Below are 72,089 nucleotides of genomic sequence, written 5' to 3'. Positions count from 1 at the left end.
CAAAGATTGAGCTATTATGTAAATGCCAAACAACACTAAAGAACATCAATGTTTGAGGGATTTTAAGGATTGGATAGGGATGATTTTTTATTGATTAGCTAGGAAAATATATAGGACTGAGTAAGAAAGTTAGGGACCAACTTAACGACCAATACAAGACTAAAGGGCATTCTACTGCTTGAGAGCTTGTCGAGATTGAATGTTTATGAGCATAAGGGACCTATGTATAGGACTAACGGATTACAACTTGTTAGTAAATGGTTTATCTAATATAGTCCACAACAATTGCAACAGGCTTTTAAATTCATCAAATATTGAGATTCTTGCCTACAGAGTGTAGAATTGACAAGTTAGATAGAACAAATTCTAAAGTTTTAGATCTAAGTCTAGCTCTCCTACAAAGCATCTTTTTATAGCATCACTTTATAGGTTTAAGAATGCTTGGATTATACGAGAAAAATGGCTACCTAGAATGTGGTTTCTCTCCTCCATATTCCATTGAGCTATGGAGATCCAACAAGGCTCCTAACTTGTAAATAAATGGAGGAAGGGGACTAAGGTTGAGGTTCCCAAAGGAAGGAGTAAACAAATGGTATGGATGGATGAAGGAAAATCAAGCAAGATGGAGGTGCAATGGATAGTTGACTGAATTAAGGAGCAATATGCACATAGTTGCTTAGAAAATTGATAAGGGTACATTAACCAAGAATCTTGATGATTCAAGAAGGTGATTTTCTAAAATGTGATGTCTCTAGGATGAGTAAAACTTCCATAATTTGCACTATAAGAAATAGAATATGAACTACAGTTAGAGCCTTTAGCAATGAAACAAAATTTGTGTGTTTTATGGTATGGGATGTAATCATGTGGTCATGCACAGCATAGTTATCAGTAAGATGTTGTTGATACAAGTATGCCAAAATTGACATAGTTACATATATAAGACAAATAACTTGTGCATTTGTGCATGCATGAGGCACAACTATCCCAAAAAGTAACTGATGACTATGCATTAGGTGAACATTGCCCAAGATATTGAGATCACACAAAGGTCCAAAGACCAATCCCAAGTCTTCACATTGTTTCTTGTCATCTTTGTAAGCATCTTTATGAGCTCTCCATTAAACCTCTCATTCATGCCGTTTCTCCAAAGTAGCAAACTCGACTTCACTGTTGCTTTGTGTCGTAAGCTTCAAACTCCTTTTAGTTACCAAAGCACCTTGAGGATCATAAATTACAACACCTCTTGAAGCTTCACCATGCGCTTTCCTGTAAGAGCCATTAAAAAAAAAGTTCGGCATTGTCTATGTCAGGAGCTTCCATGTGTTGCTTCTTCACTGCGTCCTCCTTAACAAGAAGAGGGCTTTCCCTATAAGTAAGAAAACCATCCAATGTAGCCCTTGTACTCTCCTCAACAAGAAAAGAGAATTGGAATTCTTGTATCTCTACAATCCACTTCATGAGTCTCTTTGATAAAGTAGAACTATTCACCAATTGAGGTAGAAGAGTGTAGCTAGTGAGGAATGTAAATGGTTTAGGGAGAAGGAAGTGCCTAAAACTTATACATGCATAAATCACACTCACCATGATGAGATCTATCTCAATATAGCCTCTTTCCACCTTTGGCTTCACCTTGCTAGCACAATATATAAGATCAAGTAGTGGGAGTTGTTACCTCATTGTGAAGAAGCATAGCTCCAATAGCATCCTCACCTACTGATGGATTCATGTAAAATTCCTTATCCCAATTAGGATCTTGCATAGTAGGAAGAGAACCAAGAACCTCTTTGATGCTTTAAAAAACCTTTTCACATTCATTTGTCCATTGTAGAGAATCCAACCTTGCTACTTCTTGTAGAGAATAAAGAAGTTGAGAGGACAAAGGAATGAACCTTGACATGTACTGCACCTTTGAATAAAATTAGCAATTTGTTTGTATCCTTAGGTGACGAGAGAAGCACCAAAGCCTTCACTTTGTCAGGATCCACTTCAATCCCATTCTCAGAGACCATATGCCCCAAAAACTTCACTCTTGGTTGAGCAAGATGACACTTCTTTGGATTGAATTGACCTCCACTTTCATCATATTGCTCAATGTCATCCCAAGCTTTGCAAAATGATCCTTTCTAGAGATATAAACACAAAAGTCATCAATAAGATCCTTCACAAACTTGCCAAGAAAGGGAGAGGACACCATATTGAGGCACTTTTGGTACCACTCACAGCCATTCATAAAACCAAAAGGAAGCACACAATAACAAAAGCATCCCCATGGTGTGATAAATGTGGTCTTATTTTGATCTTCTATAGTCAAGGTGAGCTGAAAATATCTAGAGAATCCATCACATACATTATAGCTCTCATGCCTTGCAATAGAATCAAGTATGTTATCTATGGAAGAAAGAGGGTATGGATATCTCTTCATGGCTGCATTTAGAGGCTTAAAATCAGCACATATTCTCCACTTTCCATCCTTATTACTTGTGAAAATAGCAGGACTCACCCATTCTGTAGTACTCACAGGACATATGAAACCTACTTTGAGAAGCTTGTCTACCTCTTCCTTTAAAGTATTAAGTTCTACCTGTCCCATTCTCCTTAGCTTTTGGCGTATGGGCTGAGCTCCTTCCTTGATTAGAATGTGGATTTTCTCTCCTTTGAAGCCTCTACTTTCCTCATAAGAAGTGATGAATAAATTGGGAAATTGCTGTATCATATGTAGGTACTCACCCTTCTCATGACTAGTCAAGTCGGGAGACATCATACATTGTATCAACTCCTGTTTGACATTAGGTTGAACATGTTCTCGGGGTTAATGACAACATACTTTCCATGTCAAGATTAAATTATATACCAATTTACCAAGATAGTGGGAAATCCAATTAGAGATACAAGCTTGGGCTATTTATATTTATTTTTAGTTCCTCAGGAAGGAGAAAAAAATAATTGTGCAATATAGAGGAAACCATCCACCTGAGAGGTGCAACTAAGCCAAAATAATTTTTAAGTAAAGTAGCATTCTCACTCGCATCCATATAAACAAGACAAAAAAATTGTTAGCCTTGAATACGTATTAGAGGTGTCAATGAACCTATCAGTTGTTATCCTTGTCCTACTTAAAAATATTTTAACTTGCAACTATATATATATATATTTCTATTATTGCTATGTGGAAAAGAAGGCAATCACCCCCTTTTGATTCCAGTGGCATAGCCAAAGTTATTTTTTTTTTCTTTCAAATTTAACATAAAATACATGTATAAAATCAGTTTAGAGTAAACAATAGTATAAACCATAAGAAGGCCATCACCCCTTCTGATGCAAGTGGCTAAATCATAAGAACCAAGTTTAAACCATATATTCCAAAAGAAATCCAAAAACAAATATAACTATTTATGTGGATCAGAAGACCGTTGCCCCCTTTTGATTCAAGTGGCATAACCAAAGTTACCAATAGTTTTTTCTTCAAATCAAGTTGGGTTACTTATTAAATCTCTTTATAGTTATGGTCTTTTAGAAAATCCTGCACTTGTCTTTACAACATGAGAAATATTTTTATTGTTCTGTGGATCAGAAAGCCATCACCCTCTTTTAATTCAAGTGGCATAACAAAAGCAATCATTTTTTTTGTCAAATAAAATTAGGTTACCTAATAATTTTTTTTCATAATCAATCTTTCATTGTGGTTGTTGAATATGCATTTATTTATAACATCTATTTAAAGTCGCATGAGAAAAGACCATGCATCCAAAAGTTAGTGTATATCAGTCATCTAGAATTTAGTTTTTTTTTCACCCTTGTTTGCCAAAGGCTCAAACAAAAATTTATATGCCTTAAAGGAATACCAACATATTAGGACCTCCATTGTAGGGTTAAGGTGGAGGTAGGTTAGTGTGCCATTCATGCTAACGGCATACTTGGAGAGATTAGTGTAGAGCTTGAGAGAGAAACTATTGCACAATACAATATAGACTATACTTGCAAATGATAGGCTTGATATTATTCAGCATAATGTGCCTCTATATAGACATATACAATTGGGACATCCTTTTGACACATGAGCACAAGATGTGGCTGTCTATGGACAAACACAAGTGGCTTTTCTTTACACATGGATTGTAAGGGGTTCTTCACATGGGTTATTGACACATGACACTTTTCTAAGTGGAAGAGATTGTTCACACAAGAGATGGAACAAAAACTCTCATCCCAACAATCCTCCCCTATGTGGGTTTTGGTTTCATATCATCACACAATGCTCCCCTCAAAACACACTAGGGTGAGACACACAAAACACAAGCCTCCCTAGAACACAAATCTGCCTCCCCTAGACACAAAGGGTGTAGGCGCACAAAATAACATGGTGTAGGCACACACAAGCCTTACCTGGCACAAATAGAGAGTAAGGTTACAATTGAGAGGATGCTGACATCACAGTTTTTTTTTGCTGTTTGTTTTGGAGGATTTTCTCCTCGGCACAAATCTGCAAAAGGTGTTGTACTTTGTTGTCAGTATTCTTGCCATAAGTTGTTGTTGATGTTTTGATCCAACACACATTGTGAAAATGCAAAGGAAGATACATACACATGTATGTACAATAGATGGAAAAACCACGTGGGAAAAAACCCTCAAATTATTACGCTATACAAAAGGATTATTTTGAATTAATCTTAATATAATAGATCCTAAATTTTGAACTTACTAGTAATCTTCAACGACTATACTTGAGTGTTTGTTCAGTGTGATATATATCCTCATGCTGCAAAAGCCAAGTACACCCACATATTCTACTATTACAACACCATCCATGTGGTTAGAGTTATCGTATTGGTGAACTCATAGCCATACCCCATAAGAACTAACAAAGTAATACCAACCAGAGAAATCTCATATATATGCAAGTAAAAAGTCTAAACCTCCTGAGTAGGTGCACATGCACCTACCTGTATGCAAATCAAGATGCTACACAAGCTCAATCTCGTGAAAAGATGTCCATGGTTTGAAGCCAAAATCTAGTTGGTAGGTCATTTTGCATAACACAATGTTCATGCACATACATCCGAGTGCCAAAAAAGGACCAATTTTTCCCAAAATCCAGCTGATGAACTAGATTCCAATTTTTTTTCCAACATCTTGTTTGTTTCATCAACAACACGTCAAAAAGGACCAGTAAGCTTATCTTTATGAGGTTGGCATCCAACCAACAGTATCTCCATGTATTTGAGCTAGCTTATAAGTCTAATACTAGAATATTAAAAAACTATTTTTTGTAAATGTAGCCAGAATCAACCGTTGAAATATATTCAAAAAAAAAAATTCTATCTCATTTGTTTTGTGGAAAAATTAACAAAAAAAGACCAGTACAAATATCTTAATGAGCCTGGAATCATGTAACCAGGTTATATATTATGGAAGTAAAAGAAAAGGAGGTAGGTCTAATGGCACAACATGATATGCATGCACGAGGAAGCCATAGCAATGTAGGTTATTTATGGTGATTAAATTAATCAGTAGTAACAAAGCATATTTAAGAGATAATACAAGCGTTAAGAGACACTGCTAGTTCAAAGTTCAGATCATTGGTGAAATTTATTCATGTTTTATGCATATTGTTAAAGGCAAAAACCAATTAAAAATTGGCCAAAATTTTGGTTGTCATCCACGAGATTCTCATTAAAAACTTAACCATAATGCAGAATTTATGCATAGATAGTTGTAAACGTCAAGTATTCTTTCTAGTGTAATTACCAAAGCCCTTTCTATGATAATTTGTAACATGCGTAGAGAAAAAGAAAAACCCTTTTAAAAATCCAGATATCTGAGTAGGCACTACTGCCTATCTGATTGTTTGCAATTGCCACCATCGTTGTGATGGCTTCTTAGAGTGTGTCCGTTTTAATCACCAATTGGTTGTTGGGTGTCAATTCAGAGGATCCTCGCAATGAGTACAGGGCCACCTTACTATCGTGAAAGTGTGTGCAAATGTGTGGTTCTTTGACTATAGACCGGGTTCCTACTCATGGCTACTATAATCTTTTGGCTCTATCAATTTTAGGTTGCAGATTGATCCAAATTTACTCACCCATGTGTATTTAATTTTTGTGTCTTTTAGGAACTTACTACCTTTTAGCAGAATGGGCAATTTGAGGATTATCCGTGATTGTGAGAAATATATAAAAAACATGGAAAAACAACCACGATAGACTTTGAATGTCATCCATACTACTCTCTAATGGATGACAAAGCCTTAAAACTCCTACTGGAGCACAATCTTCTCTGAAGACATTATCACATATAGCTCTAATGAGACTTTCTTCTATTTCTTTATGGACTTTTGATATGGTATATCTCTTAAGCTTCAGACTTGACTATTTTTACTCTCAATGACTTGATGAGGTAGTAGGCCCATACTCGATGGGCCTACTACCTTAACATTGAGTATTGGTGTCTGGCCTTAGGCCAACCACATAATAACTAATAATTGAAAGGATAATCTCATTTGATTCTCTCTCTCTCTCTCTCTCTCTCTCTCTCTCTCTCTCACACACACACACACACACACACACACATACAATTGCATGCCAAACCACATGTTCATTGTAGCCATCAAAAAAATTAAATTTTTTTATTTTTGTGGTCGATAATCATCCTGTACACATCACTGGTTTTGTGTTCACAGAGCGACAACTAATCCCTAGTGCAATAAGGACACTCTCTACTATTTTCAGCAATTGCAAAGAGGGGAGCTACCTAAGGTACTTCTAATCTTCTAGCTCTCTATGTGCGGCATATAGCTCTACTGGATGCAGCACACTATCTCCTCCCTATCTACGTATGGAATTAGGGCCACAAGAACTATTGCCCTCTTCAAATCCCTCTTTCTATTTTGTGAGGGAGGGGGAGGTAGGGAGTCAGATATGTCTTTCACATAAAGAGAGGTAGCATCATTGGTGGTATGAATCCTTGGAAGCTTTAGAAGCCTTAGAATCCTTAGCTTTATATCGAGGAACATTAGGAAGAGGATGGGGTGTATGAGGGCCTCTTTATTGAGCAGGTGATTAACATTTTGATGAATATGTGTACGCCATGTGTGCAAGAATGGTGGGTGTGTAGGAGATGTGTAAGAGTGGTCAAAGGATGCACTTTTTCTCCCAAAAATGAGGTGGTTAATTTTATGCTTTTCGGCATTCCATAACTCCCACATATGATCTCCGATTTGAGCGGAGATCATATATATGCAGTCTACATGTCTAGCTCTTTCCATAGATATGCTACATGATATGGTTTTACCCGCTACATTTTAAATTCCATTTTGGGGGGGAAATTTCAATTCAAATAAACTAGTCGTTTTGCATGTTTGAATTCAAAAGTTGTCCTTTGATTACTTTCTTAAAACTAAAGGTTTGACTTCCTTAAACTGCCAAATAAAGAGGCCCTCCTAGACCCCATTCTCTTCCTAATGAACTTCAATACTTTTTCTTTTTAAAATAGTGGTAGTAGGTCTCTACTACCACTATTGGTAGTAGGTCTATTTGTTTTGGTGGCATAAGGCCCTAGTTATCATATACCATGTTCAAATATTATATGTAGTTCTTGAAAGGGTTCATTGATTTTGTAACAAGCTTATTTATTAACTCTTAAAAATATATTACTAATGTAACACCTAGTGTATTCCCATCGCCAACCATATTGCAATAAAGAAGGAAAGAAAAAGTGTGTTTCATCATACTTAATATTTAAGAGACAGAGATAAAGAGAGAGAGAGAGAGAGAGATGTCTTCTTCGCAACTTTCTTCCTCTTTAGAGCAAAATAGAATTAAGTAGTTAGAAGGTTTTGAAGATTTTTTTGTGGATGAACTTCCACCCTCTCGACCTGAGGATCATAGAATTGATTTGATCCCAAGGAGTTCTCCTCCAAATCAGCCCCCTTATAGAGTCAATTTTATGTAATAATAGGAGATATGCAAGCAGGTTAATGAAATTTTGGAGAATGTTTGAATAATTCAAAGCCCTTTTTCTTATGCAATGTAGGGAATTCACGTATACTCATCCTCGAGGCTAACTCCCCACCCCTTGAGTTGTGGTTAGAGATACCTTGTGCTCTATGGGCTTACAGGACTGCCATCAAATCAGGTACCGGTTTATCTCCCTTTCATCTAGTTTTTGGCAAAGAGGCGTTACTTCCTATTGAGGTGGAGATACCAGCTTTGAAGTTGATGCTAAAGATTGAAAAAGAGCCTAATGATGCATTCAAGGGAGAGGCTTCTATATTTTTAATGTGTACAGTTGGATAGGTTGCTAGCTTTGTTGAGCATTATGAGCAGGTCTTGAAGAGCAATCAAGCAAAGGCAAATGAGAAGGTGAAGAAAAAATACATCAAGAAGGGTGACATGGTGCTTCGTTACAATAGTAAGCTTGATAGCACTTTCCAAAAGAAGTTTCAAATCAAGTGGCAAGGTCCTTTCTTGGTCTTAAATAGTTTTCCAAATGGCACATATCAGCTTGCTAACTTGGATGGTACCCCACATAAAGCACGTGTGAATGGCTTCAAGTTGAAGAAGTATATTGCAAGGTTGATGATTGTAATTGATGATGAGCCTTCTTTTGAGGGATTTTTTGATCATGTGGCTAATTATGAAGATGAAATGAAGACACCCTCATGTAGTTTACAGGATCTCTTTTGTGTTGCTGATCATGAATGATCTAGCAAACTGGGTATGGCAAACTATGTTCGGTCCATTTTCAACACCCCTTTTTTGTAAATTTATACATATGGACATGTCAAAAGGGTGTGTGGGATTTTGTTTTGTGGACTTTTAAGCTTGCTTTAGCAAGCACTTGTATATGCAGGGCAAGTCACTAGTACTAGCGCCAACCGTCAAATTACTATTAGTGCCTATGAGTGAGTTTTTTGAAGTGAGACTTCTATATAACTAAAACTCATGTACAAAACATTGAAGTTTTGAGTTTGTGATGTTCAATTGTGAAAGGGGAGGCCCTTATCTTCATATGCATTGGTCGGCGTGTGCGATAAATTCGTGCTTTGACAGGGTTTTGCTCCTATGTGCTATGGTCCTTTGGGTGGGCGTGTGCTGGTAAATTCCCAAGGGAGCATAGGCCTTTTGGTTGGGTTTTACTAAGGGTGGTTTTGATATACATTTTGGTGCTGAGGTTGAAGTTTGAACGCTCTTGGGCTATATAGCTATAGAGGTATCCCACTTTTCCTTTTTCCCAAAACGTAAAACTAATCTAAAATTAAATCAAAAGAGGGCTCACCGGAGCTAAAGGGAAGATGGAAATGGAATACCTAAAAAGCAACAAGCTACCATTTGTTTGTTTTTTATTGAACACTGAAGTATGAAGGATCATCAGTGGGACATTTTGAAAGAGCCCTATTCATCAATGTTATTGTGACTCGTTCTAGCTTCTTGTCTTTGAGAATCTCACAGTCATCTAGCTTCAAAACAAAATGCAGAACACCATATGTCTCTTCAAATGTTACATTATAGAACTCAACCATTCTAGTTTGCAACAAAGTGAGGTCCATAAAGATATTGGTGTACTCATCGTAGGTTATAGTTGTTCCTTGAGATCTATAAATACCATCAATATGAAATGGACATCCAATGAAGTCTATATGCGCATGGTTGAGTTGAAGTCTCTTTCCAAACACTTGTTGTTCTTGGTAGAAGTTTAGAATTTATTCTATTCTTCACAAAAATAGAGGAAATAGATTTTTCAATAGCTGAGTACCCTCTCTTACTCACACCAAGGGAGTCAAGTGTGCCTTGTATTTCATTGGGAGGCCCTACACTCTTTTGTAATAAAACGGTCAACACTGCCTTGTTATAACTTTTGTCATGGATTATATCCTTTGCAAAGCCACTTGTTATCAAAGGCTTCAACTTCTTTCCTACATTGGCCTTTGGATCTATGTTTTCTTTGCCTGGATATATAGCATGTCTACAAAGAAAACATACCAGACATAAGAAAAAACTATGTATAGGTGAAATAAACTATAAGGTTCACAATCCTGACCTCAATGCTTGGATTCTTTTCTTGAAACTGCCAGAGCCAACCGTCAAAGTTTCAAGATTCCATAGTCTTCTTTTGAACATGATCACCTAAGTTTGTATCTTTCCTTTGTAAGTTCCGCACTTTTTCTTGCAAGACCTGTATTTCTTGTGTGCACCTACAAAAGGGTTTTTTGGTCCTCACAATGCAAATTATAAAGTCATAGAATCTCATTTGCTTGATGGTGAACCATGCTTTTTTGAATTTCTGATTTCCCAATTAGAGCTTTGCAATAGCCAAGTAAACCATTCTGTCCGTCACCTACAAAGGTCAATAAAGTAGTGGGATTTGCAAATGCAGGAGAGGCATTGTCCATAGGATTCAAAGGATAGAGTGACCCATTTGGCCATAAATCTATGTGTTTTTCTCCCTCTACTCTAAGTCTTTCTTTCTCGGTGGGTGTTACTATTGTGTTTGTTTTACTTCACTTGCATAAGGGCTCATATTCATATTCAAATCAGCGTGTAGATTATATTTATGTCTTTTAGTGAGGAGGTTTGAGGGGGTGGATGAAGAAGCCATGAATAGACAATTCAAGAAAATCAAGAAATGCAAGAGCAGAATGCCAATAGTCCCTACTGTATACATCATATGGTAAAGAATTTTCCTCCTACATGACGAGGTGCATTCAATAAAACTGCAAAGAGACATTCCATCAATCATTACGGCGGTTATGACTCTGTCAAAAGAATCCACTTTGAAGTACACTTTTTGAACGGTTGATGAGGACACCTTTTCTTTTACCACACCAATTTTCTAGAGAGAGAAGGCAAAATTTTGTATTTTCTTAGAAGGCCCTCCAAATGACCTCTAGAATTCCCTAATGGTTAGACTCAATGCTAAACAATGGCTTTAGCTACTTCTTTGGATAAGGATATCTTGGGTTTTCTCTTTCCATAAAGAAAAATTACTACCAGAAAACTTCTGTATATTGTAAATCTCTTTGTTTGACACAAAAGCTGTCATGATCAAGCACAATACTATGGTAGACTCTCAAGCCAAAACTCACAACTCACGATACTATGGAAAACTCATGGCTCACAATACTATGGAAAACTCACAAGTAAATTTTGATAGAATTTCAACAATGATTGGGCAATATATCAATCAACAAACTACAAGCAAAAAGTCATTAACCATTGTAAAAACTATGGCAAGAAAGACTTACCAAAATCCAATAAAATTCTAGCATGAAATTGACAATATGCAACCAAAAAGGATGCATAAATTGAATCAAAACTATGGCAAAACATACGACAAAATTTTAGCAATATTTTGGCATAACCATCAAACATGAAAACCATAAACACTATGAAATTAGTAAAAATACGGGCATAATTTGAATCGCATCTCACTTCAGGAAAAGCATCAAGCCTACTAGACTATTGAGTACCTAATCCCATCTATACATGTTCTATGGTGAGGTTGTGATAGGGGACCTTTAGCGACTTAATCCACCTCACATTGGACAATTTTCGGCTTCAAAGAAACTCACCACTACCCTCACAAAAGTTTATGGAGACTCATACCCAAAATGACTATTGTAATTGCCAAATCAAGCAAGCAACTCAAAATCTATCAGATCTCACACCTCAAATGAAGTCTGCATCAATCATGCGTGGGAGGCATTAGCAATCAAGATAGTCAAATAATGTTGGAGGTGCATGAAATCTACCATAAAATTCATTAAAAAATTGTTCTATATGGTCATCACAAGACCATAAGAAAAAGTTGTCGCAAAATGGCTTGAAATTGACATCAAAATCTCACTTACATCCACATGAATGCTTTAACCACCAAGAGCACCAAAACACTTGCATCTAGTGCTCAATACTCAAAGAATTGGGAATGAGTTGGTCACTTGATAGCTATTCCAAAATTAGAGACTCAAAGCTAGATGTCAAATCTTAGATCAGATCTGATGAACAAAATCAAATGTTAGAAGACTAGACGTTGAGAATTTAGGTAGACCCCTGAACTCGAACAAAAGAGATCGGATGGCATAGGCTAAGATAACTAGAAATGTAGAGTCTAATTCATAATCTGGTTCAAAGGTACAAAGTTCAGAAGTACAATTGGTACATCACTCAGTGCTTATTACAAGCTCTACAAGATGCCTAGTGGCTAGAGCTCCAAGATATACAAGAGTTCCATTCCCCAAAATCAGATCAATGGGTCCTATTTATAGGTGTCCTCATTTGGGTCAGACTGGCCCACAATCACACAATATTAAGTAACTATCAATAACTCCACCAGATCCATTGTCCAGCTAAAACCCCGTGCAAGGCATTCCTAGAGCCGGTTCCCACGTTCTACATCCTCCTCCCATTTATTGAATTCTGTCATGTGCAAAAAAAATCAGATTACTTCTTCTACTTGTGATTTGGTTTTCCTAGGGCCTTCTTCACTTTAGGTCTTTAGATCCTTTGAACTAATGGTTCAGAGCTTATGATCATTCGCTACCTTTGGCCCTTACTCTCTACTACCTTTTCCTTCATTATAAGGCAATAGATGGTATTTGTTCTAGCTCCTCATTCCTTTTTATTAACATCTTTGACTTGTAAGGTGTCAAAGCATGTCACATATCTGCATCTTGAACGTAGAGTGTTCTCTTACCCTTTGTTAATCTTGCCTTGCCAACTTACGGTAGGTAAAGGAAGTTTGGATCCATCCAATTGGGTCTAGCTAATATATTTCTTACCCTTTGTTTATCTTGCCCTACCAACTTACGATAGATAGAGGCAATTTGGATCCATCCAACTAGGCCTTGCCCTACAAAATTATGGCAGATAGAGGTAGTTTGGATCCATCCAACTAGGCATTGCTAATTTTCTTTGATCCATGCTTCAAACAAAATCTCAAATATTTCTCTGAATTGAGGTTATGAGCTTGCTATGTTTTCTAGCTCTGTTTTAGGTATCCTGGAAGCTTCTATTGACACCCAAAGTAGTTCATCATTGTACCTTATCAAATGACTACCCTGGGATATCCATTGGGTCATCATGCCTTTGAAGTTGATAAGGTCATCTTTGAGAGCTGATATAGTTCTTCTCAATGTCACTAAGCACTGATTTCTAAGCTACCACAATGCAGTGCTTTGTCATACTATATTTTTTTATATAATCTACAATCTGAATATACTTCATTTTATAGGGTACTTCATTGTAGACCCAGATACAGAGGTGGATAGAACCTTGGTAGCTTGTCCTCCTTCATGGGTAGAGCATACAAGAGAATAGGAGAATCTAGTATAGCCTCAATTTAATTCAACTCTCAAATGGTCATTTTGGTGAGTTTTTCTCTTTTGTTGGATGCAATGTTTTTGAGCAAGGATGATACTCTCTAGTCTAAAACTTGTCCAGAAATTTGTAAATTGAGCACTATCCCTTTGATTTCAACCTAGATGTCCTACATATACCAATAAGTTGGTCTATTCAATACTTTTAACCGAATTCCCATGATTTGGGCATTCATAGTTGTTATAGTTTGTGCCTGAGGATTTTCAGTCATGTCAACCTATGTTAGCACATACTCAAGTATATGATCTAGCACTTGGATAACATTGGGATGTGGATGTAATTGATAGACTTGATGCTCATGGTGGTAGTCTGTAGCCTTCCACTATTGTTTCATCCTCTTAGCACCCACAAACAACATCTAATACCTCTCCAAATCCGAATAAGCATTGTCATCATGTAGGTTTTTGGATCTGGAGCTGTTTCTCTTTCCTTAGCTTCTTACTCAGACACATACATTGATTAGAAAAGTAAAAGTTAAGGTCTAAGTCACGATCCATTTGGACCACTTTCCCCTTATTTCTGCATGTGAATACCATGTGTTGTTGAATGACATCAGTCGTTTGGTCCAGGCCAGGGTTTGGTCAACTTGACTATCAGGTGTTTTATGTGGCCTACCCTCCGATGTCTAATCAGGTGGCTACTAAGATTGATTAGGCATCTAATAAACTCATTCTTACCCTTGGCTCTAATCTAGAGCATCTGGGGCATCATCATCATCATCATTCTTCAGATCTAGCTTAGTTTTTATGGTAATATCCTTCTTTTCATCATCCGCATCTTCTTCTTCTTTGTCTTGCTCTTGGCTAGCTTGAATATGCTCTAGTAATGCTTGATTAGCTACAGTGCTTGTGTACTTGATTGCTTTCTCCTCTAGGTATTCTTTGATTTTCTTAACCAAATTCTTAAATGTTTCAAGTTTAAAGTGAGTCTGCAATATTTACCAGAGACTAATAGATATAGTTATCTAGAACAAACTACTTCATTAGAATGTGAACCGCCTTTAAAATTTTGATGGCGACCAGCTTTTGTTCTATCATGGACCTACTCTTGTTCTATCATGGATCATTGTTCTTTTAGTTCTTTGCTGAGATTCCATTTTTTGCAACAGCATCTTTAGTTGCTCATTTTGATGTTGCAACTCCATAATAGTCTCAGTATGTTGGTCTTTTTTTAAAAAAAATAGAATTTCTTTTGAGTTTAAGAGCATTTGTTCTATACGTTTTGGCATTGATTGTCTCCTATTATAATTGTTGTTGGAAGAAAACTATATTAAAGATTTGAATGCTGGCCTGAAATTCCATCATTTACCCTATACCATTAACAATGGTGTTCCAGCCTATCTGGATTATAGCAAAGTAGCTTTCAGTAAATAATAGTGTTTGCATTTGTGCTTTTGGTCTCATATCCGATGATTGGGACATTATATGGAATAGCCATGGATCTGGCGGTGTCAACAATGATCATGTTCCCTCCCAATGAGTTTAAGAGCATTTGTTCTATACTTTTTGGCATTGATTGTCTCCTATTATAATTGTTGCTGAAAGAAAACTATATTAAAGCTTTGAATGCTGGTCTAAAATTCCATCATTTACCCTACCATTAACAATGGTGTTCTAGACTATCTGGATTATAGCAACATAGCCATCAGTAAATAATAGTGTTTGCATTTGTGCTTTTGGTCTCATATCCGATGATTGGGACATTATATGGAATAGCCATGGATCTGGCAGTGTCAACAATGATCATGTTCCCCACCAATGGTTTCTTTTGAAGGGCCTATAGTAGGTATTGTGCCCTTTGAACCACAGTTGTGGTGGCTATTGTTGTTTTTATTATGCCATTGGTGGCCTATCCAGATGTCTCAGGATCTTCAAGTATCTAGGGTGGACTTCTTTGTAAGTCAACAACCATTTCTAGTGTCGTACCAAGTAGTACTATGGTCGTGGCTATTGATGTTCTCTCAATGTGTGCACTTTAGACTTTTTCTTTGCACATGCTCCTCTTGCTTTCTTGGTCTTAGTAGTTAGCTGGTCTCAATGTTCCTTTCTCAACCTGGGTTTCTTGCTGGATTCCCCAAATCCTTCAACTTGATAACTCTCTAGCCCATGCTCTTCGTGTGGTGGGTGTAGATTGGTCAGGTCATCCTTCTAGTGTTGTGAGTTCCAATTGTTGATCCTCTGGTTTCTTGGGTTTTAGTTCTAGTATCTTAGGATGTTCAGATTGACAAGTCATCCAATAGAAAAATTGTCACACATACCATGCCTTGAATAAATGGTGCGTTGTCTCTTTAGCTAATTCTGATTCAACATTGTTGTACAATACAAAGTTGAGATTTATCATGCACTTACTATTCACATATTTGGAAAGGAGCATGTTGAAAGAGTTTCTTACATGCGTAGATAGGGTTGTTTTTGACTAATTTTACTACAAGCCTGTATGCTACCTTGTGTTCCAAGGACAAAATCGAGATGCATTGGCTACTTGTTTTCCTCTTTTTCTTGAACTTTGGCATCTCATTCGATAAATTACTGATCTAATTAGCTGTATAATGTTTGGATCTTTTATCAAAGGGTAACTTGAAGATGTGGGGGATTGTTGTAGCAGTTAGCTAGATTTGTCTTCCCAAATAGTGATTGTCGCAGGGTCATAATTGAAGGTGTCAACTATCAGCTCCATAATAATCATAACGATGGGAATCTTTGATGCCTATATCAACAATTCCAAGCCCCAGTTTTGTAGAAACTCCTTTTCAGCATCTTTGAATGTGTATTTTCCTATAGCCTGGTAAGATATGGCCGCTTGCTACCCCTCTTGTGCCATGCTCTCTGTTATGGCATCTACCTATTGGTGCTTCTCTTCTAGAACTTCTTGCCTAGACTTAGCAAACCTTTTCATCATTGATAAAGTCAAAGAAGTGCCATGTGTTGAGAAAGGAAACTTGCTTGATGAGCTTGGTATGGAAACCTAGTGTGGATAGAAATGTTTACAAACATTTCGGTTGACACTGAATGTTGTTGTGCAGAAGGCTTTGTGCGTTCGGGAGGAGATGAAATGGTTTCAAGACTACGCACTCATCTCATGGTTACTCAAATCTAGGCCATGAATGTCCCACTCCTATGGCACCTCCAGGAAAGAATAGACGTTATTGACGAGTCACTTATGCATTCGCCAATCCTTGTAATCATTATTGGCTTGATTCTCAAAAAGATTTGAGTTTCAATATTCTGTCAATTATTGTTATCCATTTTAGACTCTAGTGATCAAGACCCTTCAGATCTTGATGCCCTCTTCAAATGATTCCTCTAAATTCCATGTTTGGTGACTTTTCTATGCTTGTTGTCTTTGTTCATCTCAGATCCTATTAGGGTTAAATTCATGGCACGTTAGTTTCTAAGTGATGTAACACGCTTGTTCTAGCATTGCTCTCTGTCTAGTTTCATCTAGCCTTAGTAGCTCATCCAGTATTTTTTTCAGATTTGAGTTATAATCCATATCATACTCTATGGCTAGTATTAGAATGAAAATAGCAAGTTCCAGTGGTACGATAGCTTTTATACCATACAACATTTTAAAAGGTGTCATTCCAATTATAATTTTGTACATTGTTTTATATGCCCAAAGTGTTGTCTAAACTTCTCATCTCAGTCGTGGGGTTTCTTCCAACTATAATTTTGTACGTTGTTTATATGCACACAGTGTTGTTTGAAGCTTCTCCCCCCAGTTGTGGGATTCCTTCTACTCGATCCTGGTCAAGATAGTCTTTATGGTCTTGTTGCTACTCTCAGCTTGTCCATTGTATCTATGATGATAAGGGGTGGACTTCCAATGCTTGATGGAAAATATTTTCGTGCGGATATGAATTATGTCATTTATGAAGTGAGTCCCTTGATCTGAAACTATCTCCACCAAGCAGCCATATTGACATATGATATGTTCATACAAGAACTAGGTTGTGGACTTAGAAGTATTTTTGGGAAGTGCCTTAGACTCCACCCACTTATTGACATAGCATGTAGCCATGACTATATACTTATTCTTCATGCATTGGATTAATCTTCCTTGGATGATGACCTTATTAATCGAATAAAGAAAATCTGGTTATCAACATTGAAATGAAATAGATTTCCCAACAAATAATGTTTGAACTTCGTGGTGTTGAATACCATTTCCAATGCCTCTCTTTTTGTGGTTAAATACCCTTGCTTTGCCTTGTTGAACCTTTGGCAAAGTATATTAGGTAATCAGGATAGGATAATCGGCACTTCCATTGGGTTGAACCAGAATATCTCCCATCACCATGCTAGAAGTATATCTATATGAACATGCAAAATGATATCCCAGTTTGGTTGGTAAAGAAGTGGCTTCATACTAATGGCTTCTTTCAAATACTCAAAACTTGCTTCTAGCATTCAAGAGTCTAGATAGACTTAACTCCATTTTGCATTAGTTCGTATAATGCAATGGACTTCATTGCAAACATATGAATAAATCTTCAATAGAAATTGATGTATCTCAAAAACAAACTAAGTTTAGATACAATCATTGGTGCTTTGGCCTGCTAGACACTTCAGATCTTATCTTCATCCATCTCAATGATGTACCTTCAAAGCAAATGGCCTTATAATAGCCATTGACTCGATGTAGTTTAAAGGAAAAAAACGAGCAGCAACATACATCGGGCAGCGCAAGCAAGTTTGAGGATAGAACGGTGTTTGCAACCTAGAGGAAATGGTGCAACAGTAGCGAAAAGGGAAAAGAAGACTGGAGCGAGGCTTTTTGGCACCTGCAATTCATTTGTTGTCTGGCACATCACCTAGCAAGGGTTTACACGCCGAGCTTCTGCAAACAAACAAGGAAAGAAAAGTTTTTGGGTAGCAATGAGAAGTGGACATTGAGAATTGAGAGGCTGTGTTCTAGCAAAAGCGGGATATGACGGTTGTTTAGGAGAAGGTGAATCAAAATTTGATTTTCTTGGAAGCGGCAAATTGAACACGATTGAAGGAAATTCGAGGGCACAGTGGAAGAAGAAGCAAAAAAATGCCAACGATAAGGGAGAAGGTACAGGGAAGGAGGAAAAGTACGCCCATCCTCGTTTTCTCTCTCTATGTTGGCATCATCTGACTACCTCTTCCGCTCTTGAACGTAAATTCATCATAAGTTAGTGACTCTTATTTGAATGTTTGGATGTCAACGACCGTAATTTTGGCAAAGTGATCCAAAATTTTGTCATCAACGTGTCAATTTGCATTGCTTCTTGTGTCTATCGTCTCTCTTCCTATTCTAACAGCCAGAAGCTTCGTGCTTTCCCCGCTCACCGACCGCGGCATAACTACCTCGACAGCATATATAGGCATCAATTGATCATAAAGAACATCATTTGCTCATAATAAGTTGTAATAAGAAGGTGTGCAACCACAATAGTATAGCATGGCACCAACCAACTAAATTGTCAACCCACAAAACTTGGAAGTTGACCCTATCTTAGAGCGTGAACTATTTACACACTACTTTGGTCATCTCAAGAGATACATATTGACAACATTAAGCACCTACTCTTAGACTTACTTTCTCGGAAGACTGTGCCTACTCTTTTCTGTTTGTGCAATGCTCAAACCATCAAAAGCCCAATAATTTTGTAGCAAGGCAAGATGAAAGGATGTAGCTACTCCATGCATGCGTTAGAAAAGCAAAGTGTGTGCACTAATGAGCAAACAAGCATTCCTCCTATTTCTTCCTACTTGTTGGATACTACAGAGGGGAGATGGGGAAGGAGCAAGAGCCAAGGAGAGAGGGAGTTGAAGAATTGAAAAAATTAATCCTCTATTTAAAAACAAGTGAGATATAAAATGGTTATAAAGCCTATTATACATGCATGCAACAACTACTATCACCACTCAAACTCCCAACCATTGAATTTGATGGTGTGTATTTTGTATAGATTAGGAGAGTAGCCACACGGAGGTAAGTTTTGCACATGCCATACTACAGAGGGGAGATGGGGAAGGAGCAAGAGCAAAGGAGAGAGGAAGTTGAAGAATTTAACGTGAAAAAATTACTCCTCTATTTAAAAACAAGTGAGATATAAAATGGTTATAAAGCCTATTATACATGCATGCAACAACTACTATCACCACTCAAACTCCCAACCATTGAATGTGATGGTGTGTATTTTGTTTAGATTAGGAGAGTAGCCACACGGAGGTAAGTTTTGCACATGCCAGAAGCTCTCGCCATGCTGGCATTCCGCTTGCCAGAGAGAGAGTTCGTTGTAAGAGAAGACACGTAGAGTTGTAGTTGTTGGAAGGCCTTATGCACATAACAATGTCTGCCAACAAGCTACTGTTGCTTGATTCCAAGGGTTTGATGAGATGGCAAAAGTTTTATCTAGATGGCGCTTATGTAGTTGGATGCCTTTGTTGATTTCATAGGCTTAATCAATTACTAAAATATGCTTCCAAAAACAAGGCTTCCTAGGAGAAATCAAAGTCACACTATATGCAATTACCCACACTAATTAGACTAAAAGCACATACCTGATACGACTTCCACTACACTAGGTCACCCTAACTTAGACTCTGATACCATTGTTAGTGCAAGGATCAAGGAGGGTGCTACACTATGTCACCCTAACTTAGGCTTTGACACCATTGTTAGTGCAAGGAATAGAGGATGCAATACTTTAGCAATCATGGCGTAGCAAGGTGTGTATACGCCACTCTCTCTCTCTCTCTCTCTCTCTCTCTCTCTCTCTCTCTCTCACACACACACACACACACACACACACACACACACACACACAGGGAGATTAAAATTCTCTTCTTCTTCTTCCTCTCTCTCTCTCTCAAATACACATAGAGAGAGATTAAAATTCTCTTCTTCTTCTTCTCTTCTCTCTCTCTCTCTCTCTCTCTCTCTCTCTCTCTCTCTCTCTCTCTCTCTTTGTGTGTGTGTGTGTGTGTGTGTGTGTGAGAGAGAAACTGCAGAGAGAGAGAGAGAGAGAGAGAGAGAGAGAGAGAGAGAGAGAGAGAGAGAGAGTAGCTAGGCAATGAATACTTAACATTGATTCCAATAGACCAGCAAATGCCACTTCGACTTAGACTTAGCCTCTTCAGCTTCAACCTTTGTATTCCCTCGCAATGCTATTGGACCACTCTTCAGCCATCCGACTTCCTCTCATGTTTCACTCTTAAGTCTCTCACTCTTTAACTTGTATTTTCAACAAATATTGCATAATAGATAATTGCACATTATTCATCAAGTAATTGGAGATTATTAATCATCCAGAAACTGCAAATTTACACTGATTCTCAAGTGCATCTAGCTAGAGACAAATAACAAAATTACTAAATGTAAAATTTTAAGTAGATTAAAATATACCATTAGATTTTAAAGCAAGTAGTGCAATGCATTAATTATCCCACACATGATTCCCTACCCTCTTCAAATACTTATAAACCACTATAATTGGTCCACCCGAGAAAATGTGGAGTTAGCCAACTTGTTCTTTCTTATTTGCTGATGGTCGTTGTTTGCATTGCCACCTCCGACTCACAAGTCTACAGGTCTAAAACGGAAAACTTCACCGAGTAAAATCAAGGCACCACCTAGCTTTGGTTGCGACTAGGATGCATACTAGAATTTCTGTGTGATAAATTCGGACCATAAACTATGTTGGGAAATGGCTTCTCAGTTCATACATTGTAGAACTGGTAAGCAAATTTATCTTTCGTTCATGCCCTACTATGTAGGGCCAGTGGCATACCTAAGGTGTAAATAAGCTGCTCAGCAAGGAGACATCAGCTGCATTCATTTGCGAACCTAAACATTTTCTTGAGCTTAGCACACAAACCTTACAAATGTAGCCTACCTAATGAAAGTGCACATTTCCCTTCAGTACCAAGGATTTGCCTACATAGAAGTGTCACACAGTCTATAAATAGCATGCAACATTCTTCATGGCCGGATGGGGTGGCAATAATACAAGAGTATAAGCTTTCGAGTAAGAACAATCACAATAGTCATAAATACAGAAAACAAAAGGTGAACCATGATCCTCCTCTCTTTCATTCACACAAACACACATACACACACACACACACACACAAAGAGAGAGAGAGAGAGAGAGCAATTTGATAAAAGGAGAGGGACAAGAAGTACCCCCAGAGAGTGAGAAAGGTAAACGTGACATTAACTACACTTCCAATGGACATGCCCACACGCGCCTGTCAAATCAGATTCTACACCAAAATAGAAATCAGAAGTAGCTACTCTTCACTATTCACAGGCCAGCTTTGTGTCGAAGGTACTAAGACAAATTGCAAACGCTTGGAATGCAGACAGGGGGTACCGATAGTCCATTGTAAACATGTCCTTCCCCACTTTCCCAAATTGAAGCAGCACTTTCTCATAGTCATTTTGCGACGATCGAGGCGGCTGTGCTGCTGCTTCACTAGTGTTGGCAGCAACAAGCTGGAAGTTCTTCACAGAGGCAACGGTTACACGCCCTCTAAAATTGAGACACCAGCACTGGAGCTGCTCATGCCAACGGGGCGCCTTGTTCTTCAACATGAGCGGTGCAAACCCTCCTCTGGCAGCTTCTGCATCTGCAGTACTGTAATCAAAGTGAAACGATTTTGTCGACCCAAAGGAGGGAAGTGAGGACAGGGAGTAGTCAATCGCAGAAAACTCAACAGGAGTAGGTGCATGTCCACCCGAATCCAGAGCAGAAACTGAAATTGAATGCATAGTGCAGTGCATTCTTCTTGGACCTTTACTTCCTAGCACGTTCAACTCATATGCTATCTGAGCCACATTGTAGCTACCAGCAGGGAGTCTAGGAAGTATCTGCTTAGAGCCCACACGTCGCCCCAGCTTTTTTGTGGCCGTGATGGCCCCACTATGCGGCGGCTGGCTGTCATACACCGTAAACTTGGTCCCTATGAAATTTGATCTGAAAAACAAAGCCAAAAAATACAAAGATTATGCAGGTAATATATGCTGAACACTTTTAAGTTTTTTCTGGCGAATCATTGCAGTCTCTTAATAAATCTCTGTTTAGCAGAGAGATGGAGATCTGTTCAAATCATGATGGCTTGTTTACTCCTGCAAGGATTCTCTCAAAGAGGTCTTATTCTTTCAGCAAACTAGAACAATCTGTGTTTGCAAATGGGTACCTGAGCTTCCCAACATACATATTGCTTCCCCTGGACATATCATCGGCACTCAAAGAAATTACGTAGTCTGCACTCGTAGCATGCCTAACCTTTCGAGCAGCCAAAAGGAACTTTCCACTTTCACCTAAGGCTATATCGCACAGCCAAATCCACATAAACAAGCCCAACATCAACCAAGCCCCTTGTTGCACCAACATAGCATTATTTAGACATTGCAAAGGTATGCCGCGAGCAAGTAAACTTACATGCATTGGTTCCGAGAAACAAATGATATGTTGAATTACTTCTGTCCCTCTTTATATAACATTGCATAGCTGCACTCCGAGGGCCCGGCTGAAGTGGAAACACTCACACATAAACACTCTCTCTCTCTCTCTCTCTCTCTCTCTCTCTCTCTCTCTCTCTCTCTCTCTCTCTCTCTCTCGTGAGAGTGCGAGTGTGCGGAAGCGTCAGAGAGAGAGAGAGAGAGAGAGAGAGAGAGAGAGAGAGAGAGTACACACAAACGCCAGAGATGGTGAAGAGGGGGTGATCAGTCCCCCCATGACTACCATGAGCAGAAGACCCAATACAATCAGATGTGTGATCTCTATGAGAGGAGAGATGTGGAAGTGGGTACCCCCCTGGCCCTATAAATAGGTGCCCAAGGGGAGGTAGGGCAAGGCCTGATAAAAATCCCCACGACCCAACAGAAAAATGATATATGGAAATATATGTGGGCGCCCGGACAAAAGTGGGCGGCCGACCCCAAACTCGGGTGGCCTGACTAGGAGCAACCTAGGCTATGGGTGGCCAACCCAGAGACGTCCGGAGACATACTAGCCGTACAAGTATGCCCTAGACCTATGAAGCAACAGAGTGGTGTAAGTCTAACACCCCCTCTCAGCACCTGATTCTGAACAAACCGCATGAAGCCGAAGATGTGAGGCAAATGATGAAGATGTCTGCTGCGATGCCCACTGTCCACTGAAGGACAATACTCCGGCGAACTCCGCGAGTGTAGCAACAGTCTGGGGTGTCACGACCGCCAAGAAATCTCCATGGTAAAGTGCCGTCACGAGCAGTGTAGCAAACTGCTGTACTCTGCCAGTACAAGGTGAAGATAGCGTGAAGGTCCCAAACTGAGTGTGAAAACAACTCCTTGTCGTAAAAGAAGTGCCAATAGACCTACAAGTGTCCTGCCCAATAGAATCTGTGGTGTCTATAGTCAAACCGTCTGGAGAAAATGGAGAAGCCCAAGAACCGTCATGAGAATGATCGGAGCCTATCAATGCATGAACCTGCAACCCAAGGTGGCCAGGTGGGTAAGCTGAGTAAAACTCCAGGGAAGGCCAGATCTGCACCATAAACGTCCTCCGAATCAAGGAAAGCCAGACTCAACAGTCTGCACTGTAGAAGCTACACATCCCCACGACCCAACAGAAAAATGACAACCTAGGCTATGGGTGGCCAGCCGGGAGACATACTCGCCGTACAAGTATGCCCTAGACCTATGAAGCAGCAGAGTGGTGTAAGTCTAGCATCTCTCTCTCTCTCTCTCTCTCTCTCTCTCTCTCTCTCTCTCTCTCTCTCTCTCTCTCTCTCTCTCTCTCTTTGAAAAAGTCAGGGCTGTATATTACTGAGTACAATATAATCCCCAACGGATGCCAAAATAGCCTATCACGTGGGGTGTACAAGCTGAATGTAAGGAGGAGAGCCACTATAGTGACAACTCAACTAAAACAATCTCATGGTGGTCAGTGTGACGATTGGAGGAGAAACCACCGAGGAGGGGCATAATGCCACGTAATCTGGCCACCTGTAAGTGTGAAGAAGAGTGGGGAACGTGCCCAACGCCGAAGGAAGGCAAATCGGCGAGCCTCGCCTGCTCGAGATGCACCTGAGGAAGAATCCCATTGCCAAATCAGGGTGTGAATGATGTCCAGCCAAATGGCAGTGAGGGTATCCTGAAGGAGCTGTGGAGCCGCACTGAGAATGTGGAGACAACGAGCTCTCCAAACATTAATACTAGTGATGACTGAAAAAACCTCATCACGTGTCTGAGAATCCCCCTGCCAAGCAATCTGTGGTAGCATAGCCAAAGTCCCTCGCCGATAACCAGCCGAGGTAAGCATAAAGGCTGGATCTGTGTCTGAGCCCTCGTAAAAAAGATGGGGGCCAGGCATCGGCATCAACCATGAGACAGATCCCCAAGTAAGAAATCCATGTTGAACACCTGCTCTGCTAAGCAAAAAGCAAACTGCAAGCCACACTACATGGGAAGCTGAGCATGACCAAAGACAGTGTGCAGGTGACTCAAGGAGTCGCAAAGGACAGCGAGTACATAACGGATCATGACCCATAGTAGCTAGCCAAGTCCCAACTGGAAGTCCCGCATGCGCAATCATCCACATAAAAAAAGAAATACGACGAGCCGCATGTAAATCCCAGATGGCGGACCAAAACTGCTACAGATAGGCATGAGAGAGACCTGAATGTAACCAGAAACGCATACGAGTGGGCTGCTCTGGCTGCTGTCTCATCAATGCTAACCGTCCAATCCTGACAGTGTATCAAAGAAGGATACAGTTGCACATGTGGGGTCAGAGTGAGGCCAATGCCACTCTCCTAGGTCCCAATAAAACTGAGATAGGGCACGACCCTCCTACACCCAAAGCCTCCAAAGTGCAGCATCAGCGGAAGCGAAACGAGGTCAACACGACGACGCTTCCCGCGGGAGCCAACTACTCTGATGGCCTCCCATCGAGCTCCGGGAAGGACAGGGTGCAGAAAGGTGGCATCATATGTCAATCTAGCATGAATCCCCTCAGACTGGTCAATATCAACTGTGAACAGCATGGTGTCTAAACGAACTAATAAGAGAGTGCTCTGAGCAAAGAGGCCTTCCCAGCCACAATGGGGAGGCATCTGAACCGTGCCTCTCATGACTGCATCCCATTGTGAAGGAACGGCGGAATCAATCTCAAGCAGTCTGTCTATCACCCCGCGACCAATGTCATAATGTTCTGCCACAAAATCAGCATCTAGCATCCGTGTCTCATGAAACTTCCGCATAGAGGCAGCAGGGCCAGCGTCCCAGGCAGCCCAATCAATGTGAGTCCTCTCTCCAAGCTGACGGGGTGGATCGAAGAATCAAGAACTGCAACATTCCAAATGAGAGGCTGGCGCTCAATCTCCTCACGACATGAGGGAGGTGAGCGTATGATAGCCCGTCGCATGGAAACCCAAATCTGAAGGAGTGATCGGATGAAGGGGGAGAGGGAGGTGGTGGACAAGGGGGCATCAGTAAAGAGAAAACGATACCCTGTCTGCCAAGTATGACCATCTCTAGTGCAGAGTCGTGGAGTCACTGCGCAAAGAGCGGCTTGAAGAAGCATCTTCCAAGGTTCTTGTCCGGGAAAAAGACCCCAAACAATAAGCTTGGTAAGAAGGGCGCGGCTCTGTAACTCTGGATCAATAATGCCAAGGCCTCCCTCTGACCTAGGACGAATGATCGTGGACCAGCGGACTCGAGCACGGGTATCAATAGTCCCGTCTGTGCCACTCCATAAAAAGTTCCGCACTAGGCGGCGGAGCGGAGCCATCACACCAGAATGTAACATCCAACAAGAAGCCGTATACCATACTGTAGCCAGAATGACCTGGTTGGCGACCAATGCACGGCCAGCCAACGACAGATGACGTGAAGACCAATGGCATAGCTTCCTGCGAATAGACTGTAGTACGGGTGCAAACTACTGCTGTGAGGTAACATCTAATCCAACCTGAAAGCCCAGATATCTGCATGTCTGACCCAGTCGCAGCCATGTGAAACCATCAGCTACCCCCTAAGTAGGTATGTCATCACTGCCAACCAGTAACCCATAGGATTTATGCCAGTTAATGCGTGCACCACTGGCAATCCAAAAAACCTCTAGGGCCTCCCGCATGGCATCAAGAGCAACTAGCAAATAGCGTAACATGAGCATAGTATCATCAGCAAACTCCTGATCGATAAGGTCTGGAGCTGTAGTAGGTACTGGCATGGTCAAGCCACAAAATGCATGACTCTAAGCACGAAGAAAGTCGGACATAGTCTCTCCTACAAACAGATACAGATATGCTGCTAGAGGACATCCCTGGCGGACAGATCGAGAAAGCTCAACACTGCGACTGACACGACCACCAATAGTAATAGCACTGCTGGCAATCCTGAAGAGAGTGGAAATGCCTGAGATCCATCTCGAAGGGAAACCCATCCTGGCTAATGTTCCTTCGAGAAAGTCCCACTCAACACGATCGTATGCTTTCTCGAAGTCAAGGATGAAAAAAGCGAGAGGCTCAGAAGATGATCTGGCCCACTCCACTGCCTCATAAAAAGTGAAGATATTATCCAGGATGCATCGATCCATGACAAAGCCTGTCTGAGAAGTATGAATAATATCTAGTAAGAACGGCCGCAAGCGATGGTGATCATTAACGCTAATATCTTATAGACCGAAGGGAGTAGGGTAATAGGTCTCCACTGTCGGAGCTGAGTGGTGTCACCCCCCTTCGGAATAAGAGATATGAGACCTGAACAAAGATCCGGATGCATATATCCTGATGCAAAGATGTCCTGACAACCGCGAAGCAGTGGTATATGCAATACATCCCAATATGTCAAAAAGAAAGCTCTAGTGAGGCCATCCTCTCTTGGACAGGAGGATGGATCAAGACTCTCTGTAGCAGCATGGAGCTCTGCAAGTGTGAAGGGTGCCAACAAGATCTCTGCCATAGTGTCTGTACAACGGTGTCGCGTGTGATGCCAGATCTGCTCACGTGCATGTAAAACCTCAATAGTGCATACATCAGCAGTGAACAATGTCCCAAAATAATCTGCATACATATCAAGTATAACATCAGGATGCATATGTAGTGTCCCTTGAGCATCGCACAGAGTCCGAAGGGTGGTGCCAGGAGGGCGCTCTTTATGCGCAGCAAAGAAGTCTTTATTCATTCGATCACCTTTAGCTATCCAATGAGATACTTAAGCATGATGAGTGAACTCAGACCTAGCCTCCTGTACGCGACGAATCTCCTCTGTGAGCTCTGTCTGTCTACCAGAGAGATAAGCATCTTGAGGCCACTCCTCGAGCAAGCGCTGAGTGGAACCAAGAGGGATGTGAAGATCAGACTCGCGTACCCTCAACTGATGATGAATAATAGCGGTCTGATCACGGCAGTAAATACTAGACTGAGTAATGCAATGAGCAAGAAACTCTCCAAGGGGTCCACAATAAGAAGCATCCGTGGACCATAAGTCACGAATTTGCTGCTGCAATACTAGAGTGGTGAGAACAGTGTCAGGGATGCGGCAGCCTTGCCTTTGTGCAGAGGATCTAGTGAAGGAGATAAACAATGAGATGGGTAAATGATCTGAGAGGCTGGTCCCTCTCCATATAGTAGTGAATCCGCCTAGAGCTGTTGCCCAAGGGCCAATGTAAAAACGATCAAGACACTCTAATAATCTCCCCTGCTGTCTCTGAAACCCCCAAGAGTAATGAAGTGTAGCAGGGTGGTGACCAAAAGAGGGTATATGCTTGGTGCCAGGCATCAACACCCTGAATAGCTAGAAGAAATCGATCCCAAGCTGGGTGCTCATCGAGAGAGACGGATGGTAGAACTGGAGGTGTGATGGCTCGCCAATCAGAGTCGCTCGCAACGTTGTTGAAGTCGCCTCCAACAACCCAAGAGTCTACAGCAGGTAGAACAGCAGCCAAAGAGGACCAAAATGTAGCCCTCTCCCGAGGAGTAGTGGGTGCATAGACTGACATAAAACCAATGATAGATTCCCGAATCCGAATAGAAACATAAACTGCTATGCCAGCGACAAGGGTGCCATGCTGCTGAACTGAGGCCAAGTAACGTGGTCCCACTGAGATGCATACACCGCAACTCTGTCCATGAAGGCCCAGAGCAGGCTCCCAAAAAGTGCGGGCGCCCGAGGGCATGAGATTGCCAAAGGGAGTGGCAATCTTATGCTCCTGTACTAGCAATATATCCACAGTGCCCACTACATGAGAGTGTAAATCTCTGCGAAGTAAAAGCTTACGGGAACCTTTTACCCGAGAAGTCTGTAAACCATTAGCATTCCAAGAAACTACATGTAAATCCATAGACTGCATGAAAGAGTTTGAATAGCATCTGACTAACTGTGCGTCTTCTTGGAGGCAGCTGGGCCATCCAAGGGGTGAGCTTCAGGCGGTAGGAAAGCTACCCGCAAGCCCTCTCTAAGATATGGTGTCTCATTGCACCAATTGCAGACCTCAGCTTGTTTACATTGCATTACCAATGTTGCAACTTTGACACCCCAAATGCGCATAGACATAGGAAGCACCACATCTGAGGATACATGAATGACCATAGGCAGTGAATAGCAAGCATAAACATCACTCCACTCCATAGCACCAATACATGAAGGGTAGTGAGGAGACAAAACATCAGGAGCGGAAGGAGACAACCATAAATGAAGCTGAGCCAGAGTTTGTGCGTGCACAAAATGTAGAACCTGATCCTCGGACCATTCCTGAGCAGCGTGGAATGGAAGGAAAAAGGAATGGATAGGCTGAGAGCGACTGCCTATTAAAGAGGGAACACAACCTGTCTTGTGATGCATAAGATAGAGCTGCACCCGCAATGGCCCTTCCGAGTCACCGCACATCTCAACCCGATGAGTGCCCTAGGAAAGAGGGCAAGAGCTGAGAAAACTGCGTGAGACATTAAGTATGAGCTGCTGAGGGAGGGGGAGGACCAAAAGGCGGAGGGGGGAGAGTAAGGGCGAGAGGAAGAGGAGGAGAAGGGAGAGGTAGTAGCGGTGAATGATCCATTTGCATAGGAACATGGACCTCGGGAAGAGGGGAAGGAGCGGGCGGAGGAACTGCAGGTGAAGGAGGCGCTGGTAGCAGAGGTAAGTGGTCCTGTCGCGAAGAAGAAGAATGGCGAGGAGATGCAGGGGGCAAGGGGGTGGTGGAAACCTGAGAGGGAGCTGGAGAGGTAACACTGGGAGCTGGTTGCGCTGCTGGTTGCTGACGAGGACGGGAGGAATGATTACGACCCACTGTCTGCCATGCTACCTCAGTGTGAGCTGAAGCGGAGGGAGGAACAGGGAGGGCTGGAGCTCGAGGAGCGCCTGTAGGCTGCTGAGGTGCTTGAGTAGTAGATGGGTGAGAAGGAGGAACCGGCTGTTGACGCTGACCACGTGGCTGAGCATGACTGCCGCGGGCCAGCTGTTGTTGCCGCCGATGACGTGGCTGGGTGGGGCAATCTCGCGCCAAGTGTCCCATCTCGTGACAGCATAAGCACTGTCCTGGGCGGCCAGTGACTACCATACGGAGAGAGTAGTCTCGATCGCGCACAGCCACAGTGACTCTATCTGGTAATGAAGTATCCCCAAACACCAAGACCTGAATGCGAGGTGGGCGAGACGAGAAGATGCAGGATCCTGGAACTACCATGCCAAAATAAGCAGCAATCATCTGGAGGAGATGTTCATCGATAAAATGAAGAGGCATATCCGGGAAGGAGAGCGTCAGAGGGAATCTGGGAATAAGGTGTCGACTGTCAAACTCCTCGGTGGAAAACTCGGGATACCACCTCGTCAAGTATATCATCTTGCGATCAGAGAGTATCGAAGAGCGAGCAAGGAGAGCTGAGGCAGTGGCGGGATCTGAAAGACGTACCATGAATATGCCTCTACCAAGGAGTGTAAGCTCCGAGATCCGTCCCTGAGTAGTACCCAATGCAGTCTGACACCAATCACGTATAGAAGATCGGGGTGGAGACTGTCCAATCATCCGGCCAACTAAGGCATGTTGAGCCAAGTGTTGTACTTTGGAGTCAATGCGTGACAATAGGTCGCCAGTGCAGTCCACGCGACAGGCAAATGGTGATGGAGCGTCGTGAGGAGCACTTGAGACCGGCATAGCCGCCATGAAGAATGGGCGAGACTGGCAAATGCTAAAAGCAAGACCCAAAGTGTAGCTTGGACTCTCTCTCTCTCTCTCTCTCTCTCTCTCTCTCTCTCTCTCTCTCTCTCTCTCTCTCTCTCTCTCTCTCTCAAGCAGTAGGCAGATTCGCGCAGGCCACAGTTAGGGTTCGCGCAAGGCAGCAGGTTTCGCACAGGCAACAGATTTCGCGCAGGCAGCAACAGATTCGCGCAGGCAGCACGTTTCGCGCAGCAGGCAGATTCACGCAACCTTGTTGCCCGTCCATGAACAGAGAGGACACGTTCACGCGCTGCTTGGGAGCAGGTTCGTGCCCTGGCAGGTTCGCGTTGCAGGCCTAGGGTTCACAGCAAGTTTCGCGCGCTGCATCTCTCTCTCTCTCTCTCTCTCTCTCTCTCTCTCTCTCTCTCTCTCTCTCTCTCTCCCCTTAGCGTCTTAGTGTTAGTTCTTTGTACCTTTGTAATTTCCGTACTCAGACATGGTATCAGATTCACCAATTGTAACTTTTTTGGTCTCATAGGCCATTTTGGCCTTTTGAAGACGTTAATATAACATTTCATTTCTCTCTCTCTCTCTCTCTCTCTCTCTCTCTCTCTCTCTCTCTCTCTCTCTCTCTCTCTCTCTCTCTCTCTCTCTCTCTCTCTCTCTCTCCTTAGCGTCTTAGTGTTAGTTCTTTGTACCTTTGTAATTTCCGTACTCAAACATGGTATCAGATTCACCAATTGTAACTTTTTTGGTCTCATAGGCCATTTTGGCCTTTTGAAGACGTTAATATAACATTTCATCTCTCTCTCTCTCTCTCTCTCTCTCTCTCTCTCTCTCTCTCTCTCTCTCTCTCTCTCTCACACACACACACACACACACACACACACATAGACCTATGGCACTAGAATTAAGATAGCTTCATTGGGACTCCAATGGGTCTATGAGATTGGATGTAGAAGCATTTGAGGATAGTTTCAATGGAAGGGACATTGTTTTTTACTCTGAGACACACCAAGCGCCTGGACAGAACCTACCACATGTTAGTGGACATAGATGGGAATCCGCTAGCAGACAGGAGACGAGATCGGAGCTTAGAGGACGAGGGTCCGGCGGAGTAGCAATACTATACAAGGAGGAGCTACATCCAATAGTACACATTATACGCAAAGATGCTCATGCTCGGTATTTGTGGGTAAGATTGAGTCCTGAGACTTGCAGATATCTCTACATTGCTATATGCGATTTACCCTGAGTACATTAGCCTATGTTGGGCCTAGAGGGCAGTCACCGCAGTCACCTTTCTCTGATCTAGGCGATGACATATGGGAGTTTTTCAGGGATGGTGACATCATCCTCCTAGGGAACTTCAATGCAGGGACGAGCAATGTTCAAACAGACTTCTATGACAATTCAGAGGAGATTCTTAGAGAGTTGGATGTTGCAGATTTCGGGCTTCACAGGACAGAGAGTAGAAAGAGTATGGGAGACATCTCACAAGGCTGGAGACTACACAAGGCCATACTTAATGGCCTACAGTGTTTTCCTAGAGCGGCCATTTTCACATGCTTTCCACACAGGCATGGGGCCATCACAGTGGTGTCACGAGACGAGCACCACGTGCCAATAGAAAAGAAAAAACTGAACGGACTTTTAGCACTTCAATAACAACTGAATTGAACGAGAGAGAGCACACGCGAGACGGAGTGGCGGAATTCCACCCCAGAGAGTACTGGCCCCAAACCTTGGCGCCCCTTCAGTATTTCTTTATATTACTTGAACTCAATACAATGCCGGTACTCCACCCTCTACACCTTCGTATTGAAGCATGCAAGAGAATGAGCCCTTTGCACATATTTTAAGGCCCTTGGCCTCGAAAGGCAGTTACATGAAAAGCAATAAATTCAAAAGCATATGGTCCAAAATCTACCAGCACAAAAGCAAGAAAATCCATACAGCTCTACCACGTCAACAGCCAACGTAAAATCTGGAATTCCGTACAATCTGCCTCGTCATCAGCTTCTACGCTCAATTGAAGAAAAGCAAAAAGGGGACTGACTACCCTGGTTACTTGGGCCATCAATCTTCTTTTGCATCTGCAAGAAAGTAGAAGAAGCATGTGCGTTTTGAAGGACTACCCAGTTCTTCTTCTTCCTCTTCTTCTGTCAGATCCTCTAGCTCTTCCGACTCGAGCGAGGAGGACAAAAAGGGTAAAAAGAGAAGCAAAAAGCAAAGCTTCAAAAAGAAGACAAGAGTAAGAAGACAAAAGAATTAAAAGAAGGTGGACAGTCCATAAAATTTGAATCCTTTTCTGGATTCCGAGATGCTTCGAGGGCTTTGGCCTTCATCCAAGAGTTTGACATAGCCTTCTCTGGGGGGCATTATTCAAAGCACTCCAAGATCAAGAGGGCTGCATCTTTTCTAAAAGGAAATGCTCGAACATGGTGGTCCACTCTTCTTCTAAGAAAAGCAGCTCTAGTCAAGTGGTTAAAATTCAAACGGCTCTTTATTTCTTCTTGGCCGAACGGGATGTAAGAACCGCTTGGAACCATCTTCAGATGACCAAGGGAGATTCTTTGGACGCATATTGCGAGAGGTTTTGGGACTCTTTTCTACCAAGCTCTTCATTTAAGAAGGTCACCTTTAAGAAACAAATTGAGCGGTTTAGTTGTGCTGACTCTCTACAGAGATCCGAGATTACTGCCTTGAACAAAAGTCAGATTCTATTCATTAATGGGTCATGCGAAACGGGGTTTCTATATACATTCGGGGAATTTGACTTACCCCACTGATAAGATCTTGACTCAAAGGACCAGATTGAAAGAGTTCCCAAGAAAAGAAGGATACACCACCCCGACTAACTCTTTGAGAAAGGGCTAACTATCTCAAAGAGGGGAGGTGTTTAGGTTGCGAGGAACAAGGGCACATCTCCGCAAAGTGCCCCAAAAAGGCACAGCAAGGACACACTGAAGACAGGCCAGAAAGTTCTAGAGCAGCCAAGGAACGTGGCAAAAAAGGCAAGATAAAACCAAGATTGGTACCAGATTGCATGGGTACTGACCGAAGCCAGATCAAGGTAGTTAAGTACATAGTGTTCGGTTCGAATTCGGTTCGTAAGGTACGTAGTACAGAATGGATTGAGTTTTTAGGTGCGTAAAAATTCGTACTTTTTTTCACAAAGCCTAAAGCTGAGAGTACTTCATACATTTATATATCCATTCACCAAGACTTCTAATAAAGACTAGCAAATCAACAATAGACCATTACAAATGCCAAAAACTAGAGTCCACAACTCTAACCGAACAATGAAAACACAAAGCTGAGCTTAGGTAACCAATGTCTACAACCAAATAGTGTGAGATGTCTACTGTCATGGTCACATAAAACTAAGAGCATCAAAATAAATACATAATGAATCATGATAACCCAAGACTGAAGTCTGAAGTCCTGACTACTTAATAAGTAGTAAGTACTACAAACCGCACACTGCACCAAAGCTGGCACCTGCAAGAGAGGAGCACACACTGCGCTATACCGACCACCTTACCGTGTTAGCCGAGCCCAAAATGAAGAGATCATGAACCAAAAGAAAGACCTTGAAAAAGGTCTTATCCAGTCGAGTACTTTACCCTACTGCTCTCCAGTTAATATTAAAGAAAGACGGATCTTGGAGAATGTGCATTGATTATAGAGCTCTCAATAAAATCACTATCAAGAACAGATTTCCGATTAAAGGATCAATGATATTCTTGACCAACTTCAGGGATCCTCTTGTTTCAACAGGATTGATTTGAAAAGCGGATAATATCAGATTGAAGTCGCTCCGAGATATGTCTACAAGATACCCTTTCGGACAAGTTTCGGTTTATATGAATTTTTGGTGACGCCTTTTGGCCTTACCAATGCTCCAGTGACTTCCATCTGAATGATGGATAGGATTTTTCAAGAGTATCGATCTTTTGTGGTCACTTTCTTAAATGATGTTATAGTTTTCTCCAAGAATGAAGTAGAACATCGAAAGAATCTGCTACAGGTCTTTCAGGCATTGCGTCATCACAAATTAGTTATCAATGCCAAAAAGAGTGAATTTTCCTTACCGGAGATACACTTTCTGGGACACATCGTCTCAGCAACTGGAGTACAAATGGACCCGGCCAAGATTCCGCGATTGGCTAGATTAGAAGAATGTTCATGAAGTTACAACCTTCTTGGGCTTGTGTTCTTACTACCGACGGTTCATTCGGAAGTTTACAGAGGTAGCTTCCCGTTTGCACATTACGACTCAGAAAGGAGTCCCTTTCTTGTGGGCCCTAGGGACCGAGAGAGGTGATTGCCTTTCAGACACTTAAAGAAAAAACTGACTACTTGTAAGTCATTCGAAGTATATTGTGATGCTTGTGGTCGTAGTCTGGGAACGGTCTTAATGCAAGAAGGCCATGTCATTGCCTATGAAAGCCGATTGTTTTCAAGGCCAGAATTGACAGCACAAATTTATGAGAAAGAGCTATTGGCAATGATCCATGCTCTTACTCAAGTGGCGACATTACCTAACTCAGAGCCGATTTCACGGTCTTTACTGATCATCAGAGTTTACGTTGTTGTTGGGTTAAAGACCCTAAATCTTGTCGACGATGTCGACGACAATGATGACGACGACGAGGACGGGCTGAAATCTGAAAACGCTAGGGCTGAAAAGCTGAAATCTGCAATCTTCTGACTTTCTGCTGAATATTGACACTGTCGGCGAGGACGGCGAGGACGATGACTTGACGACAATGCGTTGGAAACGCAGATGATGAAATCTGCGGACAACGGGCTGAATCTGAAAGGATGGTTGACTTGACGGTACGGCGAGGATCTGTTGCAGGTAGGTGAGATCTGTAAGGCTAATGGCTGAATCTGCTGTGGCTATGTCACAAGGCGGGCACCACGTGCCAACAGAAAAGAACATATTGAACAAACTTTTAGCACTTCAATAACAATTGAATTGAAAGAGAGAGAGACGACACGTGACACGGAGTGGCGGAATTCCACCCCAGAGAGTATTGGCCCCAAACCTTGGCGCCCCTTTCAGTATTTCTTTATATTGCATCATCAAAGTACAAGCCGGTACTCCAGACTTTGCACCTTCTCCAAGAAGCATGCCAGAGAATGAGCCCTAACCTCATATTTAAAGGCCCTTGGCCTAAAAAGCAATTTCAGTGAAAAGCCTTCAAAACTCAAAAGCTTATGGTCCAAAAGCAAAGCCAAAAAGCTACCATCGTAAATCACGGAAATCCGTACATCTTGCCACGTCATCAACCAACGCAAATTTCGGAAATCTGCTTGTTGCCCTTAGGGTTAGGGTTAGGGTTTCTACAGTTTTAGGGTTAGGGTTTCTAGAATTAGGGTTTGCAGGTTTTAGGGTTAGGGTTTCCAGAGTTAGGGTTTACAGGTTTTAGGGTTAGGATTTCCAGTATAGGGTTTCAGTAGTTGGGGTTTCTGGCAGAAATTAGGGTTTAAGCCCCTCGGCCACATCTGTAAGTTGGCTCCATTCTTTAGGCTTTGTCGCGTCAGCCGTTTGTTACATCTCCCCTTCTTGAAAGAGAGTAATCGTCCGCGATTACAGCATATCTGCAAGTTAGCTCAAAATTTTCCGAGGGTCATTCTGAGGGACATTCTGAGGGACAATCAGTTTGCTCTTTTTATTAAGGAGTTAGCTTCTCCTTTCTGCTCTTTTGATCAAGGAGTTAGCTTCTCCTTTCGGCTGTTTTGATCAAGTAGTTAGCTTCTCCTTTCGTCCAGATCGGAACTCTTGATATTTCGGCGTAGTAAAATTAGCCATCACACCCAGACCGTACTGATCTTCCACGGGTGTCTTGATGCACTAAAATTACATACCCAGGCAATCTCATCCAATTAGGAATATTCAGTAGTTGGCACATCACAATGCAACACAAATGCTTACATATGCATGTTACAAGACATAGAAACATAAAGCCGCCGATGAACACTCCCCCGCAAATAACCATCCAGGTCCGGGCCATGAGCTGTTCAACAACTCCCTTTTCACTCCTCCCGCAAATAACCTAAAAAGGTCCAGGCCATGAGATATAGAGGCCTTTTACAACCAAACGCCCCCCAGACCGCAGCCTGCGTCGTTTGGAGGTGCTAAGAGTAACCACTGCTCAAACTTCTTAATACTCCTCCCGCATAACCATCTAGGTCCAGGCCAGGAGTTACAACAACAATACTCCCCCCGTAGATAACCACAAGGGTCCGGGCCATGAGTATAAAAACACTTTTCAATCATTTAATACTTCCCCCGTAAATAACCACAAGGGTCCGGACCATGAGTATGAACACACATTCTCATACATTATTTCTCACTACTCCACCCGGGAGTAAAATCATCAATCATTGAAACCAGTATTAAAACCAAAGTCAAGCAATTCAAATCGGCACCAAGACAGGTTTAAAACAGATAGCATCCATTTCAAACAAATTCAAATCGGCACCAAGACAATTTTAAAATAGATAGCATCCATTTCAAACAAATTCCAAACAAGATCACCAAACAAGTTCTCAAACAGATTTGAAACTTAAAAAGTAATCTCGGCATCAGTCGAGCTCGAAAAGTCGACTGACTTTCCATCTTGAAACCTGCACCAAAAATTAGGGTTAGGTTCCTTCCATGAGGTCGTAGCCGAGCACAGCATGGTCCATCAGCTCTTGGACAGACAATGTTTCTTTGGCGGCAATGGTAGTCCCAAGAGATAGCAATCACACCGAACCTCCAAGGTCATCGCTCGTGAAGAGACATCTACTGAGAGATGTCGAGAAATTTCAAGTTATAATCTGCTAGGGTTTCCATTGCAAGCATTTCAGGATACCCCACTCTGCCAGAAGTTGCACTCCAAAGGAAGATGTCAGAAACCATATAACTTCGGGCAAAAATTTTCTTGAAAGCTTGCCAAGTCCTTGGAGTATGCTGCTTGGTAGCTGTAGACATCAACATCTGCATGGCACTGCTTCTGAGGAAAACAGTGACTTAAAACAAATCTGGATCCTTCTCTTGCAAGTGATCTTAATTAGCTTATGCCCTGTAAGACATGAGCGATGAAGACGGGAGCGCGCCCGATGCGCGATGAAGTAAGGGTGGGAGTGGCTAATAAGTCCGGGTTGGAGGGCGAAGATACCTCAAATAAAATTCCAATAGCTATGTCTGCTCTTTGGTAGGACCAGTATGCTTTCAAAAAAGCACACGCCTGATGCTCTGATACCACTGTCACAAGGCGGGCACTACGTGCCAATAGAAAAGAACAGAGTGAACAAACTTTTAGCACTTCAATAACAACTGAATTGAAAGAGAGAGAGACGACACGTGACACGGAGTGGCGGAATTCCACCCCAGAGAGTATTGGCCCCAAACCTTGGCGCCCCTTTCAGTATTTCTTTATATTGCATCATCAAAGTACAAGCCGGTACTCCAAACTTTGCACCTTCTCCAGGAAGCATGCCAAAGAATGAGCCCTAACCTCATATTTAAAGGCCCTTGGCCTAAAAAGCAATTTCAGTGAAAAGCCTTCAAAACTCCAAAGCTTCTGGTCCAAAAGCAAAGCCAAAAAGCTGCCATCGTAAATCATGGAAATCCGTACAGCTTGCCACGTCATCAACCAGCGCAAATTTCAAAAATCTACCTGCTGCCCTTAGGGTTAGGGTTAGGGTTAGGGTTAGGGTTTTTACAGTTTTAGGGTTAGGGTTTCCAAAATTAGGGTTTGCAGGTTTTAGGGTTAGGGTTTCCAAAACTAGGGTTTCTGGCAGAAATTAGGGTTTAGGCCCCTCGGCCACATCTGTACGTTGGCTCCATTCTTTAGCCTTTGACACGTCAGCGGTTTGTTACAGGCTAAGTGCTGAAAACTGAAAACGCTGAAGTGCTTGGCTGATCTGACGCCGGAATCTGCAAATGCTAGGCTGATTTTGCAAACTGAAAATGCCAGGCTGATCTGTAGCAAAAACGCTAGGCTTGATTTGTAGCCAAAAACGCTATATGCTCTGTTGACTAGAAACGCTAGGCCTCCTGCCGGTCTTGCTGAGAAGGTGCACTGCAAGTTGCTAGAACTTCTTCTGCCTCTTCTACCAGAAAGTGCTAGCACTAGGTTTCTTTTCATAGTAACTTAGCAAATTTGCCCTACTCACGTTTCCAACAAAGTCACTATTAAGTGAAAAATGAGTAAATAGGGAAAATGGGTTCTATGCACTGTAAAATTCTCATGATGGGTATTGAATGTCATGCTGATGATCATGTTGTGTGCAACCAGAGGATATGCAACTAATCTTAAGTGTCTAGAGATGCACGGCCTGCGCACAGAGGCTCACAAAGGTGCCAGAACACTTCCTATGTTGACATGAACTCTAGACCTGAAGTAGCTTGTCCCACATGCACATAGAGTTAGATGTGCACATGACATACTCGTCCTAGAACAGATTCTGGCACACAAGAACAAAAAGATGAAAGGTAAAGTGATTAGGCGGTTCTTGGTTAAATTCGAGAACTATCCTACATTGGATGTGAAGTGGATCGAGGAGGAGGACCTAGCAAATACTCCTCAGATTTTGGAACTATACCTTGAAGCATTCGGTTTAGCATAGTCTACTCCAATAGAACCCCGAATTCAACAAGGGTGAATGTAGTGCAACGGGTTTGCACAAGAGGGGAGTTACTCCGCTCCTTTGTCAGCAGATTACCTCGATTTTTGAATAAGGTCATTGATGTCCCCTTTGAGTTTCAGGGATACTATTGGACTGATCAGTATTCTGTTGTATGACTTTATGACACGGAATTCCTTAAAATGAATATAATTGATTTGTACTCTCTCATTTTATTGCTTGAGTGCAGTAACTGAAAGACGAAATGACCACCATTTCGATCTCATAAATCTCTATAGACATGAAAGCAATAAGGATTAGTTAATCGGGCATTAGTGAGGTCCGGAATGGATCTAGATGCGATTACTAAATACATTGCTGATGGTCATGGTCTGAGATTTGGAATGATTTTTTTTTTTATTTGTCATGTGACGTCCTGTGATGTCGAGTGATGTCTTGTGATGTGACTGTCATTTTGTACAAGTGCTAGATGTGTCGTGTCTAGTGCATCAGTACTAACAGTCAGTGTCTATTAAGATAGTTTATGGCCTCTGTCTGTTTTTCAGGCATAATCGAGGGCGAGTACAATTCTTTCAAGAGGGGGGTATGTCACAAACTGATGGCATGGCAATGCCAGGACACATACACGCGGATGACGTGGCAAACCGTACGGATTCTCGTCATTTACGCTGACTAGCTGACGTGAGCTGTACGGAATCCCGTAATTTACGTTGGCCTGTTGACGTGGCAAACCGTACGGATTCTCGTCATTTACGCTGACTGGCTGACGTGACAGCTGCACGGATTCCCGTCATTTTCACTGGCCTGCTGACGTGGCAAAACATACAAAACATTTTGTGTTTTACGCTAGTGCTGGCGTGGCCTGGCTGTACAAATTTCCGCAATTGGCGCTAACTGCTTTTTGTTGGCTGATTTTAGCCAATAAGGCTTTTGGCCAAGTTGCTTTTGATTTTAATGCTTTTGGGTCTCACTCTGTAGAGCATCTGGACGCAGAGTCTGAGAGCGAGCACCCGGGAGTCGGCTGTACTTTGCTCAAAGATTAACATAAAAGAAATGCCGAAAGCGGCGCCAATCTTTGGGGCTAGTATCTCTTGGCATGGAACTACGACGGGCCATGTCGACTCTCTTTTGATCTATGAAGTGAATCTTTGCTGTGTCGCGGTAGAATCTTGACTTGGGGTGTCCAAGTTTGTTACATATAGGCTCACAAGGGTGCCAGAACACTTCCTAGCTTATCCTAAACCCTAGGAATAGGAATTAGCTTGTCCATATGCACATAGGGTTAGATGTGCACGTGACATTAAAAGTGGCTATCATCATATTTGAATTGCTCCTGAAGACATACATACATAGATAAGCTACAAGGGTCACGAATTTTCAACCGCGTAGATCTTAGAAGCAACTATCATCAGATTCGAATTGCTCCTCAAGCATACATAAGACTGCATTCCGTACAGCCCTAATATTTCGTCCTTTCATAGGAATTTCTTGACGACATGTTGGTCTTCTCTCACACAAAGGAAAAGCATAAATAGCACTTGCCGATTGTGTTCAAAGAATTGCCCATAGTGTAATAACACTTGTCAAATCGCGTATACAAACCATTTATGCAAGATGGTACATGAAATCTAATCTAATGGACTCATCCGAACATGCACATCTTGCGAACAAGCTCACAAAATTGCCAGCACTAATTCTCCTAGGATTCTAGACACTCCTATCTAGGAAGAAGGGGAAAACTGGCTCTGGAAGTCGATGAAGGATGTCCACATGGCATACAAAGCCATGTGCACGTGACACGATTCCTCTAACCTAAAACTACATGCACGTCATGCCATATGCCCACCGTAGTATAACAACATCTATCAAATCCATTTATGCAAGAGGGTTTCAAAACTGGAAAACCTAATCTAATGGACTCGTCTAGACATGCAGGTCCTGCAAACAGGCTCACAAATTGCTAGTACTAATCCTCCTAGGATTCTAGACACTCCTATCTAGAGATATGTACATGATTGGCTCAGGAAGTCAATGAAACACGTCCATGTGGCACACAAACCCATGTGCACGTGACACCATGAACTGTGAACACATCACGTCCAAAATATTCCAAGATAATGAACCGTTGGAACACATCCTATCCATAATCCGACCGACAACAATGGATTGGTGCACTCATCCATAGTGTTTTAGATACGTCTGATTGGTTCCTTGCCACATGCATGTGCTTTGAACTCCGACCCACGAGTTCAAACACCGATAACTTGAACTCCAACACAAGGGTCCAAATTAATTATAGAGAGCACTGCTTGCCCCTCTTTGCCACTCACAAGCCTCTCTCTAATTGAAGCTAGTGGCGGCACTAGTTCCATGTGACTAGAAGGCGAGAGTCCTTGCCAGTGTAGACTCCACTACACCAACAATCTCTTTGATGTCCTTCCTTGAGTCACTATCGCTGCTTTCCTCATGATGCTTGATTTTGCCTTTGTCCTTTGTAGAGCCTCTATCTTTGTCTTTGGATCTGCAAACTTTAGACAAATGGCCATGCTTTCCACAATTGTAACAACGGTTCTTGGTCTTCTTTCTGGGATCCGAAGCAGCGAGTGCTTCCACACCTTTCTAAGAAATCTGAATTTTGCCTTGAGTTATCAATACGGCTTCCTCCTCAATGAGAAAAGAGCTGAGATCATCCAATTCCAGATTTTCCTTCGTGATTTGTAGCCGAAGTGTCCTAGACACCCTTTCATACACCTCAGGCAACTTCGTGAGAGACAAAGCAGCTAATTGAGTACTCGTCAGTGCACTTTTCATAGCCGATAGTTGATCATAAATAACTTTAGCCTTCATAAGAAATGATTGCATGGCAAATAACTCTCCAAGAAGGATGGCAAATGGATGGCAAATAATTGTCCAAGAAGGTTCTCTTGCACAGGAGAGTCATTTTCAACATGTAGGCATTTGTGCTGTGTGAACCACCTCTTATTGGGTTACTTAAGTGACTTTATCATTCCAGAATCGTGGGGGCATCCTTATAGCTGCTCGACCCAGCATGTGGTAGATATATAAGGAGGCCCAAGGCACTCAGTAGAAGTAGAAGAAGCAGGGACACAAGGAGGCAAGCACCCGACTGACAACACCTCAAAATCTCTAGCGTTTTCTCAGAGCAAGAACCAACGGTTTTTGGCCACAGACATCAACGTTTTCAGATCAGCCCTGAACCTCGCCGTACCGCACCCTTCCCCGTTGCGGATCCTTGCCGCATCGACCATCAGCACCCAAAACAGCCTAGCATTTTCAATTTCATCACAAACCAGCCAACATTTGTGCATATTCAGATTCAACCAGCTAGCGTTTTTGCATTCTCAGTCTCGCATGCATCGGCGGTTGCATATCAGCCCCGTAGAACCGCCACAATAGCAAATCCACAACAGAAGTACCTAGCGTTTTCAGATTTCAGCCTTGACATCGTCGACATAGATCCATCAGTAGCCAGTACACAGCATCAGTACCATCAATACCCCTTAGCATCATAACCTCAGCATTTAGCATTATTGTACCAGCATTGTGCAAGAATAAAGAAAGTACTTGCTTTGGCAACTGAGCAAGGGGGCCCTTGAGGGTTAAGACCCAACATCCTTGTGTCATCTCTTTTCTCTCTCTCGTCTCTCTGTTACTTTTAGTTCAGGTCAGTTCTTTCAAGTGAAGTAAAGTGTCCCTTGTGTTTATGTGCGGAGTACTAGATCCGAGCTAAATCCATAAACACTTCCATTGCACCTGACATTAGATGTCAGCGTTTTAAAACGTTGAGGAAAAGAGTGTTAAGAACGCTTGGCGTTTGCAATCGTCGTAGGACGATTGCAGTTGCAACGTTTTAAACGTCGTCATCTGCAGTAGCAGCGTCCCAAGCAAATCAATAGCACCCATCAAGAAACACCCAAACCTTGATGGCGATTCAAAACACTGGAACAACGATGATAGGGCTTCGAGTCTATCTAGGGTGCAATATTTTCAAACACTAACGCAAAGGGTGGTGGGGAAGGTGCCACTGATAGATAGGGAGTAGGTGATCTCTTCTCAACGTTGCTTCTCAACTTGCTCTACTCCACGCCAAGGCTCTAATACCATGTCAAAGTCAACGATCCGGAAGCGTAGAGACCAAGGAGAGAGAGAGAGAGAGAGAGAGAGAGAGAGAGAGAGAGAGAGAGAGAGAGAGATTCCTAAACCAATCAACCTTAGCAATGAATAACTGAATACAATGTACAATGGGGGCGAGGGGTCACATATATACCCACCTCAATAAATTGTTCTACTCAGACTTTGACAAATAAGTAAAATAAATACCTAAAAGCCAAAATAAATAATGGGATCACTCTGGGCAGTTCACTTGTCACAAAAATACGGAAGCGTAAACTGACGTTTAATTGCACTTCAAATACTCAAGAGAATTAGAGGGAGCGAGAAAACTTGACACTTCATTGGGGACCAGAAGATGGGCTGGTCCCCCCCCCATAAAGAGAATATCTTTATTACTAAGGGAGAATCTTTACAAGCACAGGAACGGGGCATACGCCCGTCCTCTATTCTTTCTTCTGTTCTGTTCTGACTACTGACTGAGAAAGTGTTTCCACTTTCTTTCTGCTTAGGGGATTTCCCATCTTCTGCGAGACTGGTTGGAAGCTCTCGAAAAGAGAGTCTATCTTCCAAAACAGCTCATCGAAAGCTCTCACAGAGGAGAGTCCATCTTCCGTTATGTATTGCCTTCATGCTCATTCATTCATGCATGGAACACAAAAGAGAAAAACAAGCAAAATGCACACGCACATGCTTGCTGTAATTTTCTGTACATAACCTGAAATTTTTACCTGTGCACACCCCTACGCCGAAACAGAGGTCTTCTTCGCGATAGAATCGCGCCAAACTTGGTGTAGACTTAGGATAAGGAAAGAGAAGAGACTTTCTATGGCTGATTTGCTGAAAACAGCCCTAATCGAGGTGATTAAGGGCTGAAAACAGAGAATTTCAGCAGCCGCACTCTGCTAAGAGAGCGTCTACGGCAGCTTCTCGCGATGAAACTTCACCAAAAGGTGTCTATGACTGTGAGATCCCTTGTTCTTGACAATGGGAGCACAAGGCTACCACATATGTCGCAAGGGGCTGCTCTCAAGCTTCAATGGAGGGCTCCACTGCGTAGAGCGCGCTCACATTAGGGGGGGTAGGTGCACTGCCAGCCCTGAAAATGGGGGAGGGGGGGCTCCTAAATAGCCATCAGGGAGAGGGGGCGCTAGGAAGAGAGAGAGGGTGAGAGTGAGAGTGAGAGAGAGTTAGTTTGCATTGGTAAGTGTGCCACTTGGCACACTTACTTTAAAAACTTAAAAACCATTCAACTTTTGACTTTAAAAACTTCTAGCTCATTAATTAAAAATGTGCAACTAACTAACAACTGCTACCAATGATTCTTTTATGAGAACACCAAAGGTCTGTCGGCGCAATGCCGCACCAACACTGCACCGCCTTTACCTGTTCACACTTGTCCGGCCGCCCGCCCGGGCACGAACCGTTAAATTTAATTTCACGAAACTTACCCTAAGGCTTTATTAGCTTTATTAGCTTTATTAGCCTTAGGGTCACTGTTCTAAGGACTCCATCTCATTCATGTGCTTGTACTGACGCGCGTATTTTTCTGAGCCTAAAATCTGAGGCTACTGCTTACCCCTTTCTGAAGACCTGATTTCCCAATCACTAGGGCTTCAGGGTAATTTCTGCTAAGGTCCCTCTGAGGTGTTCTAGCCCGCATTTAGGCTCACCTGAGGCCTTAGAACTGCTAGGTCTATTCTGGTGTGCACACAACTAATTAGATAATTCTTTTCTCGTAAATAAATTAATTATTTACAAAGTCTGACTTAGTTACATCCCTCTTGGTTCTAAACAGTTGACCTCAACTGTAGAGCGTCAACATAACTGTGCAAGATGTCAAGGTAGTCCTTAAGATCGGACTCAGTCATCCACTTTGCATCTAAAGGAGTGTAATTCTTGAACTTGACTAAATACTTTCGATGTAGACTCCCCGACTTAAGTTGTCTCTCCGAGTGGTGTATTATCTGTTCAGGTTGAAGAATTTCCTCAGTCTCTTCGACTTCTGGAGGATCTTCTTGTACGGGCGCCACTGGAGGAGGTCCAACATAGGGTCGGAGGAGACTGACATGAAAAGCATTATGGATTCGCCAATTATAAGGTAAATCCAATCTGAAAGTCACATCATTGACTTTATCTGTAATTTTGAAAGGGCCGTAAAATCTATGGGAAAGTTTGACAACTTTCCCTTTGCCGACCCGCTTTTTCAATCTAGCTTTCTCAAACCGAAGCATGACATATTGTCCTTTTTTAAAGATTGAGATTCCTTCTGTGCTTGTCTGCTTTTCTCTTCTGTTGCTCTTGAGTACGAAGAATTGCTTGCTTTACTTGTTGATGGGCAATATCAATATTGCGCACAAATACATCTGCGGCGAAGATGTTTTCTTTGGTCGCCATAATAGGAAGTAAGAGTGGCTTCCCGTAAATAATTTCAAAGGGAGCTTTACCAGTTGAGGAATGTATGGTATTATTATACGCAAACTCAACTATTGGTAAGTACTGTTCCCATTCGGATTGTCGTTCCGAAATATAACACTTGAGGAGATCTAAAACAGTGACATTAGCGATTTCGCTTTGACCATCTGTTTGAGGATGATAAGCTGATGAAAAATCAAGCTTAGTTCCCAAGTTTTCGAACAATGTCTGCCAAAATAGACTAGTCATGCGGGGATCTCTGTCGCTCACAATAGTCTTTGGCAATCCATGGTGTTTAAAAATCTGAGCTAGAAATATTCTAGCCATGTGATCAGCTTTGATCGTCTTTTTTTACTGGAAGAAAATGTGCTTGCTTACTGAACCTGTCTACTATAGTCCAGATTGCATCATTTCCATTCTTGGATCTAGGAAGATCCGTAATAAAATCCATGGCAATACTTTCCCATGGCGTGTTAGGCACAGGGAGCGGTTGAAGTTTGCCATAAACTTTATGTCTGTCATATTTCACTTTTTGGCATACTAAACACTCACGTACATGTTTTTCAATGTCCGCACGGAGTGTTGGCCAAAAGAAATACCTTTCGAGGGCACTAGTGGTGGAAGCAATTCCCCGATGCCCGGCATAAGGAGAATTATGTGCTTCATCCATCACCTTTTGTCGTAAAGGCTGAGCTATGCATATTGCTTGTTGACGATAGAGTGTATTATCCCTGATAGAATAAGGTGGCTTTGAGTGACCAGCTTGAAGATCTGCCCAAATTGTGGCGAAGTCTGGATCTTGAGGATACATCTCGCTGAGAGATTCTAGTTCCTCATGATAAATTGTTGTTAGTGCATTGATCTTTGGACGCCTGGAGAGAGCATCTGTAACTGCATTCTTTGTTCCAGAAGTGTGTAAAATCTGAAAATGAAACATTGAAAGAAAGTTGGCCCATCTCATCTGCTTTTCTGATAACTTTCTCTGTGTGAGAAAGTAGCGAAGACTTTGATGATCTGTCTTGATAATAAAATCAGCTCCTAATAGATAGTGTTTCCAAATGGAAAGAGCATGAATTACTGCCATTAGCTCTTTTTCGTATATGGAGGCATGCAACTCTGCATCTTTAAGGCGCCAACTTTCATAGGCTATCGCGTGACCCTCTTGGTTCAAAACTGCTCCTACACAATCTCCAGATGCATCGCAGTATACCTCGAAAGGTTTGCGAAGATCAGGGACGGTAAGAACGGGTCCGTGACTGAGTAGATACTTAAGCTTCTCGAAAGCTTGTTTTTGTCCAGACCCCCAATGGAATGGAATCCGCTTCTTTGTCAGGTCATGGAGGGGACCTGCTATCGCAGCAAAAGCTCGAATGAAACGCCGATAATAAGAACAAAGGCCAAGGAAACTTCGTACATCATGTACTGTAGTTGGCGTAGGCCATTCTACAACTGCTTGAATCTTTTCAGGGTCCATTCTCACCTGGTTGTGAGATACTATATGGCCCAAATAGTGGATTTCTTTTAAAAAAGAACTCACTCTTCTTAGCATTCACAAATAATTTGTGTTTGCGTAATTCTTCAAACACTAAGGCGAGATGCTTATAGTGTTCGTCTTCCGTCTCTGAGAAGATTAAGACGTCATCAAAGAAAACGCCTGTAAAACTTCTATATGAGTGGAAGATTCTATCCATCATTCTGTTGAATGTAGCTGGTGCATTAGTGAGTCCAAAAGGCATCACTAAGAATTCATACAACCCGAAGGTTGTTCTAAATGAAGTCTTATGCACATCCTGAGGAGCTATGCGGATTTGATGATAACCGTTCTTCAAGTCGATACGACTAAAGACACTTGCTCCTTGTAACTTGTCAAGAATGTCATCAATCCGAGGGATTGGAAATCGATTCTTGATTGTGATCTTGTTTAGAGATCTATAGTCTATGCACATGCGGAATGTGCCATCCTTTTTCTGTACTAGCAAGACAGGTGAACAATATGGAGAAGTACTAGGCCTTATTAAGCCCTTCTCCAAAAGTTCGTTAACCTGCTTGAGAATTTCCTCTTGCTGCATTAGACTAACTCGATAAGGGGGCTGATTTGGAGGAGAACTTCCTGGAATCAAATCAATGGTATGATCCTCAGGTCGCGAAGGTGGGAGTTCATTTGGAAGTTCATCTGCAAAACAATCTTTATATCTTTCTATTAACTTAAGTCTTTTTTGCTCTAAAGAGGAAGAAAGTTGTGAAACAGACACATCTCTCTCTCTTGCAAAAATCAAGTACGCTGAAACACACTTTTTCATTTCTTTCTTGATGGCAATGTGGTTGGCGATAGGAATACGCCAATCACCTGCATCTGCAAGTACAAGATACTCCTTTCCTTTATGAGCAAAAGATAAGGTTTTCTGAACATAGTCAGGAATGGGATGCATCTTGTAGTGCCAAGGCATTCCCAAGATAACATCGCATCCTTCATGTGAAGCTAGTAAGAAAGACTCTTGATCCTTGTAGTCGTCGACCTTTAGATTCAACTTCCCTATGATTGGAGTAGAGTTTGAGTTCTGCCCTTTAAAAGCAGATTGCGCTTGAATAGAGACTCCGAAACGATTGGGTTGCAAGTTCAGGTCGTCAGCTAGCTTGGTAGAGATGAAGTTGTCTGTGCTACCAGGGTCAAACAAAATAAGAGCCCGCTGGTTGTTGATACTACCCCATGCTTTGAGAAGAGCTCTTTCTTTTCCATCCTTGGTTGTATTTCCCTGTACATCTGGGACTGCATTGGAAGAGGGTGGTTGTGGAGGTTTGGTTGGACAGTCACCCTTCATATGACCAACTTGTCCGCACTTGAAGCATCTTCCTTCACTAATGTAGGTTCGCAACTCAGCAGGAGAGAGATATCTCCCTTTCTTGGGCTGATTTGGCTTTGCTTCTGCTTCGGAGGCGGTTCTTTTCTTCTTTTGAGAAGAAGTAGAAGAGGTAGGCTGCTCATGGAGAGCCTTCTGCTTAGCATGGTAAGTGCTTTGCTCCATCTTCCTGGGAGTACCCTTGTCATGTATTCCATTAGCTATGCGGGCTGATTCCATAAGTATCTGCAAGTTACCTCGAGGGTAAAGCTTCATAGCCTTTTGCAAGGCTTCATGCAAACCTGCTTCAAACTTGCGCATCTTCTCCGAATCATCAATCTTCTTGAAAGGAGTGATTTTCAAGAGAACGTCCCAAAACCTATCCACATAGCGTGGAACAGTTTCGTTCTCTGACTGTGAAAGTCGATCCCATTCTTTCTTTACCTCTTCCTCATAATCTGGAGGAAGGAACTGTGCGTAGAACTCCTTCTTGAAAGCGGTCCAATCTTGGGGTTTGCGATCTTCCAAGATAAGGGTTAACCACCAATTGCTGGCGGTGCCTTTCAGGTACAAACTGACATGGCGAAGCTTGGATCTTTCCTTGAAATTCCCTTCTGCAAATGCAACTTCAAATTGGCGGATGAAAGCCAAAGCTTTGTCATTATCACGCCGTCCATTGTAGGTGTCGAATTTCACATCTTTATCTCCCGACTTGAATGTTTTCTGCCTGTGGTGCTTCTTATGGTGCTCCTTCTTTCGATGCTTAGACTCCTTGGGGACAAGAGTCCTTTCCCTTGAATGTACTTCTTGCTACGACGGATCGTCGAGAAACATGTCTTCCGGAGAAACTGTCTTCCAGATCCTTCATGAAAGAGAACTGAGGGGGATCAGGGGGATCCTGCTCTTGAACTTTTGGATTAAACCGCACATGACGTTCTGGAGATTTCTTCTGCCTCTCGTGCATGCAGGAAGTTCCAATCAAAGGATCTTTTCTTGGTTGTCGCGCCTTTGGGTTCTGCGGGATTTCTCCCGACCCCATCGGCATTTTCTCCTTCCCTTTTTCAAGAGTATGGAGAATCTTTTGGACTTCTGGATGGGAGAGAGCTTTCTGCAACTCTTCCACCTGCTGTTGAAGGAGAGATAACTCTATCTCGCGTCCTCCCATTTCTGCAGTCTGCCAAGAGTCGTCAATTCCTTCAGGAAGAGAGAGAGGACCTTGCTCTGATACCACTGTCACAAAAATACGGAAGCGTAAACTGACGTTTAATTGCACTTCAAATACTCAAGAGAATTAGAGGGAGCGAGAAAACTTGACACTTCATTGGGGACCAGAAGATGGGCTGGTCCCCCCCCCATAAAGAGAATATCTTTATTACTAAGGGAGAATCTTTACAAGCACAGGAACGGGGCATACGCCCGTCCTCTATTCTTTCTTCTGTTCTGTTCTGACTACTGACTGAGAAAGTGTTTCCACTTTCTTTCTGCTTAGGGGATTTCCCATCTTCTGCGAGACTGGTTGGAAGCTCTCGAAAAGAGAGTCTATCTTCCAAAACAGCTCATCGGAAGCTCTCACAGAGGAGAGTCCATCTTCCGTTATGTATTGCCTTCATGCTCATTCATTCATGCATCGAACACAAAAGAGAAAAACAAGCAAAATGCACACGCACATGCTTGCTGTAATTTTCTGTAGATAACCTAAAATTTTTACCTGTGCACACCCCTACGCCGAAACAGAGGTCTTCTTCGCGATGGAATCGCGCCAAACTTGGTGTAGACTTAGGATAAGGAAAGAGAAGAGACTTTCTATGGCTGATTTGCTGAAAACAGCCCTAATCGAGGTGATTAAGGGCTGAAAACAGAGAATTTCAGCAGCCGCACTCTGCTAAGAGAGCGTCTACGGCAGCTTCTCGCGATGAAACTTCACCAAAAGGTGTCTATGACTGTGAGATCCCTTGTTCTTGACAATGGGAGCACAAGGCTACCACATATGTCGCAAGGGGCTGCTCTCAAGCTTCAATGGAGGGCTCCACTGCGTAGAGCGCGCTAACATTAGGGGGGGTAGGTGCACTGCCAGCCCTGAAAATGGGGGAGGGGGGGCTCCTAAATAGCCATCAGGGAGAGGGGGCGCTAGGAAGAGAGAGAGGGTGAGAGTGAGAGTGAGAGAGAGTTAGTTTGCATTGGTAAGTGTGCCACTTGGCACACTTACTTTAAAAACTTAAAAACCATTTCAACTTTTGACTTTAAAAACTTCTAGCTCATTAATTAAAAATGTGCAACTAACTAACAACTGCTACCAATGATTCTTTTATGAGAACACCAAAGGTCTGTCGGCGCAATGCCGCACCGACACTGCACCGCCTTTACCTGTTCACACTTGTCCGGCCGCCCGCCCGGGCACGAACCGTTAAATTTAATTTCACGAAACTTACCCTAAGGCTTTATTAGCTTTATTAGCCTTAGGGTCACTGTTCTAAGGACCCCATCTCATTCATGTGCTTGTACTGACGCGCGTATTTTTCTGAGCCTAAAATCTGAGGCTACTGCTTACCCCTTTCTGAAGACCTGATTTCCCAATCACTAGGGCTTCAGGGTAATTTCTGCTAAGGTCCCTCTGAGGTGTTCTAGCCCGCATTTAGGCTCACCTGAGGCCTTAGAACTGCTAGGTCTATTCTGGTGTGCACACAACTAATTAGATAATTCTTTTCTCGTAAATAAATTAATTATTTACAAAGTCTGACTTAGTTACATCACTTGAGATGTTTGGCACAACCCTTGTTAAGTATCACTTCCTTTCATTGATTATTGTTGGAGAGCATGACTCCTCTGCACACATACGAATCCATTTTACTTTGATGAGAAAGGGCCTTTTCTCTCTAGTTTGCTTGGCAATTGATCGAAGCCGTAAGTTCCTACAACAAGAAGCAATGTGTGGCTCCTTGTCTCTCTGCACAGGAGGCTGCCTCTAGGCTCTAAGACACTTTGCATTTGGAAGAGTCGTCCTTTATCTCAACTATATTGGTGATGGTAGCAGCCGTTAGTTGTAAGGGGACATGCTCCAATCACCTTTTTTGAGAATTCTCTCACAATAGATCGCATATGACGTGAGTAAGAAGCCTCAGATGCCCAAACGACAGAGAGTGGTTACATGCAGGTTTATTACATGCTTCTATACATCAGTTTTGACCTGCGTCGTGGGCTTTGCGAGTGGCAAAGAGGATTCCTTATTTTCATTAGCTGCTTATTCATGGTGGTTTTCCAGTTGGCTCTTATGCTCAACTAGGTTGTAATCCTCCATGTAAAGGTTGTACACAAAGGTCTTGATGATCCCTACGTTGAGCTAGGCAGAAGCCAAGCCAAAATGCAAGGTGTCACGTGATACATCCAACCCTATGTGTCCGTGGACAAGCTACAGCATGACCAGGGTTCAGTCCAGTCAAGTCAGTCTAGAATAGGAAGTGATCTAGCACTTTTGTGAGTCTGTTCGCAGACCGTGCATGTCCAGACACTCGGGTAGATGCATATCCTCCGGTTGCACATAGCATGATCATCAGCATTCCCATCAGAATCCATCAAGGGAATTTTCCAGTGCATTAAACCTATTTTCCCTATTTTTGACATTTTTCACTTATTTATTAAGTGACTTTTGTTGGGAACTAGGTAGGGCAATTTTGCTAAGTTTGTATATAAGAAAACCTAGCACTAGCACTTTCTCGCAGAAGAGTAGCCTTACTACTGTCGCAGAATACCAACCTTGATGCTGACTCTGCCTTGCAAGCAAGTACGACCACTCGAATAGTCCTGACGTGAAACATTGCGGGTGAGATGAAAGGTAAGGGTGCTCGAAGGTATTTCCAAGGGTTTCTTGTCGACGGAAGTGGATGCACGCTACATGCAAATGCAAATGCCGAAGAGGGTTAGGGACCCTTTCTCCAACTTCTTCCATATCTGCATAGGAGGCAAGCAAATCTTGGTAGTCAAGATCTGGATTTTCGTGTATCCGATGTCGATCTTCGTTTAGAGACATAGTGATGAAGACGAGAGCGCGTCCGATGCACGATGGACTAAGGGTGGGAGTGGCTCATAAGTCGGGGTCAAAGCGGAACTTCTTTGAGAAAAAAAACTGAGAGAGGCTCTCTGGGTTCTTGGTTTTGCTTGGGTTCTTGGTGGTTCTTCCCTTGAGTTTGCGAAACCGAAGCACACGGAGCTCTGATACCATTGTCAGGTGCAGCGGAAGGGTTTAAGGATTTAGCTCGAATCTAGTACTCCGCACAAACACGAGGTTACCTTACTTCACTTGAAAGAAATGAACTAAATTGAACTGAAGATAATGAATGAGAGAGATAGGCAAGAGAGAGAAAAGAGAGACGACACGGCATGTCACGTCCCAACCACCCTCAAGAGCCCCCTTGCTCTGTTGCCAAGCAAGTACTTTCTTTATTTCTTGCACAAATGCTGATACAATAATGTTAGATAATGAGATACTGAGATGCTAATGGGTACTTGATGCTAGTGATGCTAGGTACTGACGAAGGACTTGGTACTGCGGGTACTTGGTACTTGGTACTGCAGATACTTTGGGTATTGAAGGTACTTGGGTGCTAAGGACACGGAGGTCCTGATGATCCCTACGTTGAGCTAGGCATGAGCCAAGCCAAAACGCAAGGGGTGCTAGATATTGGGGTACTGCGACGATGACTGTAAGGATTCTAGTTACTAATCCTTAATTAATTAAGTACTTAAATTCATGATTAAGACTTAAGAAACTTGAATTGAACTCAGAAACAAGACTTAGAAGACTCTGTGTTGATTGATTGAAGGTGTGATACAAGGGCTCCATAGGAGACGAAGAGAAATAAAAAGACACGTCTGTTGGTGAAGAGACATGACTTTAAACGTGAAGACACATCCTTTTAGCGAAGAGCTGCAACCATTGGGCGAAGAGTCGCACCCGTAGAGAGAAGGGGTGTGACCAGTCGTCGAAGGAGTGTGGCTTTTGGCAAAGAGGCAGTCTCTTGGGCGAAGAGGTGTGACCATCCAAGCGTAGGGGTCCTCCTTGGCATGGCACTTCGAGTATCTGCAACTAGGAGTAGATGTAATGTTGTTAACATAGTCACAATCGTGACATTCCCTCCCATTTAAAATGAGAGTCGTGTCACAGAAATGACTTCTGATGTTGATAGAACTCTGGAAAAGCATTGAATCTCCGAAAATCTTCAATCTTTGAGTTATCTCAAATCTTTGTCTTGAACCTTTGCTTCTTGTGAAACCTTTTTGCTTCAACTCCTAAATCCCATGTCATTGCATTATTCAAAGACTTTTTAGAGGAATCTGACATAATCACGTTGACTGCAACAAGAGGTTGATCTTCAGAATTCTTCGTGCGATGTAAGATTTCTCGTTCAAAATCTTCCAATAACCGCGAAATATTTGGGGAAGAGGAAATCTTCGCAAGGTACTTGTAAGGTGCAGCGGAAGTGAATGTTGAACTTTGCTCAAGATGAGTGCTCCGAACTGTGCTCAAGGTTCCGTTTACTTATGGAAGGGAGAGCCTTCCGTTCCTTTAGTGAGAGAGTGCAATGGACACAAACAAAGTGAATGGACACTGTGAATGGAAGTGCATGAGACTGAGAGATAGAGAGAGAAGAATACGACACCAGAGATGTTGTCAAACCCTCCTCCGAAGGCCCCACTCTCTATGGCGAGAGCGGTCTACTTATGATTGCACAAATCTCTACAATGCTTGGACTTGCCGACGATGTCGACGACGACGAGACGGGCTGAAATCTGAAAATGCTAAGGGCTGAAATCTGCAAATCCTTATCTGCTTTTCCTATTTTTGACATTTTTCACTTATTATTTTTAAGTGACTTCTGTTGAAAAGTAGGTAGGGCAATTTTGCTAAGTTTGTATATAAGCAAACCTAGCGCTACCACTTTCTGGCAGAAGAGGCAGCAGGAGCACCTTGCTCAACAAGAAACTTCTTCGAAAGACCGACCCGGTGACAACTCTAGCGTTTTCAGCATTGCAGAAGGCCTAGCGTTTTTGCATCAGATCAGCCAGTGTTTTTGCACTTGCAGATTCACGTCGACAGTAGACAGCAGATCAGCCCTAGCGTTAGCAGATTCCCCCAAAACAGCAAATCGGCCCTAGCGTTAGCAGTTTTCCACCGCAGAACCCCAAATCAGCCTAGCGTTTTTGGATCAGCCAGAGACCTAGCGTTTTTGCAGATCTTCGCGACAGAAGCAGCAGTAGCACCAGCATTTTCAGTTTTCAGCAGTCAGACTCCGCAGTAGAACCCCCAAACCTCGCAGATCTCACCTTCCCGCAACAAATCCTCGCCGCACGGTCAGATCCCGCAAAGTTTACAGTTTCAGCCCGGAAAACGCAGATTTCAACATCTACATTTTCAGCACGTCGACGTCGCATCGTCGCCATCGACATCATCATCTACATAGAGTCAAAATTCAGCAAATAAAGATTTGCAGATTTCAGCCTTAGCATATTCAGATTTCAGTCCGTCTCGTCGTCGTCCTCTCGTCATCAACATCGTCGGCAAGTCCAAAGCATTGTAGAGATTTTTGCAATCAATAGCAGACCGCCGCTCTCGCCATAGAGAGTGGGGCCTTCGGAGGAGGGTTTGATAACATTTTGGTGTCGTATTCTTCTCTCTCTATCTCTCAGACTCATGCACCTTTCCTTCACAGTGCTCACCACTTTGTTTGTGTCCATTGCACTCTCTCACTAAACAAACGGAAGGCTCTCCCTTCCGTAGGTAAAAGGAACCCTTGAGCACGGTTCGGAGCACTCATCTTGAGCAAAGTTCAACATTCATTCCACTGCACCTTACAGTCTTGGCAATCATTTGTTCTTTGAGGGTGATGCCACGGATCAAGCTTTTATGCTGACAACCTCGGGGTATCTCATGGAGTACCGAGAGGGGATGTCACGTGCACATGGCTCTATGTGCCACGTGGACATGCTTCATCGACTTCTAGAGCCAATTTTCCAATTTGGAAGCCTCTTGCATAAATGGTTTGTACACGCGTTTATGACACTTCGGTGGGCATTTGGTATGATGAGCATGTAGGCCTTGGTTAGAGGAACGTGTCAATCTAGTCAATTCATCAAATGGTTCATGGAGCACTGAGTTGTCGCCCGTGTGCTCATTTGCACATTTTTACCGACCTAGCAGAAAGACCAGGCCAAAAGTCATATAAAAGGAGCACTTTGGCTAGCATTTTGGGCAAGTTGCAGTAGCGCTACAGATGAGCCAGTAATTGTAGCAGAGCACCCAGAGTTTTTAGCAACCCCCATCAGCCCTAGCATTTTTGTCCAAAAACGCCAGATCAGCCATAGCACTTGCAAATTTCAGCAATCCAGCCAGCCGTTTCAGATTTCAGCCCATCTCTCTCGCGGAATACGACTTCGATCTGATTTCGCGGTCTTCCCGTTGCGGTCCAGTACTTCGGCAGCCCATTGAGCCTCTTCTCGACCATTCCCTTGCCGCATCGAGGGCTCCCATTGCTGCCCATCATCGGCATCATCGAGATCTACATTTTCAGCCCTGCTTTACGCGATAGATCTATTGCGTTTTGTGTGCCAGATCTGCGTTTTTTGCAGCCAGCTTTCAGCCCTTCATTCCTCTCACATTGGGAGCGCAATTCAGCCCTAGATCCACCTACCCTTGGTAGCCATCCGCAATCCCACATTGAGAAGGATCCAAAGGTGCATCAAATAAGCCCCAAAGGTGCCTCGTCTTGAGAAGTTACCGTGGCGACATTCACCATTCGAGCCAATAGAGTCTCCAACTGAGGTATTGCATGTGTGTACATACCATTTACGCAATTTAAAGCAAATACCACATCGGCAACAGTGTGGGGGGCCCTTGAGAGGGTAAGTTGGGACCCCATAGGGTCTCTCTCTCTCTCTCTCTCTCTCTCTCTCTCTCTCTCTCTCTCTCTCTCTCTCTCTCTCCACATCTCTTCCGCTCTCTTTCATTCCCTCTCTTCAGGGAAATAAAAGGAACCATCGTTCATGCTAAAGAAGAAATCGTCATCACAAGGAAAGAAGTAAAGATTTCGGAAGTGTAAAACCTAGATCTTCACCATTTCAATTCCGCCGCACCTGACAGATGCACAACATGATGCTCGTCAATTTCGAGATAAGGTGTTCTCCATGCTAGTTGCCATTACACTGTGGAACGTTTGGCGAGCTCGATGGCGTCACGTTGTTAGTGTTGTATTGTCCTCTATTGTGGACATCCTTGTAGACATTTGGGTGAATATTATCCCCACTCTACGTAGCCAATGGGATTTAACAGCGGGTTCCTTCAGGGCAACCGGGAAGCGCGGGCCTGTTTTTCTCAGACGATGGGCTCACTCCGAGATGTTTTTCAGTTTTGCCAGAGGTCACACTCCTCACCACAATGGTTCAAACTGGACTCCTCTCATACCCCACCTTGAGGAGTTGCATTTGGTGGATTCTTCCATATCCACCTTCGGTTTTTTTTAGTCCTGTACATCTTGCGAGATAGGCTATTTCTAGCATCTCCAAGGTTCTATTATACTCAGATTTATAGAGATGATCTTTCCACCGAGAGAAGAAGGTGTGTGTGTGTGTGTGTGTGTGGGGGGGGGGGGGGGGGGGGGGGGGGGGTGTTGTTGGTTTGGAAGTTAGGGTCCCCTATAAAGAGGCCCTCCTCATCTACCCACCTCCTCCCTAAACAGCCAAGACCCAATAAAACGAGGCCCCTTGGGAAAATACCATATCACCATTGAAATGAGGTGAAACCTACATACTTGGGCACTAACCCCCACAAAACCTAGGACAATTGCTCCAGCCCACTGTCAGCCAAAGCAGAGTCTGGACAAAACCGTGGCTCAAACAGGCTGGTAGAAATATGTCTATATTCTACCTCACATTCGGCCAGGCACAGCTGTAGAACAGCCCCTCACACCCTACCCTTTAAAAAAACACTGGCCATTTGCCCCATATAGCAAACTCCTTGAATTAATGTGCATTCATTTATTCTCCCAATAGAGCTAACTGGAGCATGTCACCACTTGGCACTCCTGCTGTATTCAGCATTCATGCATTCAAGTTGGTATTTATCATTCTTGTATTTTGATTTTCATGTATGTAGCTCCTCTCTATGCACAATTGTCTACTTCGACTTCGCCCTCTACTATGCGCTTTGATAAATTCAACACTGTACACCTTCTCTCACTGAAATAACTTTCAGACCTTCAATTTGGCACAGGAAGTTGATACAAAATTTTGCAACATGTCCAAACGCCCGTAAGACAATCTTCCACAGTTTCGCTGTTCAATGCACTAATACTTCCCAAATCACCGTGAGAACCAAGAAAATGCCGCTATCCCATATCAGCTAGCAGGTCGCAGTTTCAAGGATTCCAGCTCCCCCCACAGCCAATCAGTCCATAAGAGAACACATCCTATCATCCAGGTGCTAACAAAGCTGATCGTTAGAAAATAGATAAGAGAACATGCTTGCAACATGAAAAGCCTATGACTGGTTCTTTCAAAAAGGTTCTTGGATCCTACAGCTTCGAGCACAATCTATCTTATTAACGATTTAAGTTTAGTTGCAAGCATAGATTATTCTCATCTGAGCACCACTTCACGAGAATTCAAACTCACTTAGATTTCTAATGGAGAAGCCATAAGACACGATCAGTAATAATGTGAGTATACCTGCTTCAAAGAGATTGGAAATGTAATTCTTCCAGAATGCTCTAGGATCTTCACAAGGTCTTTGGCTACTTCCCTCCAATTCCTACATACGCAAGCACACGCCACAAAGTGCTTGCGAGCAGGCCAAGAATTTTCACTGGCTTCAACACGCTGGAGTACATCCCGAAGAAGTTCAGGGGGCATGTTAGCCCAACAGCTTTGCCCAGAAATGCCAGCATTGAAATCTCTTTGGCTGTCAAAAATTACAGAATTCATGGACCTTGACCTGTGATGGTGAATTGGAAACTTGATTTCAAAGCTACGTCGCGATATGCTTCCAATGCCATCCTTCATGTCTTGAAACTCACGAATCAAGCCCTTAAATGGCATATTACCGCTTGATTAGCAATAGGCAGGGGCCGTTAATGTGCCTTCTGGCCAAATGTAATTTGCTGTTGACACTTACAAATCAGGCACTTGAAAAGCCTCATACACAACTACTGATGAGCCCTTGCAATTCCTTCTACCCCTTGATATGCTCTGTTGCCCTGCTTCAGTTTCGCTTCCAAGGTGAGTTTTCTTCACTGCAAGAGCCTCTACCACCGAGCTCCCTCTGTTCTGCTGTGGCAGCATTGGTGCTGGAAGATAAAGCATCTAGGCTGCCAATGAGCATGTGTGCTAGCGTCGTGGGTTCATAGGCACTCGAGAACTCAACAACCAAGCTCTTGTGGCATGGTGAGCGTCGCCATGGAATCGTGTCTGCTTCGCTGAGGTGCCCAGAAGACAAACCCTGGCCTCAGACGTAAGACGGGCGAAATGCGGTGAAAAAAGGACCGAAAATGAAAGCCAGACGAGGATGTAGCCCTGCACACCTCTCTCTCTCTCTCTCTCTCTCTCTCTCTCTCTCTGTGTGTTTTGGGGAGCTAAGCGAAGTCGTGCTGCGTAGAGCTTTTTAGAATATATGCGGGACAATTAACAAGTGCCCACTGCCTTGAGCTCAAGATCCGGATAGGGCTCTAGAAAGGCGTTGGGAGAGGGAGAAGTGCGGCAGGAAGCTGGAAGTGAAAGGACAGCGCCGCTAGACGGCTATTTTGAAGGACAAGATCGTGAGTCCCCCGGTAACTTCGCATAATTGCTGCCGAGACACAGTCGCGAGAGAGAGAGAGAGAGAGAGAGAGAGAGAGAGTGTGAGAGCTCCTCGTGGTTATAAGAGACCAGCCACACGAACCAGTAAACAATGGGTGCGTCATCAATCCCCCCAACCCCAGGGCACCCCACAAATGCAAGATGTGCTTAGTAACCTTTGGAATGTCACCCAAACATGTTGATGTATGTTGTAGTGGGCTTGCAAGTAGTGTTGTTTTAATGAAGGGTCATACAAATAAGAGGGGCCATACAAGTAATGCTTGTTATGGGATGGCCATCTAATGGAAAGTGGATCTTCAATCACAATTCCATTATGGGATACACAAAACCTAGGCCAAAATTTCATGCATATAAATAAATTGATGCAACGACGAAATGGGCAACACCTGTAGTACCATTCATAGACAATTCAAGTCACATAGTAGACGGGTTGGAGGCACACCCTTTTGTTTCTTGAATTCAAATCGCACCTTGAGGTGCCTTACATAGCATGAATTTGGGGAAAAGAAGAACAGTATCATATTGCACTAGGGCTATATACTTAGAGCCTTAGCTCCTTCTCTTGGAAATATAACACATGTTGCAAATTTTAATATATGAGCAAGAAAGTGAAAGTAAGTACTTAACACTTCCATCATGGTCTCTTTGTGAGAGTGCCCTTGCTACCCAACTTGCCTAAAGAAATGTAGGCATAGTCATTGTGACCAAAACCTCTCAAGGGGAGCTCTCCCCCAAGGAGCTCTTGAGAGGACACGGGTAGTCCTAGACAAATGGCATGAGGGGTCCATTCATAGATACGTAGGGGGTTGGATGGGAGGAGTGCTATCATTGTCTTCCCCTTGGACTTTCATCGGTATCAAAGCCAAGGGATGGAAAAGGAGGGTATGGCTACTTCTTGCATGCATCTCTCTCTCTCTCTCTCTCTCTCTCTCTCTCTCTCTCTCTCTCTCTCTCTCTCTCTCTCTCTCTCTCACACACACACACACACACAGGTCTTTTAACTCTCTTCGTCGGATAGATCTTTAAGGTCTCTTCGGATAGTTTCCTACTATGTTAAAATTCTCTTCTTCTTCTTCTTCTTCTTCTTCTTCTTCTTCTTTGTAATGGAAATGGCCTATGAAAATTGAGAATGGCGGAATTAAGAAAATTGTAGTGAGCATTTTTATGAGACTACTTTGAGAAAATAGAGGGTGGACTTAATTAGAGGTAGCAACACAACGATTATACTTGATTAACTTGGCATGAACAATACTTTGCAAGAGATAGAATTAGAGAACTTGACAACAATTGAGGACCTGGATTTATGTGGAATCGATCCCCCCTCCAAAAGGCTTTCGTATTATAGTTTCTCCCATAAAGAGAGACTTGGTATAATACAAGCTTTGTTTTCCTGAAACCTTGATGGTGCAATGAAGATAGAGAACTTCATGCACCACAATTATGCATGTAACTTAGCTAAATGAAGCATTAACTTGTCCCCAGCCTCAGTCCCAAGACCTCAAACACCTTTGAAGGTGGAGAGAGCTAGCAGGGAATGAGGGTAGGGAAGAGGAAGAAGAAGCATTCTTACGAGAAATAAATAGTTCCTCACTTATCATCACTCTTGTTGCTTAGCATAGCATAATAGCATAGTAATGATGATGAAGACAACGGAAAGCTTAAGCATTGAAGCATGGCTCTTGGTTGGATTTGCATTCCATAGCCAAGAGTGTTGGTGTAGGCTCTCAACTTCTCAACAAGCTTAGAGAAGGAGATGAAGTTCTTGCACTTAGCACTTCACACAAAGAGAGAGTGTGTGAGTGTGTGGGAAAGATTATACCCCTCAAGCTAGTCCCCAAGTTGCTTGGGTCGACCCCCTCTTTTAGACCTTCATTGAAGCTCATTGGTTCTCCCAAGCCTAGCCAATCACAAGACTTGGTCACAACTAGCAATAGAGGTAGTCCTTGGACAGTGTCCTGCTTTCCCCTTTGAGAGAGAGAGCTTGGAAAAAACTTAAACAATTAATCTAATTAGTCTAAATTCTTATTGGACCTTTGCAAGGGTCAACCAATAGGCTTTAGGCACACTATGGAAGAAACTTAGCTAGGGCCTTGACATGTGTCCCTTTTGCCTCTTTGAGCAAGGGGTGAACTTTGGGTGAGGGAGTAGCCCCAACGCCTACTCTCATGGCTCGCCCCCTACTTTGTAGGCATTGGTTTGACTTTCAAGCCCTCAAGCACCTTGGCCCCCAACATGCTTAGGCACCTCAAGTACCTTAGTCACAAGCAAGGGATTAGCAAGTGCATGGCCCCTCTCTCTCTCTCTCTCTCTCTCTCTCTCTCTCATATGACCCTAGCCTCAAGGGGTCTCTCCCTCCTTGTAGGGATTGGCTTTGATGTCAAGCACATGCCTAGCTTAACCAAGCACCTTAGTCATTAAGCATCTCAATCATAGGCTTTGTCATAATAATCAATATCTAATTCTCCTAAATGATTTTCTCATATTAAACTGATCATTTAATGTGGGGAAGTGCCAGGGGAGAAAAAGCTAGAATATTGGTTAAGCTAGCAGACCGGCCACAATAGGGATCCAAAGGAGGGAAATAGGGATCCAAAGGGGGGGTCATCTGCAAAAGAGCCATGTGCAACAATGGGCTAAAAAGACCCTAAGGTTCAGCCCATTAAAACTTCCAAAATGCTAAGGTTCCAAAATTCAAAGGTTGTGTCCAAAGGTCAACCCTAGGGGAATTGGATGCTTTGTGTGTGTCCAAAAAAGTCTTTGCACATCCCTACATAGGAGGGGGCGAGCCTAGCATGTAGGGGATGAGAGAGAAAGCTACACACACACACACACACACAAGCTCCCTTTACACAAAGGGAATGAGGGACACATGTCAACTCCCTAGCCCAGATGCCCACAAGGTGTACACAATTCCTATTGGATGGCCTTGGAGGTGTACCAATGAGAATTAGGCTAGAGTAAATCTAGTTTAATTAATTTAAAAACACTTAATAAAAGAACCAATGAGAATTAAGTCCTCTAGAAGACTATTGGACAGTCTCCCAAGTGGTCCAATGAGCATTCAGCAGCCCAATGGCTTGCCTGATTCCTATTGGCCAGGAGGCAAAGGGGTCCAATGAGAGTTTAGTTGAATTATTAAATTACCTTAAGCTCTCACAAAAGGGGAAAGGGGGACACATGTCAAAAGGCTATCACTTATGCTGCCTAATTGTCATTGGCTAGCTCTAGGGAGGTCCAATGGGAGGACAACAAGAGCAAATAGCAAGGGGGCTCGCCCAAGAGAGAGAGGGGGCTGATTTTTGCAAGGCATTATCACACACACACTCACACAATCTCATGTGTGAAGTAAAGAAGACTCTCTCTCCTTCTCAAGCTTTAATGGAAAGCTTACCACCTACTCCAAGCTTGTGAGAAGGGAGGCCTACACCAACAGCTCTTGGCTTTGTGATGCAAATCCAACCAAGAGCCAAGCTTCAATGCATGCTCATCTCCTCTACCATGCTAATTACTAAGCTAAGCTATGCTAGTATGAGTGATTATGTGAGGAGATGTACATCTTTCTCGTAAGATACTCCTTCTTCCTCTCAATCTGCTCTCATACCCTGCTAGCTCTCACCATCTTCGAAGGTGTGTGAGGTCTTGGGTCTGAGACCGGGGATAATTTATGTTGTGTTATGCTAAGTGTTTTGCTTAGTGTATGAAGCTTTCATCTTCATTGCACTAGCTATTCTTGAAGGAACACAAAGAATTGTATTGTACAATGTCTCTCTTGATGGGAGAAACCATAATACAAAGCCTTTTGGAGGGGGGACCGGCTCCATGCAAATCCGGTCCTCAACTGTTGTCAATAGCTTAATTTCTCTCTCTTTTGAAAGTATTGTTCATGCTATCTAACTAGGTGTTATGCTTTTTGTTGCTCTCTCCACCCAAGCACTCTTGTAATTCTCATTAGGAATCTAATCTAATGAAATGCCCACTATGTTCATACTAATTTCCGCTACACACAAGTTTTTAGGCCATTAAAATTTTACATTGGTATTAGAGCACAAGGTTTCTCTTTTCTTGCTCAAGAAGGGAGGTCCTCAAGCTAGCTATAAATGGTTGGTATTATTAATTGCCTGTGAGTAAGTAGAATAGGGATTTTTCAGCCTTGCAGTGCGCCTGCCTTTGTGCAATTAACGGGGCATCACCGTCGAGAGCTATGGTCTTAATAGTGGAGTCCTACGGGGCTTGCCTACGCCTTAACCACTATTGAGCTATTAGAAGCTTGACAAGAGCTGGTGTTGTTTTGGTGTTGAAAGACCCTCTCTTCTATTCCTTGCAATTAATGGTGTTCGAGCCACGGGTACAGTAGCTTGAGTGCTTTTTCTAAAGGGGTAAAGAGGAGTAGCAACTAGGGCTTGAAGTGCCAAAGTACACCTAAAAAGTTTACACCTAAAAGTTGTTAGAATGGCTGACAATAGTAAAGAGAGTGAAATTAATGTTGATAACTTTGATTTTGCTAATGAGCAAGCTACTAATGATGCTCCGATGCTTGTTAACTATCTTGTTTCTAGGCTTCAACAAGCCATGGGCAATCCATCTCTCCAAAGTGAAGTGCAACGGCAGCTCCGTGCTCATGGGATTCTCCAAGCTCATTACCATGACGAGAGAACACCTAGGAAGCCTCCTTGTGAGACTTCCAAAAGAGGTCTCTCTCCGATTCGGGAAGAAGAAGAGAATCCATATGAAGGGCTCAAGAATTTACTTCTTGATGATGCATCTCCTTCCCAAAGGAGAACTCAAGAGCCTCCACCGAAGGAACGAGAAAGAAGTGAGTCTCCCGCCACCTCAGCGGAGATGGCTCCACGAAGACAGCGGGCTAAACGCTCTCCATCACCACCAAAGCGGAGAAGACCATCGCACCCTTCTCCACATCATAATTCAAAGAGGGATGATAAAAAGCAAGAGAAGAAAAAGGCGAGAAAGAGGACACCCTCTTCTCCATCTTCTTCATCCTCTTCCTCTTATGAAAGTGATGGTGAAGACGACGAAGATCAAGACAAGAAAAAGGCGAGAAAGAGATCACCCTCTTCTCCACCTTCTTCAAATTCTTCACCTTCAGAAGAAAGTGATGGTGCAACCTTTGAACCATCAAAAAGAAGAGGCCATAGGAAGTCCTATGTTGCATGGAAGAGGTCATCCAAGCTGAAGAAGTTCAAAGAGGGAGGGAAGAGCATCTCTTTCCTTACCTATGATGGCACCTTTGGTGCTACGGACAAAGTCTTGGCCTTTATCCAACAATTTGATGCGGCGTTTGGAGATGAGGGCTTCACGGAGTCCTCTAAACTACGCCATGTAGCTATGCACTTTCAAAAGTCCTCCAGGCAATGGTGATCTAGCCTACGAGCCAATGGTGAAGCTCCACGAACATGGAAAGCTTTAAGAGATTCCATTATGAAGCAATTTTTGGCCACCGATGCCAAAGAAAAAGTACTCACCGAATGGCGAAGCTTAAAGCTCTCTCCCTATGAATCCATCCACAAATATGTAGACAAGTTTTGGGACCTACAACTCAAAGACGCTATCTTTAAAAAGTTGGATTTTGGAGGGCAAAAGCAACAACTTTGTGCAGGCTTAACCGAAGAAATGGCAGAGTATGTCAACTCCCAAAGGCCACGTACCATATCCGCGGTAATACACCATACTATGGTGGCCTCTCGAATCAATTTCCAAACAGGGGCTAAAAGAAATAATAAGCCCACGGAAAACAAGGATTCCAAGGAGCCTAAGGGGAAGGACAATGTCCAAAAGTCTCCTAAGGGAAACTCCAACAAAGCTAAAGAGAAGGGAGTTTACAAAGGTAAAAACAAACTCTCTCCTAAAGAGCTTGAGCATTATCGTAAGGATAACCGGTGTTTCAAGTGCGGCAAACAAGGGCATGCGTACCGCGCTTGTCCCCAAAAGAACAACCGCCAAGATCCTCCTAGAGCTTCCTTGGTTGAAATCCAAGAGGAGGAGACTCACCAAACTCACCACAAAGTATCTCCTCTATGCCATGCTTGGGGAAAGGTAAGAGAACATGATGCTTTTATTCTCTTTGACCCTGGTTCTACTCACAATTTTATATCTATAGAGTTGGCCACCAAGCTAGGCATACAAGCTTACGAGATGGGAGGTGTCCTACCCGCAGACAGTGCCTTCAAGGGGCAAGAAGCTTCAGTCACTCCCTTAATCGGGAAATTCAGGATTCATGTCCAAGGCTATGTGGACAAAGAGGACTTCTTTATCTCTCCTCTCAAGCATGAGGATGTAATCCTAAGGGCACCATGGTTTGACCGCCTGGCTGCCAATTGTAGAGTGCGCAGGTGATGGAGAAGGTAGGAAAGAAGAATACACACACACACACCAACACACATCGAGACACACACACACACAATCGTTACCCTGCAGCAGCCATTCAACGAGCTGCTCTTCTCTTCTTCATCTCTTTGAACTATTATCCAAAGTATATTTACAACATAGTATAGTCAGTGTCCAGCCGCCCATAGCACAATGGACATATTCTTTAACATCATATTCTTTAACACTCCCCCTCAAGCTCAGAGTGAGCTTGCATATGATGGATTCCCAATGCTTCACGAAAGTAGCAAAACTTCTCCTTTCCAAGAGCTTTTGTGAATATATCCGCAACTTGATCATTTGTCTTCACATACACCAAATCAATCTCATTTGCCAAAACTTTTTCTCTAATGAAGTGATAATGTACCTCAATGTGTTTAGTGAGAACATGGTAGACTGGATTCTTTGCCAACATGATGCTGCTAATATTGTCACAATATATAATGACACTGTCAAGATAGTCAAAACCAAAGTCTACTATAAGTACTCTCAACCATGACTCTTCACATGCTGCCAAAGGTGCTCCACGTACAATTTGATTTGATTGCATATGCTTTAGTCTTCTAAAATTGACATGACCAATCCTCTTATGCCATAACTCTGCCCAATCATCTTGAGTGGCTGATTTGTTTGCATACATACCACTGTGTAAACATGGATCTCCAGCTTCCAATGAGAACAAGCGACCTTTCTTTCTTCCACGTGCCAATATCTTGCCTGGTCTGCCGTTGTGAAACTCCTCTATGAAGCAGCCATAACGATTAAAACGGACTTGCAACCCTTGATCTGTCATCTGTCCAACTGATGCTAAATTCTTTGTGATCGAAGGTACATATAGAACATCTCCCAATGTGTTGTATGTCCCGTCTTTTTCTAGCAATAAAACTAAACCAACATGTGTAATCCGATGCATAGTATCATCACCTGTAGCGACAAACTCATCCTCTTCTAACTTCTCTTTTCTGTCAAACCATTCACCATGATATGTCATATGATTTGTGGCACCACTATCTAAATACCAATCATCTGTATGATGTGGCTCCACCATGCTTCCAACAACATGCTCCATAGGAAATAAATGTCCACTCGATCTATTGTCATATATATTTTGATCATGAAGATTGTATCCAGCAAAGTTTCCTCCATGTCTGCCATAACCTCGGCCTCTTCCACCACGATCACGATTTTGATTTAGCCTTGTGTAACATTCTCTTTCAAAGTGACCATAAATGCCACATCTGTTACAATATCCATCTCTTTGAGGATGTACAAATCGTCCACCTCCACGTCCACGAGTTCGGGCTCTCCCCCTGCCTCTTTGGCTATAATCGTTGTAACTTTGACTTTGTTGGTTTTGCCATTGACCTGTTCCAACATTGTTTCCACGACCATAGTTTCCTCTTCCACCTCTATTGTTTCCACGACCTCTAGATTAAAAAACCTGATCTCTGGAATTGTTATTTGATGTAGAAGGACCTGACTTGCCTAACTTCACCTCTTCTTGCAAACAAAGGTTTACTAACTCTTCAAAATCAGGCATGTGTCCTCGAACAGATATAGATGTATCCAATGACTTGTATTCCGGTCCCAAACCATTCAATGTCACTGAAACTAAGTCATCATCTGGAACTTCAACATTAATGCTCGCAAGATCTTCCTGTATTTGCTTTATCTCTGTCACATAATCTGATATGGATCTATTTCCTCGCCATACACAATGTAACCTTTGCTTCAAGTGAACTTTTCATGGTTCTGTATTGGAGCTGTTCATTCTTGCTAGTATCTCCCATGCTTCCTTTGAAGATTAAGCCTTCTTCACATGTGGTATAAAGAAGTCACTAATACATAGTGAAATCCAATGCATCACTTTCCTTGAATTCTCGATCCACTTCTTGTAAGCTTCTACTCCTGCTTGCCATGTTTTATGTGCTTCAACATTCTCTCTATTTGGTTCCAAACCAACCTCGGGACACTCTTGTTCACCTGTAACATAATCCCATAAACCTTTGCCCATGATAAAGTTCTCCATCCTGTAAGACCATATGCTGTAGTTCTCTCTGGTCAGCTTCTCTTCAACAATCTGTGTGACTTGAGTTGAACTTTCTGCCATCTTCACTCTCTCAATTTCTTCCAAAGGATTTTGACAAAATTTTGGCAGAGTTTCGTTTGTATTTGGACAATATCTCAAGTGACAATCTCAACCAAAGTGCTCATAAACACTGACAGAAAATATCTCACTGCCAAGGGAAAATCCACTGACTCACTCTGCCACAGACTGACTCAGTACTATACATAAATACTCTAAAACAATGTCCACATGGACCTGTATGCAAATGCAATCCATACGCTGTTCTGTACCACATATCCATACATCCACCTTCTTCCCATAGTCGTAAACGACATATAAGGTCTTTCGCGGGGCTAGTCGGGGGTTCGCTTCAGTACCTAATCCACCTTGCCAAGGTACCAAAGCTCCCAAGGCAAAGCTTCAAAAAACCTCACTCGACCTCACAAAGGCTGCAGTTTTCCAAAATACATTGACCGCATATCCATACATAACCACAAAGTACTCAATCTGACAATATAACCGCCTCAACTTCTTCCCACAACCTTTCTTACATAGGCGGCTGTCCATAACGGACCCACAACAACCAAACATAATCTTCGATAACACAATATCATGATGCGAAAGCTCTATGTCGCTCTCCAAAACCTGTGTAAATGCTGAATTCTTCACCTGTAACCTGTAAATCTACTGTCGAGTGCAAAACTGGACATCTCCTATGCTTATGTGAGCTGGCTGTTTGTTACAAAAAATTGCAGATTTTGGCAAATCTGAGTATGCCAATGCGTTCGGAACGCCCAAAAACATAAAGATAGACTCCTGGATCACTGTATTCCGAGTTCGGGTGAGGGAGTTATGACCAAAAAACCTCTCTTTTTTGCTGTTTTCCAGAGCTGCGAAAACCTGTGTATTGACTGTAGCTCCTCAAACTGAGCTCTGATACCACTTTGTAGAGTGCGAAGGTGATGGAGAAGGTAGGAAAGAAGACTACACACACACACACCAACACACATCGAGACACACACACACACACAATCGTTACCCTGCAGCAGCCATTCAACGAGCTGCTCTTCTCTTCTTCATCTCTTTGAACTATTATCCAAAGTATATTTACAACATAGTATAGTCAGTGTCCAGTCGCCCATAGCACAATGGACATATTCTTTAACATCATATTCTTTAACACCAATGTTAAATTTCCTGAAAGGAGAATCTCCTTTTAAGTTCAGGGAAAAAGACATGTATATAGATGCTAAGGAAATGGGTAACACTATCCCCATTGTATATACACCAGCTTTCAATAAGTCAATAAAGAGCTCTATTTCCGTGTACATGATTTTTGTTAAAGATTCTCAAAATGAACCTAATGCTTTAGCAAAAGAAAATAAAAGCAACCAAAAGGAATTAGAGTTATCCAATTTTCTCAAGGGGTTTCAAGATGTTTTTATTGACGACATCCCTTGTAAGTTACCTCCTAAACGAGGTAATGATGACCATGCAATTGAACTTCTTCCAGGAAGTTCACCGCCTAACAAACCTCCTTATAGAGTTTCTCAAGCTCAACAAGAGGACATTATGCGGCAAGTGCATGAGTTAGTTAAGAAGGGCATGGTTAGGCCTAGCTCATCTCCATTTTGCTCACCTGTGCTATTAGTGCAAAAGAAAGACGGCACATATCGAATGTGTGTCGACTATAGAGCACTAAATAGGATCACTATCAAGAATAGGTTTCCCATTCCACGGGTAGAAGACCTATTTGATAAGCTACAAGGATCGACCGCATTTTGCACCACATTTGGTCTTTACGAATACATTGTCATGCCTTTTGGCTTGACCAATGCAACAGCCACATTCAACCGCTTGATGGAGAAGCTATTCAGGCCTCATCGAACCTTCACTGGAGTGTTCTTTGATGATATTATCATCTACTCTAATTCATTAGACGAACACAAGCAACACCTCCACTTAATATTTCAAGTTTTAAGAGAGAATATCCTTTATGTTAATTGAAAGAAAAGTGAATTTTTCTTGCAAGAGATTCAGTATTTAGGTCACATTATCTCTCAAGATGGCATCCAAATGGATCCATCAAAGTTAGAGGTAATAAAAGGATGGCCTAAACCAAGGAATCTTCATGAACTAAGAAGCTTTATAGGTATGTGTGCATACTATAGATGCTTCATAAAAAAGTTCTCACAAATTGCGGGACCATTACATGACCTAACAAAAAAAAGAGTTAGGTATACATGGTCTGCTAAGGAGAACAATGCTTTCAAAAAGCTTAAAGAAAAGCTTATCTCTCAACCTGTGCTTACACTACCGTACCTCTCAAAACCATTTGAGGTCCAATGTGATGCTTGTGGTGATTGCCTTGGAGTTGTTTTGCTTCAAAAAGGGCATGCCATAGGCTATGAGAGTCGAAGGCTCGACCCGGTTGAGCAAGCTCTAGGCATATATGAAAAGGAACTCCTTGCAGTTCTACATGCCTTAGACTCATGGAAGCACTATTTATTGGGGACTCCTTTCATTCTGCAAGAACAAATCACCAAGTCTTAAGTACTTCATGACGCAGACCAAGCTCTCCGACAAACAAATGAGGTGGGCAAATTTCCTTTCGCAATTTCATTTTCATATTGCTCACATTGCTGGCAAGCATAATCAAGTAGCTGATGCACTCTCAAGACGACCGAGTGAATGCGGTTTCCATAGCCACTCACAATGATCTATCTTCAATGATAGATGAGTACGCTATTGATCCCGATTTTAGAGATGTGATTTCAGCCCTTGCATTAGGGAAGAAAGAAGAACCATTTACTTTACAAGATGGTTATCTTCTCTACGGCAATAGACTATGTGTTATTAACTCACTACGTGAGAAAGTAATGTATGAATCTCATGCTCCACTTTATGCGGGGCATAGAGGGATTCAATCTACCTTAAAGGGAATTGAAACATATTTCTAATGGCCTACCATGAAAGTGAACATACAAGAGTATGTTTCTAAATGTGTGGTATGCCAAAAGACAAAATTTGATAGAGGGAAGCAACTTGGATTGCTTCAACCTTTGCCAATCCCTAATTCACCATGGGGGAGCATATCCATGGATTTTATCTTTGGATTGCCTAAGTCTATCCATGGGAATACGGGAATATGGACGATAGTAGACAGGTTCAGTAAACAAGCTCATTTTATACCTGTCAAAAACACTATCAAAGCCCATAAAATGGCAACCCTCTTCATTTCACAAATTTTCAAGTACCATGGCTTGCCAATGTCGATAGTGTCGGATAGAGATCCTAGAATGACCAGTAATTTCTGGAAGGGTCTCTTTGAGAATTTAGGGACAAGGCTAAACTTCTCTTCGGCCTATCATCCACAAACGGATGGCCAAAGTGAAATAGCTAACCTAACAATTCTCGATCTACTAAAAGCCTATGTAACGGAAGTAGATCAAAGATCCCAATGGGAGAAGTACTTACCCTTAGTGGAGTATACTTACAATAACACTGTACATACTTCCACGGGAAAAGCACCTTTCGAGGTAATTGAGGGAAGATCAAAAAGTCCCTTGCTACTTAAGGTACATGGGAAGAGCTTCGCTGCAGATGAGTATAGCCGAGACCTACAAGAATCTTTTCAAAAGATTAAGGATGCTATCTCTATCTCACACAAAGGCAAAAGGCTGCTGCTGACAAGCACATAAGAGTCCAAACCTTTAAAGAAAATGGTTAGGTCTTATTAAAGTTTCCCAAGGCTCGATTAAGGCACACGACGGGCAAGAATCCTACGGGACACCAAAAGTACTATGCTAAATTAGCAAAAAGGTACTATGGTCCCTTCCAGATTCTTAGGCCAATCAATGAGATGGCCTATCAACTCAAGTTGCCCAATCATTGGCTCATACACAATGCTTTCCATGTGAGCCTATTAAAGCCTTACAAAGGAGAGCCACCTCAAGAACAAACTATTGAAGACCCATCGGAGATCGAGGACCAAGAGGAGGTGCTGCAACCCAAACCATTCTCCGACATGAAGACAAGGTACTAAGAGACGGTAAGACTATCCGACGATATCTTATTAAGTTTAAGAATTATCCTTTTGAAGATGCTAGATGGATCAAGGCATACAATTAAAGGATAACCTAAACCTTGTCAATGCTTACAATGCTTCCCAAGAGTAAGAAAATGTACAAAATGTTAAAAATGAACAAAGTTTTTTTTGTCTTATAAGACTCTCTTTTTCTTTATTGTGCACAAAAATGAAGTAGTATGCATGCTTAGAT

The 72,089-nt window shown here is 42.6% G+C and overlaps 1 protein-coding gene across 1 annotated transcript; it reads right to left on the bottom strand.

Annotated features, from left to right (window-relative positions):
• Positions 1-21,489: 21,489 nt before the first annotated feature.
• Positions 21,490-59,344, bottom strand: LOC147442245 (tubby-like F-box protein 3). The gene is made up of 4 exons (XM_086528482.1): positions 58,236-59,344; positions 22,792-22,879; positions 22,547-22,676; positions 21,490-22,323 (listed from the first exon to the last, which is right to left on the bottom strand). Exons 1-4 carry the CDS (start codon positions 58,602-58,604, stop codon positions 21,648-21,650), a joined length of 1,263 nt encoding a protein of 420 aa, XP_086384608.1. The 5' UTR covers positions 58,605-59,344; the 3' UTR covers positions 21,490-21,647.
• Between the last annotated feature and the right edge of the window lie 12,745 nt (positions 59,345-72,089).

This window comes from Adiantum capillus-veneris, chromosome 14 (assembly GCF_014529385.1).
Source record: "Adiantum capillus-veneris isolate H3 chromosome 14, ASM1452938v2, whole genome shotgun sequence".
Classification (NCBI taxonomy): domain Eukaryota; kingdom Viridiplantae; phylum Streptophyta; class Polypodiopsida; order Polypodiales; family Pteridaceae; genus Adiantum; species Adiantum capillus-veneris.
The sequence above is the reverse complement of the archived record's forward strand: the minus strand, read 5'-3'. Positions and strand labels throughout refer to the sequence as shown.

What these genes read in the sequence shown, in the direction of transcription:
- LOC147442245 (XM_086528482.1), bottom strand. Translation starts at nt 58,604, where the DNA reads ATGCCATTTAAGGGCTTGATTCGTGAGTTTCAAGACATGAAGGATGGC. An exon ending in TTCCAATCTCTTTGAAGCAG is followed by an intron (nt 22,880 to 58,235) that starts GTATACTCACAT and finishes TTTCCACTTCAG; the next exon opens with CCGGGCCCTCGGAGTGCAGC. An exon ending in GTTTCTCGGAACCAATGCAT is followed by an intron (nt 22,677 to 22,791) that starts GTAAGTTTACTT and finishes TGTGCGATATAG; the next exon opens with CCTTAGGTGAAAGTGGAAAG.